The sequence below is a fragment of the Nelumbo nucifera genome, chromosome 2 (genome assembly GCF_055504915.1).
Source record: "Nelumbo nucifera cultivar China Antique chromosome 2, China Antique-T2T, whole genome shotgun sequence".
Classification (NCBI taxonomy): domain Eukaryota; kingdom Viridiplantae; phylum Streptophyta; class Magnoliopsida; order Proteales; family Nelumbonaceae; genus Nelumbo; species Nelumbo nucifera.
Window position 1 is genome coordinate 59,567,567 of NC_142650.1, and position 72,089 is coordinate 59,639,655.

The following is a 72,089-nucleotide window of genomic DNA, read 5'->3' on the forward strand; positions in this document are numbered from 1 at the left end:
GTCGAAGCACTATCACTGCCATTCTGGACGCCAAAGAATTGTAACTGCCTTCCAAGGCGTTAGAGACGGCAAAACAAGTGGCAATTTCCACCAGTGATTTTCGTAGAAAGGAGACTAGAGCAAGGACTCCATATCAAAATGTCCACAGAAAGAAAGCAAACATAGAAAATAGGGAAGAAGAGAGAAACAGAGGTAATAAGGAGAGATAAAGGAACAAACGAACAAATGGGAAAAGGGAGAAAAGGAGAACAAAAGAACAGAAAAATGAAAAAACAAAAGAACTTACAGAAGGAGAACAGAAAAGGAAAAACAAGAAAACAGATGAAGCACATAAATAGAGAACAAACTAACATATGGGAACAAGGGAAACAAGAAAATAGATGAAGCACAGAAATAGAGAACAAACTAACATATGGGAACAGGGGAAAAAAAGAGAACAAAAGGACAAAGAAAAAAAACAAGGAAACGAACAGAGAAACAAACAAAACACCAAAAGGAAAAGAAAACATCGAGGGATCTTGAGAGTAAGCCTCTTTGGAAACAGAGAGAGGAGGGGGGGGGGGGGGGGGGGGGTCACCCCTAGCAAACTTCTAAACGGCGGACAAGGAACAAATGAGAGACGGGGAAAGAAGAAATGTTTAGTTCTCTAAACTTCAGAGTAAACGGTTAGAATAGGTTCATTGACCACCCTGAGCCCGACCCGAGTGCATCAAATTACAGTACATGCTGGGCTTGGGTTGAAAAAATCGGGGTTGACCTAGGTTCCGGTCCGGGCTTGGGCCTTAAGCCCAAATTTTAGGGTCAGACCCGGGTTGACCATAAACCCGGCCCAACCTGCCTGAGTTGCACCCCTAGAATCATCAAGCCTTCATCATCACTCTTGCCTCAGATTCTTTGCCTCAAACTTGTCAATGGCTACCTGCAACTCATCTATACCCCTAAGATCCCTCATGGTGTAGAAATAAACCCCAAACATATTCTTTCTCCTTGGTTTAGCATATTGCTGAAGTAGTTTTTGTTATAAGCAATATCCTCCCTATGAGGAATTGAAGCCATTCAGGTGTCACAATAAAGAAATAAAGCATATGCATATTTCATTTTGAGTATCCTCATGAAATTTTTATGTTATAATTTGAGTATCACAAGCAGGACCGGTTTTGCTTGGACCCGTTTAAATCAAAATCATTTTGCATGGATTGGACAGACCAATAAGACATATTGAATTGGCCCAGTATGGTCCAAAGTATATTTTGGATTGGATTGGGCTAGGCCCATCCATAATGGATTTATATTGGATTGGGTTAGATTGAACCAATATCTAGTCCATTAATAGAAGATAAGAACACAGGTGTCAATAGACCTGATTTGGATTGGAACCAATTTGAACAAATTGGATGGTCCAGGCATTGATTGGATTGGTCTAAAATGGTCTAGAGTATTATTCATCAGATTCGATTGGACCTGGTCCATCTTTAATGGACTCATTCTGGATCGGATCGGATTGGGCCAAACCAGGTCCAATTGACACCCCTAAATCCTTTCAACAACTTAATGCACCCTAATTATGCTTCTTCAAAATGTCTCTATGTCTTCAAATTGATGCTTGATAGGTGATTAATCTAAAGGAAAGATCATGTGAGGTGGACATTCTTGTATGTATATGGATTAAAAAATAATATAAAAAACAAAGAATTAATTAAAACAATCGGACTCTCTAATATTGTATATTCGTCATATTAAACAAAAATAAATATGATAGATAAAAATTATTTTTTTTTATGAAGATTGCATTTATTTGCAATACAAACATAAATATGTACTCTTTTTCGGTTAATAGATGCAAAATGGTTCACAGTTGCAATTCCATTTTGTTCTTTTCTTGTTTGTTTCAAATTGATGCAAAAGGCTGTACGGTGGTCTCTCTCACACTCAATCGGCGGAATAAATGAAAAATATAATTTTGTATAAAAAAATTGGATACAGTAATACACTCTCCTCATGATACGAAAATGTCAGAAAAGACATTTTTACATCCTTAATCGTTGCATTTTTGTATGGCAAACAAACACTCACAAATCTGAACTAGGGTACATAAATACCCTGGTTTGACGTTTGTATCGATCGCAAACAAATGCAGTCTAATGATAAAAACGAAATACAAAATATAAAGACAACAAATTTGGTACACCATGATTTAATTACTTGTCATTGTTACATGAATCCTGATAAAAAGATTGAGATTACTATTATTATTATCTGAAATTACCATGTGTAAAGCAAGTACATGAATAAAAACGTAAAGGATGAAGTATCCTATTATTTCTTTGAACGAATTGGGATTTATTCCTCACAGAGTGCACCTCACATTGGCTTCACAATACATCCCACCATGTATTAGAAACATCTCCTTTGAATAAAAACACGCAAGTACAGAAAATATTCCCGATGTGCGGCTGGAACACGCTGTGAGGAGCATGGTTCAAAGTATTGGTGTAATACACCTCTGTATATCAGCAGAGGTGTATCGACACTTTGAAGTTTGAACGAATCCCCCCTTTCCCTTAGTGTTTTTTTTTTTTTTTTAAGTTTTAGTTTTAAATATAGTTATATATATTATTTTAAAAAAGAATGAATTGCCAATACACTTGTTCGGAAAGATAGAATAGATACACTTGATACGGGGTATATCATATGGAAATTTTGATCCTTAGTGAGGAAGAGATCCAGACTCTTTTTGAACTATTAGACAATCAATAGGATAGGAGGGTTCCATGGCGATGGCACAGAGGCCTTCCTTGGTAGCAACATCTCTCTCCATTCTGACATACCCTCCTTCCCCCCAACTAGTACCCCATGAATTCTTCACCAGTCAATACTTGGTGCCAATATTGCTTGTCCCATAGGTAACCACAGTCACAACATGGTCTATGTTGGTTCCACACTCCCCAGCGAAGATGCCGCTTGAGTAGAATTGGAAATCAAAGCCACTTGAATCTATCCCGACCGAAACTGGTTGATTGGAAACAGCCTTCAGCAACGCCATCTCATCGTCGGCCGGGAGGAGACTTCGTATCCACTGATCGTAGCTGCCGGCAAAGCCAACTCTTTCGGTCGTCGACACCTTGAGCTTGCTTGTATGGGTAGCTGGTGGCTTCAGTGGCGAGGCCGTGTTGTTGGATGAATTGGAAGCGCTGTCCACGAAACCACCGCTGCATCCCTGGTTTTGACCGGCGGTGTCACAGTCTATTAGCTCTTGCTAGGAGAGAGCTAATTAATAGATGATTACTAGTAAGGAGTCTGCATTTAATTTGATAATGGGTGTTAGTTTAATTCATGAACCATATAAGCCAATAATATATGATTACTAGTAAGGAAGGCCATACTAATGCATGGATTGAATAGAAATTTGGATAGGTTTGGGTTGGTAAATTTAAGTTTAGAGTTTATACATCAATTTGGTTCTAGGCCAAGGTCCCATGTTCAAGGTTCGTCCAGGGTTGGCCGTTAATCCCACTATTCATCTAATTTATACCCGTGTTTTATTAGACTGGATCAAAAGAGCTTTAAACACATTTAGGCTAAGTTTGGGAGTACTTGGGCTGGGACCACACCAATAAGCACTTATTTGTGTTTGGGAAATAAACACTTATTTCTTTTCTGGCCTTTTTTGGCCCACCACATCATTTTGAAAAATACCTATACTTATTACCCCTATTTAAAATAAGTGATTTTCATCAAATGCTTAAAAGCACTTATTTTTTAAATAAGCACTCCCAAACTTAACCTTAATAGGAAATAAGAATTTAATGGGAGGAAGGGAGATGTTCTTGAAGAGAAAGAGGGGGGGGGGGGGGGGATTAAGAATGATTATATTAAAAAAAGAATAATAATATATTTCAATTGAGAAAATTAAGACAAGAGGGTTTTTAATATTTCATGTGTAAAGGAGAGAAGGGAAGACTTTGTATGAGACCCTTGGCCATATATATATATATATACCCATGATGGTTGTGCAAATCTTTTGTACCCGGTATGAGATGCCCTGAATTCTTCGTTGGTTTTATCTGCAAATTTGTTGATGCTTAGCTTATATGATCTATTTGCAGCCATGTTGAAAGCTTCGATTCGATCGCTCTACATTGTCTCTGAATACCTTGAGACTCAGTTTGGTAAGAGTATAAATACAGATATATAATGTGCAAATACATACAAAATACAAGGTTTTACACTCTATAAATTTATATTTATACTCCTTCCAAACCGAGTCTGAATAAATGCCTCTCCCTCTCCACAGTATCACCATAACGAGCCATCCATTGCTCGTGCCTCTCCAACATAGATATCTCCTGGAGATTGTGAGCTGCAGCTTGGGAAGCCCAGACTCTCATCAAAATGAGGAATAACATGAGCAGAAGAGTTGGCACCCAGGCGTGCATTCCATTATATGAACCCTCACGAAGAGCTTTGAGAGGTGCACTGAGTATTCTCTGCTTTATATAGACACAATTTCAATTTGTTCCCACTAGTGACAGGTAGGGTTGTCAATGAATTGGGTTTATTTGATAGATTCAATTATAATGGTTTTGACTTTACGGTTTTGCCTCAATTAATAATTGGGTTGATTTTATTATTTTATTTTATTTTACTTTTGCTTGTTTCAAATCGATTCAGACCCAAAACCGATTATTTTATTATATATATATAATATTTTTTTATTTTTTATAATTTTATCATGCTTTATATTTAAAATGATAAATTTGATAAATAATGCATAAGATAATATATATATTAACTAAAAATATTTAATTTATTAACATATAAATAATTTAGTATTTATCTATAATTTTTATTAAAATTATTATGAATCTATGATTTTATCCCGTTTATTGGAGACTGATATACCTAGACCTAACCCATTAATAGTCGTAGTGATAGGATATTTTATTGTTCAAATTGACTTTTTCACCTTTTATATATATAATATTGGAAAGGGTCCTATTCAGTTGAGGGTGGATGTTGAAGCCACCTCATCAGAAAAGTACAAAATATTTAGAAGCGTGGCCTTGTCAATCACATTGAATACAAGATCATTTCCTTTTTTTAAATAGGAGCAAAAGTTTCAACTAGTGTTAAGACTTTTGTGTCCTTGAGGAAATGGTCCTATTCACGATGGATATAATCATATAAAAGCCACCAATTAAAAATTACAAAAAATTTCAGGAGGCGTGGCCTTGTCATCACCGTGAATGGGACCATTTCCTCTTTTTTTAAAAGGGGCAAAAGTTTTATTTTTTCTTTTATTTAATTGCTTTATTGAGAGCTGCAACTTGGGCTGGAATGGCCGCCATAAATCCAACCTCAAAAAGTTGGGTTGGGTCGGGTCGGATTGAAGTTTAGGTTATGATTAGAGTTGAAAAGTATGGGCTCGATTTAACTTTGGGTTGGATTAGGGTTGAGGTTTTGGTAACCCAACCCAATCCAAGCCTGAATTGAGTTCATATTATATGTATATACAAATATTACATGAGTACCTATATATATAAATATGTATTTATGTATAGAGGTGCTCAACAAAAACCAAAATAAAAAAAAGCTGAAAAATCGAATTGAACCAAGGAAATCAAATAAAAAAATCTGGTTAATTGAATTGATCGGTTCAATTTCAGTTAACCTAAAAGAAAAGCTAGCAGTTAACTGAATTGACTTGTATATTCATTATATTTATATTTTTAATTAATTATTTATAATATATTAAATTATATATTATATGTATTTATAGTATTTGTAATATAATATATTATATATTTATATGTTTTTTTTATAATATATGTTCAAAATATAAAAAAAAAATTTGAGAAACTGAAAGACCAAACCTGTCAGAAACCGAATCAATCACCCAATTAACCGATTGATTTTGGTTCCTGGTTTTTCAAAAACTGATAGTATCAGTTTGGTTTCAAAAAGTAGATCATGGTTTGGTTAACTGAACCATGAGCACCCCTCTGCATGTATAAATGAATGATATATGTATATTAACACATTTGAGTTATAAAAGCAATTTTTTAAAGCATGATAACTATGTCGCTTAGGTGTTAAAATTAAACTTAATTGACCTTAACCCTTAAATCTAGGAAATAAGAACACGTTACAAAAGGAAGTAGAGAATTTGATGTGGGGTTCAACAGCTTGGGTTGGTTTAGGCCTTATATGGTTGACCTCAACCCAACCTAACCCAGCCCAATTACACCCAAGTTGCAATTCTCTAAACTTTCATTCTGTTCTTATATTTTTCTAATAAACATTATTTTATTCCTTTATGAATAATAACCAAATAATTAAGATTCCTTTGATATTCATTATTACTAAAACAAAAAATCATTTTGCCTAGCACAAGTTTCTAATATCATATATCAATCAATCAACCAACCAACCAATCTCTCTCTCTCCTTTTGGATCCTAGGTACATAGAGATCTAGTGCTACAAAATAAATATTTTTTTTTTGGTATTAAACAGAAAAGACAACAATACAAGAAGATTCAGGGAATACTTTCCTCTAAGACTAAGTTCTCCAACCAAGGAGGTCCTAAAGCTATGCAACCATGCCAACCATCTTCAATTTTGCTGTGAAAACTTTGTCTCCCAAGAGAGGTTGTTTTTATCAACTCTTGGGAATCTGATTTACTATTATTCGAGGGGCCCCTACACCTACAACTTCCACTGGGCCTTTTCTTAAAGTCAATACTTCTAAAGTAAGAACCGGAGCAGAGTGGATCCACCTACCTCTAGCAGAAATCAACAAACCAGAGGAAGATCAAATAATATACCCAATGGCAGCATGAGGTGAATTTGGCTGTCTCGATGCATCTGAGTTAACTAATATCCTAGTGGTGGCTTCTCCTAAATAGTCGGAGTAAGAGTTGGTTGATGATGGCTATCGATTATGGAGTCCTCCTCTACTTGCTTATTTATCAAACCCCGCGCTCTTCCCAAAACTAAAACAGGGGACTCGTATTTTCCTTGAAAGATTAGAGTATTTCTAGATTTCCAAATCAGCCAACTGACAATGGCAATAGCTCTGCAAGCTTCCTCACTGGAGCTCGATCCATCACCTAGTTTCTCTTTAAGCCAATGACTAAATTCAATCCCCACCATCTGGGTAATAGGAATAGGCATATTAAGGCCAAACCATATAGCTCTAGCGAATGGACAATGATGCATTATGTGGTTTAAAGTCTCTGGTCCATCTCCACATCTTTGGCAAGTGTCATCTTCAACTTAAGTGTCTCTCCTTTAGTTTTTCCAGAGTAGGGACTATTCCCTTCGAACAAATTTCAAATGAAATATTGAATCTTTGGTTGAGTATTAACATACCAGATTTTCTTCCACATTAGATCTAGAGAGAATTGGATTTGAGGAATTTCATCCAAGGTTCCATTCAAAGCCAAGTAGTAAGCTGATCTTACTGAGAATTCACCATCCTTAGTAAAATCCCATACAAGCTGGTCCTGAGATCTTGTCTAGCTGAGCGGCATTGAAAGAATGGCCCTTACTTCTTCCTCTGTGAATAGATCTTTGAGTACATTCTATTTCCAGGTTCTTGAATTTTGTTTATTAAATCATACACTTTGGAGATAGTAGCATTTACCTGTTTTTCCGAGGCAATCTTGAAATTTCACAAGGAAAGGATTCAAGGCTTATTCCAGATATCTATATTGGCTTCGCTTCTTATTCTCCAAATGAGGCCTTTTCGTAGAAGATCTCTACCATACAAAGTGCTCCTCCACCCCCATGATGGGCGAGGGCCCAAATCTGCCTCCATGAAGTTTCTTGAAGGAAAATAAACATTTTTTAAAAGCCTTGCTCAAAGAGCTTCTTGGTTTTTGAGCAGATTCCAAGCTGCTTTCGCCAACAATGCTTGATTAAACTGAATCAGGTTTCTGAATCCCAAACGACCATTTGCATTTGAATGATAGAGAGCTCCCCAAGATATCTAATGGATCTTTTTTTCTCTAGCCTTTTGCCCCCATACAAAATTAGCGAAGTTGCTATTTATTTTCTTCAACACATCATTTAGAATGCGAAAATGCATCATTGAGTAAATTAGGGAAGTCAAAGATGAAGCCTTAATGAGCGTTTCTTTTCTTGATGAGGTGAGTAATGCCCCCTTCCAATCACTTACCTTTGATTGGACTGTTCCGTGGAGATTTGAGAAGACCTCTATCTTACTCCTACCTAGAGTTGTCGACACACCCAAGTACTTAGAATTTGAATCTCCTTGAGGCATTTTCAGAACATTTTATGACATCATTTTCCTAAGTCAGTGAGGGATGTTTTTACTGAAATAAACTGCAGACTTTGCATTTATTCTCAAGCTAGTACAACTTTTGAATGACTAGAGAATATGATTAATTCTATGACATTGGTTTAAGTTTGCTTTGGTAGAAAGAATACAATCATCAGCATATAAGAGATGAGTTAGTTCTAGACCCTAATGACATAGCTTCATTCCTTGGAAGCCAAGCAATTCAACACCCCTCTTTAGAATATCTGTAAGGCTTTGCATAACACATACATATAGGTAGGGTAGAGTGGATCCCCTTGGCATATGCCATTTGATGGTTTAATATGACCCTTGACAGTTCCATTTGATGGTTTAATCCATTTCTCAACAAAACTCATCATCCTTAGGCTCTCCTCTAATTGTTTCCAATTTATACTATTATATGCTTTATGCATATCTAATTTGATAGCCACAGAGAAGAGTTTTCCTTTAGTTTTTTTTTTCTTTAAATAATGAAAAGCTTCATGGAGATTCTTATGTTATCTAAAATACTTCTTCCATGCAAGAATGCACTTTGAGGTTCCTCAATTATATTATTAAGCACTAATCTGAGCTTATTTTCCAGTGCCTTTGCATAAAACCTGTAAATGACATTGCAAAGGGATATTGGTCTGAACTGTTCGATTGAGAAATGACTTTTTTGCTTTGGAATCAATGCAATGTAAGTAAAATTTAACTCTTCATCAGCCTGCTCCTCATTAAACATATATTGACAAGCAAAAATTACATCACCACTCACAGTCGGCCAGAACTTTTGGATAAACTCAACATTGATTCTGTCCGGGCCTGGGGACTTTTGGGGAGGGGCACACAACAAATCATTTTGTTTAGAAGAAATGGTCAAAGGGGCGACCTGGTGACCATTGTTGTCTCTTTGAGGAGCTTCTCTATTATAAATGGCATCAAAATGATTGACAAAAGCTTCAGTGATTTGCATTTCCTTTTCTCTCCAACTTCCTTGGCCATCTTAGATTTTATAGATTCTACTTCATTGTCTTCTTCTAACAGCAGTGGCATGGAAGAAATGAGTATTTTTGTCTCCATTCTTTAACCACATAATTTTGGATTTCTGTGCCTAGAATTTTCTTTCTTGCTTTCTAATTTGATTTAACTCCTTCTGAAGAGATCCTGTTTTGTTCATGTTTTCTCCCGCGTGGAAGGCTTGGTGACATTCTTTGAATTGTCTTTTAGTGGTCATTTTCCTCTTTTCCAAATTTCCAAAAGTTTCTAAATTCTAGGTCCTCAAAGTTTGTTCAAGTTTTAAGAAGCTTTCTAACCGGATGAGTATCAGTGACATTCCATGCATTTGTTACAACCTCTTTACAAGAAGTCTTTGTTAACCACATAGATTCAAATCTGAAGGGTCTGTATCCCTTCCAATTAATTCAATTCATTTGGATTCTCATGAGAGTATAGTCTGAACCTATTCGATCTTCATATAAAACAGTTGCCTCTTGAAACAATAGACGCCAAGCATTTGTGGCAGTGGTTCTATCTAGACGGGCTTGAACATTTTCACCACTTTCTCTGCTATTCATCCAAGTGAAAGGATAACCTTAAAAACCAATATTTATCATGCATAAATTATTTAACATAACTTTAAAATCATGCATTCTAGATTTAGATGGGGGTTACCTCCTTTCTTTTCCGAAGGGTGAAGAATTTAGTTGAAATCGCCTATAATAGCCCACAATTTCTGGGATGAGGGTCTTAGACTTATAAGTCCTTGCCAAAAGTCACCACGCATTCGAGAGTTAGGTTCACCATGAATGAAAGTTACCATCTAAATGTTGATTGATAGAGGATCAGAAATGTCAAAATGGATATATCTATCTGTAGTAGCTTTGACCTCTGTTGTCACAGGCTCTTTCCAATCCAAGCATAAACCTCTAAAGAGGCCTCTTGGGCTCTTCAACACATAACGATCAAACTTCAATCTCTTACACAAATGCTTGACCACTTTATCTTTATTTTTTGTTTCTAAGAGAAACAAAATAGAGGGTCGATGGACCCTAACTAGCTCCATAAGAGACTGAACTGTTAAAGAAGAGCCCACTCCTTGACAATTCCAATATAAAAGATTCATTGGCCTTGGCGGGGGCTATTGATTGAGAGCGATTTAAAGGTAGACAAATTTTTTACTTCATTTAATTCTTTATATGAATGGAATATGAATTTCCTTCTCATGATTTTCTGGCCAGTTTCTTGAGGTTTCTTCTCCAAGGTATTTGGATTTTGCACATGTTCAATTTGTACGGGTTCTTCCTGATACCAGGACTTCTCAAAAGTGTGTTCAAGCTTCCTCTTGATTTGTCTATCCTTCCATTAACTCCCATTTTCTTCCTCCATGATCATCTGATCCTAATGCAATAATCTCATTCGTCTTGGATTCTATTCAGAAGTTTGAGAGTGCTTTGTTTCCATAATTTCCAAGTTCATGCCTATTGGATTTTTGTTTTTATACTTAGATTTGGGATATGGTGATCCGACCCAGGAGTATCTCTTTTCTTCCCAATTTTCTTATCGTTTAATTGCGTCGGGCTATCCAGCACCCAGACTACAAAAGCCATCATAGTGTTCAAAGTTGTTCTCAACTGCCTCGGGATCACCAACCTTATATCTGTTCCGCATACCAAGTCCCACTCGTCACTTGAGTTTGTACCACAGATTTCCTTCCATCTGTCTTTATTCACTTGTATAACGTCTCTCTATCCAAGTATGTGTATAGGGTTTGACCCCCACCACTAGTCGTACCAGATCCACTATCAGAATTTGTTCCTTCTCTCTCCTTGCTTTCGTCCCAACTGTTCATCCACCGATTCTGATCATCCCTTCTGTCACTAATCGAACGTTGATTTTTACAGTGCTTCTCTAGATTCCTCCCCTCCTCATAAGTGTTTGTGTCTTCTTTTGGGGCTCTTTTCAGTCTTGGAGTAGTCTTTTTCATCCATGGTCCAAATGGTCTTGGAGTTTGAATAGATTCCCTACTATTCGTTGTGTCTTCTTCCTCATCTTCGCTCGAAGATACTCCTTCCTTATTTGCTGAGTGACAACTGGTATCAATATGTCCAATAAAACACAACTGTAACAGAAGTTTGGGAGTTTTTCGTACCTTACACTTACATCGGATCCACATATTTTTTGATCTTTACACTCACCCTTGGTTTAAGAGGGGATGAGGGAATAACTCATGGATAGCATATCTGAGCCCGTGTTTGGCACCACCGCCAGCTAGATGACCAAGACCAATAAAAAAGGTTTGGTCAGATTAGATTAGACTAGAATCCCACTAAATTCATGTCAAGTGTAAAGCCATTGGATTTTTTGTTTAAGTAGTTCCTTGTTGACAAATTCTAGGCTTTGTGTCCTATTGTCCAGTGGCACTTAGAAGAAGAAGCAACTACTATCTCCACCACCATAGTAGCCTTAACAAGCAAGATAGATGATATTGCAATTGATTGTGTTCTCATCAAGAAGTGAGTGTAGGGGTTAGCCATCGGTGTCGGCATTGAGGATTGGAGATTTTGCATGCATCATGATTCATGGATTGGAATCTCTCATTCCCTTATGCACGTTGGTGATTCATCATCATGCCCTCCAAGTAGTGTTGTTGGTATGACCGTATGGGTTTTCGTGGAGCATCTCAGGCTTCTCCGTTGGAAGTATGTACCACCACTGGCATTCATTGTTGCTGCCCATGGAGTTGAGATCTTTTGCCAAAGGACCTACCAACATGATCTGGCACCGCACATCTTACTATGAGTCTGGGACCTACCATAAAAGTAGGACAGACCATGTATGAGATGTGCGGTGTTAAATTGTGTTGGTAGGATGTTGGAACATGTTTTGTTGGTAGGTGATCTGGACTCTTGCCCATAAGCCATGCCTAGATCTGCTCACAACATAATAATTTCCAACATGGTCTGTGTCTGCACATCGCAAATATGGTGGGTCCCAGTTTTATGATGGGCTCCAATCTCATGGTGAAATGGGCGGACACAAATCATATTGGGATAGTTTTTGTTGTGTGTATTGAGTAGGGCTATCAATGGGTTGGGTCTGGGTCAAGACATGCTAGAAGCCTAGAACCCAAACCAACTTGACAAGATAGTGAGTGGAAGTAACTATGATTCCAGAAAAACTTGTATCCAATTAACCAATATCAACCAATCACGTGGTATTTATTAAAAAATATTTTCCACCTCAGAATTTTTTATTGATTTTTTTTTTTTATTTTTTTACCAATACCTTTACCTATCATTCACTACTAATTATCCCTTCATTTTTTATAGTATCCCCCATGGTTTTCGAACCATCGTTGACCTGGATAGTCAGACTGTTTGGCCCAAAAACCATCTAGGCAACTAGTTTCATTTCACCCTTAATTGGTTTTTTTTGGCCAAAAAATCATTAATTTGGTAAGCGATATACTAACCCAAGTGATCGAGCCATTGACCTATTCGAGCCAGACTGGTTTTTTACTGTTTTTATTTTAATTATTTTTATTTTAAAATTAAAATGAATCGTCCATATCAAATGGTTGAACCGCTGACCCAAAAACCTATAGTCAAAGCGGTTCGATCTGTGGATCGGTTTTTAAAACATTGGGTATCTTTCACTTATCACTGTTCTGAACTGTAAAAATCCCCCAAATTAAACCGGGGGTTTAATGAATTCGGATTTGGTCCTCATATTCCCAATGCACGGCTGCAAGGGTCTGTTAGGACGGTTTTGTGAGGACCAAAATCCGATTTCGAGTTTGATCGGCCGAAGGGTAGACAAAGAGGAGCTAAGGTGAGACGTCCATGGCATGACAGCGAGTTTCCGGCATGCACTCCGGGAAAAAGATCCTCCACTTCTGGCTCTCGGGCGGGCTTATCCTGCACCATCTGCTTCGACGCTCTCTGGTTTTTCTATTGTACGCACACACGGTTCTTCCTACATTTAGAGAAACTTTTGATTCAGTTCTGTTGGTTTAATTCATGGTTGCAACCAAAGAAAAAGATAAAATAGTTTTTTGTTTTTTATCACAATATCTCTACTATTCTGGTTGCTTCATCTGAACTTACCGTTTTTCAGTTTACGTACCTGCGAATTTATTTAGTTTTTCGTTTGATCTTAACAATTGATGCATATAATTGCTAAAAATGCTGTTGCATGTCCATTCGATGCTAATATGATGTCAATGATGCGGTTCCTTCATAAATTGTTAATGTGAGATACTGCTATATATTGAGCTAGACGATAATGCATTGACATATGTGTCGTCCTCGGGAAGTTGAAGATATCAATCCAAAGGAGTTGTAATAACATATTTGGGATCAAAGATAAGTAACTGTGTTGGAACTTGGAAGATGTGGTTAGTTTGAAGTAGTTTGGTTGTCTTTAAACACGAAGAGTTGACAATCTGGACCCCACATTCTGGTTGAGAAGCTACTGGTCGGAATTCCTCAGCTTGCCTTTTGTTGGTCTGCGGGTGAAGGTTGTTGGAGAGAGGGTCAATATCATAGGGGATTAAAACCTCTCATTCGTGTGATCCCTTGCATTTTAAGGAGAATTCTTGTTTTGATGTGATGTAGTTCTCAGAAATAAGAGGGGATTCCTAAGCTTTGGCCTTCTGGAGATATGGGAACTTGGTTTGAGATAACTCAAACCACCAATCTTTATGGTATGCTCATGCTTATATACTTTGTTTATGAGCAAACAAGGCAGCTTTTACATTTAATTGGCTTGCATGCACAAGATGCATGCATCGGATGTTTTAAATTAATTTATTAATTGTATTTAGTGTAAGAAGTGAATTATTATAGCACTGAGCAAAGTGACAATGGATAACAAAATTAGAGGAGCCAATTGGGATCAGGGAGGACAAAGTTAGTTTGATTTCATCCCAAGACTGTATTAGGGTGGGGGAGTTTGGAGGGGCAGGAAGACTAATCACTTGGTTATTTGAGTTGATTTGATGCTGGGGTGTGACTTGGTGGGTTGTGTCATTTTGGATCTAGCATATCATGGTTCCTTGGGTGATATTGGTTAGAGGGAAATAGGGAACTGGGAAGCATCATGGCGGGAGAGGGTTGCCTGTTTTTGAGTTGTTGGTGATTTTTATTTCTTTTTCTTTTTTGATTGTTTCTTTCCTCTCCTCCATTCCCCTATTTTGGGAGCCATCCCCTTTCTTTGTTTCCCTTAGTTTAGTTTTCTAGTTGGAGTTATTCTGTTTCTCCAAATTGCTATTTATCTAGCATGTCTCAGAAGCAGTAACCATTTTAACTACCGGTAGCATTTGCATGGAGACTCAATTTTGGTACCAAGTATAGTGCTTTTTTTTTATACTAGGTTTTTGTTATCACAATATGGGAAAAAGAAGGGAACCACCAAAAATAACAAAACTTTACATGGTTAATGAGTTAGAGCCATGTACATGATATGCATGTATACTCCCTTATGCATCAAAAGATAGAGTATCCTCCACTTTTCAGCAAAAGCTATCATAGTTAAACCCTTAAAATCCTTAAGAATCACTGGCAATGAACCAAGCTGATCAGGAAATTCATGGAAGATCTCTTGTCATCAAAGATTCAACTGTTCTTTTCATTCTTGATGCAGCAACAAAGTTCAAAAGAAAGAAGGTTTCAGATAATGGTTCCATGCCATCAGGAAGTCAGCATTCTAAAACCTCTTTTACATCAAAAAGTAATTGAAGATGATGAGTTCCCTTTATCTTCTAAAATGTTTGAAAATAGTATTCTTAATTTCCTTTGATATAGACGCCTGAGACACTGGTTGGCTCTTAATTTTTCTGATCACCAATTCCATGTGGCAAGGTTTCATTTTGAGTATGCAGTCATTGTTTTCCTTCCAAATGCTCCAGCACAATAATGAAGGAAGTGCATTCTATGGTGTATGACCACATTTGCTTTGACATCACATTGGCTATGCCAAACTCAAGCTCCACAATGTCTTCTGGGATTACCCTTTGTCAACTGAAGAATGCTAGGAAATGGCATTTTGTAGGCAAATGAACAATGCATCAACAAGTGGAAAGCTGATTTTTCCTCCACCTGAAAAGAGAGAACCTGTTTACTCTGTCTTTTCCACATGGAATTAAATATGGTAAGGAATTTTTCAAATAAGGAGATAGATATTTTGGAAGGAATATTTGCATTCCAAATTCATTTCCATGGGAAAGGGTCACTGAAGGTAGCCATGAGAACCACATAATAATATTTAACTGAAAAAATACCTTGTATTCTAAATTCTTGAATCCTCTTCCCCCACCAGAATAGTTTAGGTGTTCCAGGAATTAAACCAATATAACCAATGTGTATGCCTACCAATCATTCACATGGCATTGTAATCCAGGAGTCTATCCCACAAGGTGGTAAGAAGTATAGAAGAAAAGGTGGACAATAATTACAATACTTGAATATTACTTTCTTGAACATTGATACATCCTTCTTATCTCTTTGTTGTCACCCATTCTAGTGACACTGACATATTTATCTTCAATTGTGTTGAAGAATCTTTGAATCCATTTTTAGGTTAAAGAGGCCCATTCAATGATTAAATGAAGTTTGCATCCACCACCTACCTAGAGCAGATGGAATTACAGTTGAACTTTAGGCTTTCAAGAGAGAAGTTTTTTTTCCCTCTGCTGAGTTTCTCAAGATCAGCTGGTTCCAAGAAAACTATTAGCAGATCCATTCTGTTATTTCTAAACCCTCTACCTATTCAGATAGACCTGAGTTCCCAAGTGAAGAGCCATAATATTTAAGTTTGATTGTATCTCCATTAGGAGGAGATCAATATCTGGATACAGTAATAAGTGGAAATGAGTTCACTTCCACTACCCTATTTCTTTAAACGGAGACTATACAACTCAATACAACTCAGTCAAGCATTATCCCTAATATTTGATATTTGTTGGTTGTGTAAACAAATAGCATCAACTTTACTTTGTCTATTGCCAATTGCCATATATAAGACTACCTCACTGGACATCCTTTTGGTCTTCTGCATTGCACCATTGATGCCTTTTAACTTGCACCGGATTATTTGTCATTGGTGCCATTTTTAGTTTCTATTGCATATTAGAAAAATATCTTACTTGAGCTCTTCTCAGTTCTCATCTTGTCACCTATTGTTTATTTCCCTAGGTTTCCATAAGTGCATTTGTTTCTGGTCTTACTATTCTTCATGCTATCATTCATCTATCTCAACAACCCCTCTCCTGTTTCTGTGTTCTCAAACTCCCTATTATTTGTTAAACAGGGAATCAATTATCTTTTTCATCCATTGTCATTCTGTTGCTTAGGTTTGGACTCATTTTTTGCTCCCTTTGGAGTCTATTGACCTTGCTTTGATGACGTGGTGGAGTTGATATGGGGTGGGCATTACCCCTTTTATTAAGTGGTGAAAGATCATGTAAAGATGTAGCGACATACTGTGGTTGCTCTTTTCTGAAGGCAGATTATAGACTACCTGGGTGATTATTGATCTGATCATTTTTGAAGCTTCTAACTGAATATATATATATATATATATATATATATATATAAACTATAGGAGAATAGCCGTTCATTTTAAGGTCTTCCTTCTTTCAAAGGCTTTCTAGTCCAGGTCCCCTCTCCTTTGCCTTCATTGTCAAGTGTTATTAAACCAAACTTAAAAGAAAACAGTATAATATTGTATTGCATTCATTAGCAATGGGCAGAACCCAAGAAAACATGTACAATCACCAAAGAACCTATACAGTGAAGTCTGTATAGTATACTGAGTTTGTACAGCAAGATACATAGCAAAACAACCTAAAGTCATCAAATTAAGAAACTGTAAATATGTCTTTGAAAGTAATCCCCCTGAATTCCTCAAGCACCATCATCCAAGAGTAAATGGAGCAAAAAATTTTCTTCACCATTTCATCATTCTCAGCCACCTTGTTGTTTAACAAACTCTGAATCTGATTTCTGTCCATTCATACAGTACATAGGATTTCTGCCAGGATAGAAACCAAATGAGTTTTTCTTTCTCTAATTCTACTGATATCATCCTCTTCTATCTCTCCCTTTTCTATTGATAACTGAGAGAAGGTATCCCACACTAGGGGTCAAGTATCAACTTAACTAATTACATACTTCTATCATTATAGCTTCTAAAACGCATTCCCTTATTTGTAGTTCCATTTCTTTGAGTTCTTCTGCCCCTAAATTGTCTCTCCATGTTTCTAGTTTTGCAATTACCCCTCTCTAGTCTTATCAATTATCATTCTAAATCATGCCATCTGCAAGCAACACAAACCTTGAATGCCCTTTTTATATGCTTGTTAATTCATCCATAATGAATGTAAATATATATAATGCCAATCCTTAGTGTAAACTTGTTTCAACATATTTATTAAAAACATGCTATTACATCATTTTTTCTTGGCCATCAAATTTGTATTGGTATGCTGGGCAGCAAAAATGAATTTTAGAGTTTGGTCAGTTGTATCAACATCAGACAGTGACTTACAGATAAAGAGCCTACCATATTTTTGCAAACTTCAGGGGATGGATGACTCATGTGGCAAGTTGTGACTTGGTACAATATTGTTTGAATTATCTAGTATGGAACTTCAGACTTCATAGGTGTGGCTCCAGTTTGACCAAAGTTATAACAATTTGCATGTGATTGCAACAAAAAATAATTTTTAGAGTTATTGTTAATCAATAAGGGTTGAGATCACCAAAGTACTCACTAACTAGACTTTCTATCTATTGGCCTATTGTTCAATGACCCGTACAGTTTCTTGGTTCCCTATTTGTTGTCTCAGCATGGTTCTGTTTCAATGATGCAGAATTCAGCATATTGCTGAGAAAGCAGTAAAACAAGCTCTTTTTGATTGGTAATCAGAATGGTGAAAATACGAATCAGAAAATGAGGATCAAAGGCTGCCCCAAAATATTTTATGACTCTCTAAGTTGAAAACTGATATTTTTATGATGTACTTTTGTGCTCTTGTCTATACAATATTATATGGTTTAACTGCACAATACCTAATATTTGTACACCTTGTTTTAAAAACACCAGGGCAAGGCACAAGGTTACCTAAAAAAACGTCTTACTGCCCGGGCACTGCCTTGACAAATGTGTATGTATGGCATTTCAATTATTTAATTCAGATAAGGTCTGCACAAAAGCACCACAATCCTCTGTTGTAGGGGATTTGGGCCAATACAATTAGTGGGGGTATGGTATTCAGTGAATCATACTCCTTTTTGTACTAAATGGAAGAATCATATCCCTTTCTGTACTAGTATGGGTTAGTCAGTGTTTTCATAAACACTTTTTCATAGACTGACACGCTTCTAGGAAGTTCTCAATCCAGTGGTATTTGACCTCACTAGATTCTTTTCAGTGATATTTCTTATACCAGTATTGAGGAAACTTGCCATATTATAGTAATATAATCTATTTGTATAGATGGATTAACAATTTTAACACAATTGGTTGAAGCATCAGTATTACACTAGCAAAAGATCTCAAGTGAGACACCGGTTGGCCTTGGTAGCCTTGGTAAGTTGCCAGATTTGGTGGATGCTGAACGCGGAGTTGTAAATGAACTTTGTGTTTGCTGTTGTTGGATGTTGGGTTAAAAACATAGTAACCTATATTGATATGGATGGGGCCAGGACCTTTTCTTATTCAGCTTGGGTGTTAATACTGCAGAGTTGGGATTTTCTATTCAAATGTGTGTCTCTCCGACCAAGGTCTGTTGGGCTGATTGCCCTTTTCTTTCAGGAGTAATATACATGTTAAGCTTCTGCTAGACATAAGCTCCTCTTATTTCTTGACTTGTGTTGTCTAATTTCATCTTTAGCTTTAAATGTGTCCCTTGATTTGAAGGCCATTTGTATTTGTCTCCAATATCAATAACGTTTACTGACAATTTTGTTCTGTGGTTCAGGAAATTCTGGTAACCCGTTTGTAAACCAAGCCTCACATCTGGTCTTTTCGCACAGCAGAAGCAGCTTCATCCCATTGGAAAGAATTGTTTGGCACTATAAATGACCATTGAATCAATAGTTTCCTGTTTCCTTGGATATACAGATGATGGTGTATTATAGAGAAAGAAACCCAGTTACCCAGGTTAACCCAGTTTTCATATTCAACTAACCAGAGTTGTCTCAGATTTTAGGTTGTGGTAAAGGCTAGCAAATCACTGCATGGAGATGGGGATGGAAGTGATCCAAAAAGGGTCTTGGTTCTGTATCCATCACTTTAATTATCACTTTGCAGCTTTATTACTTGTTCCTTTATTTATTTATTTTTTGTTCTTTAGTTCATACTTCTAAGAATTGATATTAAAATCAAAAGATGTGTGAAAGGGAAAAGATAAATAAATTTAAAAAGTGGGCATGTGTGCCATTTTCTACTCATAAATACTTCTCCTGCAAGAGTCAAATATAATAGAAAATCTCCCACCAAAGTGGTTAATCTTATTTTTACTTTTTGAGTTTTCCCTCCCAAGGCATATATTGGAAAACCCAATTGTCTATTTTAATTTCTACTTATATTTAATGGTGCATTGGTGCCCATCAAACCCCTAAAACTCCCACATGCTCGTCACTAGGGGAATCTCTCCCTTTTCAATTCCTCTCCTTTTTTTCTTTTCATTTTCTTCACTATTATTTATTATTAGGTTTATTATCATCCACATTGATTCAACACCTACCCATCTTGAGTACATTTATTACCATTTGAAATGAAAAATGTCTCCAAAGCTCCTACATCCATGGTCGCGTGACTTCCCTTCAGAATCAAGACACCTGGAGTCCTCGAGTGGGCCCCACATTTTCGTATTTGGGACATACCCATGGGCCATTGGTAAGTGGGCTCATCCGAGAGAGCCAACAGCTGATGTCACATCTGATGTGAGAGTTGTTGGAGTTGGGTCTTGGGGATGGGGGGGCTCAGGACTCAGGAGATAGTTGGGTGGGGTAATAAGGTAATCTAAGTGCCATGTCACATCTGACGTGGCTTCTTGGGTCGAAGGCTTGTTCTGACACAGGCCATGTCAGCTTGGACGGGCGGGAACCGGAATCCGGGCCGTCAACGGTCTTCCCGACAGCTTTTAAACCGCTGCTTACTTTGGCAGGGAGAAGGGTTTTCTTTCCTTCTTTTTATTTTATTTTTCATCGATGTATATTTTTCCTGGAAAAGGAAAGGAAAGGAAAAAGGGGCAAAAACCGGATTTAAGTTGAGTTCAGAAACGTAGATTTCGGGATTTGGAGATTTCGTTAATATAATAATGATTATTATATGAAGGGTTTTAGCTTTTACAGCAGAGCACCAGTTGACTGGATTGTATATCCAAAACGCTGGTTTTGAGGGTCCTAAAAATACTGCTTTTATTGCCCCTTGGCGGTTTTTCGGACCGGTGCGAAAGCGCCAATTGGGGGAACTGTTGCTGGTTTTACAATTATACCCTTGACATCCTCAGATGTTTCCGTTGTGGTCCCTCTTTTTGTCCCATATTTACTACATGAACTATAATTTTGAAATTTTTGAAGAAATTCCCGTTAGAAATTGGGTAGCCCTTTTGTAAGTTGAAGTGTTTGGGAGGAAATTAAATTGAATGGAGATGCCATAGACCATGATGTGAATCATTTGATAAAAAATAAAGGAAATGTTTTTGAGAAATCCTTGGGCATGAGCACGTCTAGCTTAAGGATTTTGTAAATGAAAATTTATTTTTAGTGTTGAGCCTGTAATGGTGCCAATTTTAGAAATTAGAAGGCTCCTAATTCAGAGTACTAGGGAAAACAAAAAAGATCCAAACTTGCACCGCAAAAGTGATTTGGAACCATCAAATTCATTTTAGAGTGGAGTCATATCTCAAAATTTTACATGACCATCTACAATATCAGTTGTGGGGGGATGAAAAAGGATTTCGGTGAAAGTCATAAAAAATGATTTAAATGCCCATAGTTTAACGATAGATATGGCATTGAACAAAACACTATTAAAAAATAGGATTCACGTAGTTGACTCCATATAGTTGGGAGTTGGGACAAGGCTTAGAGGATGATGATAATATTATGCAAATTTAAATGTAACAAAAGACTATCTTTTGAATCATTTTTAACAATTCTTAGTCTCAGTCCAAAATCTCTTCTTGTTTGCATTGTATTAAAAATTTATCAGGGCGTTGATCACAAAGGAAAATGGCGTTTATCTTAGCTGATTTCATATAGTTGGGATAAGGCATGAATGATGATGATTGATATTTGCCTCGTTTTTATTCCTTGGGGCTACACAAGGGGAGAGGGAGGGGGGTAACAATAACCCATGCCATAATTTCACCAAATCCTAGTGCAAGTGGGATTCAATCCCAAATATCTTCTACAACCAGCTGGAGACCTTATCAACTAGCCAGTTGGCATCTACGTGTGCTAATATTTGCCTTTCTGTTTAAATTTCCTTTTAGTTGTAATTCGAAATCTGATTTTCTGTCCACGTGATTTTAATATGCCGCAATCATGGGCACAGCTAAATTTTGCGACCACGCAATAAAACATGGTTGATCTGTCCATTTTTCATTGCTGAGTCGCAGGATTTTGCTGTAAGCATGGTGCCAGCAGACGTAAACTTGTGCGGATGGCTTGAACCGAGTATGAATTAAATAAGAACGTTGGCAATAAAATAAAGGAAAAACTTCGTCATTTTTTGTATTTATAAGGGCACTTGCGACATTGCACAAAAGGGGAGTTGTCATAAAGCTTTGTTATTACATAATAAACAAAGGAGTAGTTGTTTTTATTTATTTCTAACAAATTGGTTCTGGCGCGAGTTGCAGAGAAACGTTCAGATTTCAAAAAAAGAAATCCTTTGGCTCATTTCTTCATCCTCTTCTCTTCTTAACTTCTTACTCTTTGATGCTCCACTCCAATTCTGATCTTCTTTCTCTTTGTTTTACGTCGCAATCTCTTTTCTCTCTTTTAACTCTGTTTAGATTAACAACTATATGCATGGAAGGGAGAGAGAGAACGGTCTCTGGCTCTCCGGCTAACACTACCACGGAGACTGAGTCTCCGGTGAGCGGAGGTGGGCCGGGATCGGGAGCAGTGGGGGCAGTACCAAGTGGGTTGGTGCCGCAGGTGATGAACATGGCAGTAAGCATGAGTATGGAGAGAAGCTTTGGAGGAGCAGTGGGGATGGACATGATGGGTAGAAAGAAGAGAGGGAGGCCAAGAAAGTATGGTTCAGATGGGAGCATAGCTCTGACACTCTCACCAGGCTATTCTTCATCTCCTTCCGACTTCTCTCCCAAGCGGAATAGAGGGCGGCCACCGGGTTCTGGCAAACGGCAAATACTTGCTTCTTTAGGTGAGTCAAAGAAAAGCAGAAAAAAATCTGCTAGGATTCTCCTTCAAATGGTAGAGGGTATGCTATTTTTGCGTATTTAATTAAAATTTTTTATAAGGAATCAGGAAGGATTTACTGTACTCATTGATGCTTTTTATGATGGGTTTGTGACAATAAAAATGTTGATCATAATATTAATGGCTTTATTGGATCTTAGGCAGGTTGTTCTATGAGTTTGGGATTTCTATTTTACCCTAATAGAAAACATTTAGAGTATGTTTTTTAATTGAATAAAGAAGTTTGAACTCCCCTAGTCCCCTTCAACACAACAACACAACAACAAAAACAACACGGACAATTTTCTGATTGCAGTCTGTGAATTGATAAGCTAATTATGCCCTTTACCGGAAATTAGTTGAATAAAGAAGACAGGGCAAGCTGACGAATTTTATTAGTTGGAAAACTTTTCTTAGTAATGATGAGATGATGTGAAGAACCACTTAGTAGTCTACATGGAAAGTTCTAAACCTTAACATTTTAGAAGAGATGGATGGATTGGCTTATTCATCAAAGTATTTGTTCTCCATTATAAAGAATGATGACTAGATTGGGTTTCTTTATTCAAATAATTTAGTTCTCACACATAGCCTTTGATTGTGAAGGTGAGTTGATTGCAAATACGGCAGGAGGAAACTTCACTCCACATGTGGTTACTATAAATACAGGGGAGGTAATATATCCTTGTATACTGATATTTTCATTTTGAACTGATCAAGTTTAAATACTTATGGAGAAAGAACCATGCTTTATAAGTTCTGGGATTGAATGACAGAATTCTACTTTGTTGCTTCTAGGATGTTGCAGCAAAGATATTTTCATTTTCTCACAAGGGTCCTCGGGCCATTTGCATTCTCTCAGCCAATGGAGCTGTTTCAAATGTTACAATTCGGCAGCCTGGTTCTTCTGGTGGTATTTTGACATATGAGGCATGATTTCAACCTGTCCTTTTTTGTTTGTTTCTCCTTTTCCTTCTGGATTACTTTGGAACAGTCAGAAAATCTATTTCTTTGAACAGAATGCATGCAGGAATATCTATGATATCAATGCTTGTGTACCTCATGTCCTGATTCTTTACTGTAAAGGTACTAAAAGGTTGTGGTTTATGTAATCAGTTTGTATTTTATAATAACCCATAGGACCAGTCTTTCAAAAGGTACGGCATAAGGTGGGGCTTCAGGACTTCCAAATGCTTGAGATTTGCACCTCCAACACCCATTTTTTTCTAAAAAATAAATTAAAATGATAAAATAGTATCAAGAAGTAGATAGAGTAATAAAGGGTCATTTAATTATGCAGAAAAGATTTTCAACTGACAAACAGAAAAAGTGCAAGTCACTATAAACGACTCAATTAAGATTTATCTTCTTGTTTATCTGATTGAAGAAATAATTTTTGTTCATCAATTTATATTAGAAGCTAAAAGTAGTTGTTATTTCCTATTCAAACAAATGATTGCAGAAAAGGTCAAAGGAACATCTAAACTGCATTCAGGTGAACAAAAAACCCTTTGGTGCCTGTTGGAGAAAATCTTAATGTAATATAGAAGCTCAAAAATATTTTAAACTTAAGTAATTTAAAAGGAATTAGAGGAGACTGATCTTTCTTCTTTTTTCCTGGGTTATCTCTTCAGGAGTTAATGTATTTTACAAGCAACCAGGTAACGATCTCTTGGAAAACTATATAAAAAGGCTAGTGATCAAGCCAATTAACAAAAGGCCCAAGATGATGGCTTTACATTATAAAAGAAGAATTCTAATACCAAAATAAAACTGTCAAAGCATATAAGAAAGGCTAGTGATCAAGCCAGTTAACAAAAAGCCCAAGACGATGGCTTTACATTATAAAAGAAAAATTCTAATGCCAAAATAAAACTGTCAAAGCACTCTCAGCCTCTAATAACAATTACCAAATTACAAATTATTACAAGTCTGCTCCCTAAAGTACCCAAGAGAGTGCAAGACCAGAAACACAAAATATCCAACACCTCTATGAAATAATTTCTCTTTGCTGGCAAAGTCATGTTGATGAGGTTGTTTCACTCTTTCAACAATGAGCAAACAAATGGAATCATTTCTCAATATGCCCACTTTCTAGCTTGGAATTAATGAGAAGTTTCAGAAAGTAGAGGGGCTGATCCCCTATTTTTATCATAGGAAAAAGAAAGGATGAAAGAAGAAAATAATTCATGTTTTGATTGGACAAAATTTTAAGTTCTTCCTTGCTTATCAGTTCAGGTTTTGAAGTATTTGAGGGTTCAGTACAGCATACATGTTCATTGAACCCTAACAAATAAGAAAAAATAAAAGAAACTCGTATTTTAAATCACAAACTGAGTAATTTAGTTTAATAATGTCTATTTTATTATATAATCTAAAAAAATTAAAACTATAGAAGTATATAATAGCACCATGTACAAAATACCTTGGCGGTTAAGTGAGGCAACACTGGATGGGTGCTTTATTGCCTGGGTGTCACCTTGACAACTATAGATTGGCTGTCAAGAATGTACTGTAAAATGGAGAAGCCAAGGCTGGTTGATCTGAAAATATAGATGAAGACAGAAAAATTCTTTAGGGCCAGATGATGTTCCCTTTAACTTGGAAATGCATGGAAGGAATATGCTTATTATGGCTGGAGAATCTATTCAGCAATTTATAAATCATAAGACAAAGAAGATGCAAAGGAGTTTTGGGAACTTCTGCTATACCTATATACAAGAATAAAGAAGATAAATGGAGTTTTTGTGATTACTATGAGGTATAGCTTTGGCTAAGTTGTGAAACTTTGGGGTTGGGACAAGAGTAAGACCAGAAGCTCCTTAAAAATTACTTTGTCTTATGCAATGGGGATTGCCCATCAAGAATGTTCTGTAGCCCAACATGGGTAAGCGTTGATTCTGTCTGTTTCTGAACTGGTGATGGATGACTTAACTAGGCCAAGGTTCAAAGTATCGTTACGTATCGGCCCGTATTGGCCGATACATATCGTTCTGGGACCCTTCCGATATGCCCCTACAGTGGGTGTATCGGGGGTCTGACTGGTTCAAGGGATGGAGGGGTCCTGGACCGGCTCCCCTGAACCAGTTTTGGAAAAAAAAAAAGTAAAAAAACATGTATCGAAATGCCCGATACGCCCCTACCGGTGTATCGGCGTATCGATATTTTGAACCTTGAACTAGGCATTTGCAGGTGGTCAGTTGGTGCAAGTCCTATGCCTATGGAATTATTGATTGATAAAGAGAGAAATGCAACATTACATATGGATAGTGTCTTAAAAATAAAACACTTAAAAGTCAGATTAAGACAGAAAATATGGGGTACAGATAAAAAAAGGAACATGAGGACAAATGAATGGAAAATCAAAACTGATTACCAAGAATACCCTCCATATCACTGCTTATTATAAGTATTGATTATAAGTAAGAAATGGGAAATTGTAGAGGACAGTCAAACTAAAGGAACATTTAACATAACAGCTAGAAAGATTTTCCAATATTAGAATTGGATCCACTTCTGGGAAATAGAAATAGGCCTAAAGATGACAACATGAGGGTAGTCAGACATAGTTGGCTTAGTAAGTTCTTTACATATCCATGATTGCATCAGTAAGGAAATATTTGGTGCAATTTAAGGGCTCCAATAGAACAAGACAAAGTTCACAATGAAATGACTTGAAGTAGTGAGAAAAGACTTGAATGTATGATTGAACTCAAAGGAAAAGACCCAGATAGAGTGGAATGTCCACATAGGATCCATTTACTTGACACCAAGTAGCTGATGTGGGGCTTATATGAGCTAAGCAGAGTTGGAACCCTTAAAAATTATATAAAGCAATGATCCCTACATTTGTTACATTGGTTGGCTTTACTAATTAACGGGTTAAGTCCTTGCATTTACATAAAGTTACATATCCTGTGCTCATAATCTTTGTTACAGGTTTTGAATATCTTTTATTGCTTGAGTCAAGCAAGCCAATTTGATGTGGACTAAGATTAAATAAGCATCACTTTTCTCCTTGCCTCCATACTGTGCCATCCAACTGTAGTTTAAACTTTAGAAATATATTGGCTATTTCTTGCATAAATACAAAGTTTCCTTTGTTAGGTGGACATGTCCATTATGATATTCGTTATTAAAGGTAGTTATTCATTAACAGATCCGATCCTATAATACCTGGATATAATACATGCCTTGAGTACCGTATCAAATATGATAGCAGATACTGCATGAATACTTCTCTACAGAAATAATTCTTAGAGTATGCATGTTTTAACAAAATTATATCATATGTTATAAATTTAATTAAATTTGGCGAGAGACAAGGATTGAGAAATGTCATTTAGCTTCCCAAATTAGATGTGCATGCATGACATAAGTATATTACGTGGGATAACCATACCTGTGTCCCTGTCTGGGATTTTAGGAAATGGAGAGTTGTAACCCCAATTCCCATATCTATGTGTGTCCCTGTCTGTATCTGGGCATCATAAATCCAATCGTGTTTCTTAGGTTCGTTGGAGTTGTCTCCTAGTGTTTCTCAATCATTTATCCTCCTTACTAGCTTAAAATTTCTTGCTTGCTATTGCTTTCTTTCTGCTCCAGCTGTTACTACCAGACTTTAGCTGTGACAGAAGTATTTCGATTATTAGGAGTGAAGACAACTTATGGAAGGGGATGCAGGGTACTTACTATATCAAAATGCAAGTATATGGAAGAAAACCAAAACTTTCTGTTATTTGACCAATATTTAGTCAGGATCTTGGATCAATAGACACCTGAGCTTATGAATTGATTTTCAATACAAAGAAAACAAAGAAAATTCATATTCATAGCTTTGTTTAACCATAAATTTTGTTTTTTAACTTTATTTTCATTTCAAAATGAATTAATCTTACCTATTGATATGGAATGTATAAGTCAAATGAGACAATAGTCATTTAATCTTTTTTTTCCTTTTACTTCTTTTTGCAATACAGGGGCGTTTCGAGATATTGTCCTTGTCTGGGTCCTTCGCAATCACTGATACTGGTGGTGGAGTACGCAGTAGAACTGGTGGAATAAGTGTTTCATTGGCTGGTCCTGATGGTCGTGTGATTGGTGGGGGAGTAGCAGGATTATTATTGGCTGCTAGCCCAATCCAGGTAAGGCCTTGCACTGTTATGTCTGTACAAATTCAGTGCAGAAATACTAAGTGCTTGAAATTTCAAAATGTAAAATTTCCTGACCAGTATGTTCAAGTGGCCTTATGGTCACTTGTTTCTATATGAATTATCTCTTGGATATCAAAAAGTACCAACCCCACTCCTTATAAGAATGCCAAATGACAATACTACCTAACTACACCATTCAGATAGTAACAGCAAACCTATGCACAGGGAAGATCTTCCAAGTTGTAATGGACAGAGAGAAATCATCAATGCAAGCATACATTGAAGTACCATTGATGCAATTATAATTGTTTATACACAGTAGGTACTATTTTTGTACATTAGTGACATGAAAGGTGGGGCAAAATCTGTAGTCTCTATTGGGATGGTTTATTAAAGACTTACTGCAATACTTGTCACACTGCAGGATGATGGCACCTGTCATTCTATGGGTCCTACCTGAGTGATGTCTCAGGCGAAAGAGACCTGATCAAGATGATCCTGTTCACTGGGTCTGTTTTCTCTTACTGGGCCACTTTGCTGTATCTATCTTAACCTCCAAAATAATATTGACAGAGTACATAATTATTTTTATATGACTGGGTTTTTGTTTAATGCCCTTTAGATTTAAGCTTCACAATCACCTTGAAGCAACACTCGGAAACAGCCTCTCTGTATGTGCAGGGGTAAGACTGCGTACATCTGTCCCTCCCCCAGACCCCGCATTGGCGGGAGCCTCGTACACTGGACTGCCCTTTTTAATTACTTTGAAGCAACACAGAGGTGTTATGTTTAGTTAATTGAGTATATTCTTGACATATGTAGTTAAAAATACTCTTCCAAATGCTAAGGTTGCTATGAAGTTTTCAGTGATTAGTGGAAATATCTTACATAGAAATTCGTGCTATTACCCCTCATAACCATGACTTTGATGAGTTCTACCTTGATTAATTTAGTTATGGAGCTTAGTTTAGGTAATGCACCCTCCTTTAATGAGTAGAGTTCTGCTTCAGCATCTCACTTAATGAAGTAATGCTACCATCAGCTTGATAATTATTATAAAATCCATGATTTCATGTGTGCTGTTTGTTTTACCAGGTTGTGGTGGGAAGTTTCATGCCAAACAGTTACAAAGCACACAAACGGAAGCATCTTCTTGAACCTTCAATGGTTTCAGCAGTTCCAGGTGGCCCAGATGTTGTGACAGCAGCAAGACCGATCACTCAAGTAACGCCTAACGATGACACCGCTGTCACCCCAACATCTACATTACCTGAACAAAGCCAGGGAGAAGCAGAGAACAGCGCGGCTAGTAATCCAACCACAAACTCTACTTTCCCTGGTAGTGGTTGGCATGGCTCAGAGCCAACCTTGGAACAGAAACCATCTCCAGACATTAACGAGTCTGTGACTGGGGAATAGCATATGAAATGAAGGTATATACCTCTTGTTATGTTTTGGTTTGTTTAGTTGCCTTTGAAGTCTAATACTAATAATGTGAAAGTTTTTTTTTTCCTGATAGGTATTAGATTAGATGCTTATTGAGGATGGAAGAGCATATGAATGAGGCTTCTTTATCATTGTTGTAACATTTCTGTTAATGACACCAAAACTAGGAAGAAAGTCTGATATTACCCTTTTCATATTGATGTTAGCCTTTTCATTTATGTTTTTTACTTGATTTGTGAACACTGAACAGTTCCTCAGAGATTTGTAGGTTATATGTGGATGGGAAATTTTCTGCTAAAATGAAAACTAATACCCGAAATGTGTCAGCTTTTGATATGTTTTTTTTTTTCTCAACTTCAAAACTACTACTAATCTACAAGAGAAGAATCCATGCAGCCCATGCTGCTTGCCAAATGATCTGAATATTTGAAAGGGTGAGATATGTTATGAATGGGCCTTATTGCAAGAAAGTAGCAGATTGGGGGCCACATGAAAAATAAATGTTTTCTTGAATCTTGAGAGCTGGTAGGGCTGTCAACGGACCTTGAAAGTCCGAAATTTGATCCAACATCTATTCCAATTATCCCGAATTTGGGTGATCTATTTACATAATCGGATTGAATTTGGATTTCTGCATCATCATCATCAACTATATGGGTTGGCTACATGAATCTCGTCTCGTCAATCCATTCTATTTTACAATTTGCATCTAATTAATAGGGTATATGTATATTTAATTCCATCCAATCTAACTAAAATCTGAATCGGATTATATTACAATATAAAGTGATTTTAACATATAAAATTTATAGAATTATATATAAAATACAAAAATAATTCTATATATTATACTATATATATATATATATATGTAAAATTCAGAGTATTGTTATGTATTGACCCGTATAAGCTGATACGTATCATTCCGGGACCCTTCTGATATGCCCCTTCTGATATACCTTTACAGTGGGTGTATCAGGGGTCTGACCGGTTCAAGAGATGGAGGGGTCCTAAACCGGCTCCCCTAAACCAGTTTTGAAAAAATAAAAATAAAAAAAAAGTATCGAAACGCCCGATATGCCCCTACCGGCATATTGAGCGTGTCGATATTTTGATGTATATATTTGTATAATAAATTCAATATTTCATTAAAAGTAATTTACTTTTTTATTTTTTATTTTATTTTAAAAACATAAAACGCAGTCGAATTAAATCTAAATCCAATCAAAGTCTGATAGGATTTGAATCCAATTCGAGGTATTTAAATCAGATTAAATTTCAGATCGGATTCGGATCTTGTTGAATCCAATCTATTAACAGCCCTAATAGCTGGTTTATTGTCTTCAAGTCTTAGCCATTGAATAGAGCTGCAAACGGATCGAATTGAATTGGATGTAGGGTGGATCCCAATTTTGTTTTGCTCATATTCGGATTGTATTCGAATTGAATCTTATTCGTCAGATTTATTTCCAATATGGATAGCAAACGAATAAAACTAATAAATTAAACAAAAATGATCAAAATAATACGTGACTTTGATATTTTATATCATGAGACATGGGCAGAATATATCAAATCGGATTCGGATTGGATAGGGGATTCGGGGTGGATCCATATCCAGTCCAAATTTGGGACTTCGGGTCACTCAAATTCGAATTCTGATTCGGATAAACGGATGTCATTTGCATACAGCTCTAACTTATCCATTAATCACATTATCCTGGACGGTAAACTCATTTTAAGATTCACTAGTCTCAACATCTGCACCGTCGGATCCATCGCTTTGTTCCACTACGTGGGGTAGGGTTCAATTCAACATTATCTGAACCGAACGATCTAATCTAAATCAGGGGTCGAGAACACGGAAAAAGATACAACAACCGCCCCAAATAGGGACACGTATCGTTATGGTGAAGAGCACGAGAATGTGGCAGAATGTTCTAGCGACAGGTCGTACACAGTACGACCATCTCTATCCAGTGTATCCAGCAATCCAGAATCGAGCTCTGCTCTGAAAGTCTGAATCTCACTATAAATCGTCTTCAGCCAGTAGCGCAATCTCAATGTCTACGTGACGTGAGCTACTGGTTGGGTTCAGACGTTCTGTGCTAATTTTCAGACAGTTGCAACTTCAAATCCAGCAATGGCGAGTAACAAACACTCTTCTTCAACGCTGGAAGGGAACTACCAGAAGGAGACGGTGTCGTTCAGGCTGGTGAGCAGAGACGAAGAGGGGAAGAAGAGGGTGGAGAAGGCGGAGGTGAACACCAGCAACCCCGAAACCCTCAAGTACATAGAGAAGAAGCTCCGGGATAAGGGTGTGCAGCGCATGGATCGACGCCCTGTGGACGGCAATGCGCTTCATCATACCCCTCCCAAGTCCGGCCACGGCGGCAAGTTTACCTGGGAGGGCTCCGGTGATATTGCTGACACCGAGCTCTCGCCTGTACCGCCGGCGATCGACGAGGGGGATCCGAACTATGTCGACGAGGAGGTAGAGGAGCGCATCTTGAAGGGTGAGGAGCCTGATGTTGATGGTCTGGTTGTGGGTGAGGTGGAGGTAGCCAAGGCTGCTGGGGATAGGGTGGGATTGGCCAGGGTTGAGGTTGAGCCTGCTCTTCTGGCTTAAATCTGTCATCCTTTTTTCCTTCTGTGATTTCTGTGGCCGAGTCTTTTCTTCTTCCTGTTTTTGTTTTGTGTTTTTACATCAAGGATCCAAGGATCCCCCTGTGTATATGTATGGACTAAGAAAACAGAGAAAAGGAATTAGTTTGATCTAAATTAATGCTCTCTCTCTCTCTCTCTGAATCCTGCAGAGCAACTTTAATGGGGTTGGGCAGAGAGGAACTGAATATTGAATTGAGCCACCTCATTTTGATCATCATCTGTGGATTTTGAATTTCGTTTTGGGAGAATTGGCTCCCCAAGAGAGCGAAAGCTGAAATATAATCAATTGCAAATAGCATATAAATCTTTATAGAGCTAACAACAATGGCTCTCTGGTTGTGTGTTGATGATGGTAAGCCAGTGGGATCAGGATCACACATTGGCGAACAATTTATAATTCTTTGCATCCAGACTAATTTGTCGAACAGCTGCAACTGCTGCTATCACCCCTAACACAGAGAACACAACAGCGAGAATGGTGTTCACCCAGAAGATTGGGCCTCGCCGCGATGGCCTGAATGTCAAGTTGAAGAACACCGAAGGCAAGATGAAGTCCAGAGGGATGAACCCAAAAGCTCCGATCATCGCGTTGATGTCTCCGAAGAACGGAAGCATAGCAGCGACGGTCGTCGCAATGACGACCGACAACGATCTGGAAATCAGCCTCGGCACGACGTTGCGAATGGAGAACTCATGGCTCATGGGGTCTGCGAACGTCCGCTCAAGCACCTCGTTTGTAGGCTGCAAGTAGACCTGCACCAAACATTGCATCAGAGCTTAGATGATTGCTAGTTGATCGAGTCATTTGCGCTTGTTCTCAGTCTTGGTTCTTATTCGATTCTTACCACACCAACAGCTGATAGTTGCAGGAGAGTGAAGATATTGGTCATCATAAGGAACCACTTGGGCACCAAAGGCTTGCCGTTGTCCAAGAAGTTGCTGAGAACGGTTCCCTCTGCTTGATTGCCGAACGCCCAGTAGCCGGAGATGCCAACGCTGAAGAAGGTGACGATCACCACCGCGTAACAGACAGACAGTCCCTTGAACATCTTGCCCTTCACCGGAGGTGCCAACGTTGCCTGCAATTGAGCTAAAGTTGATCGACAGTCCAACAACTGAAACTAAATCACAGTTTCCCGAAAACCCAGATGGCCCAGAACCTGTATCTCGGGGATGATTCCATTCCCGAACGTGGTGGCGATGATGGCGATGGCATTGAAGATACCGAAGAGACGATTTGTTCCATCGCTGTTCAATGAATAATCTTTGGTTGGGCCTTTGGAGGAATCCCCTGTTACACAGAAAATCTTGTTTAGCTGTGAAATCAACATTAACTAGTTGATGGATTGGTCTGAATTCTGAAAACCATCTGTTCATCAGTTTAATTTGGGTACCTATGTAGATGGAGCCGGCCGTGGCACAGGTGCTGTAGGCAAGACAGAGAACCAAGGAAATGAGGTTGATGTGCCTCAGCGAGTGAAACGATGGGACTTGAGCCAGCAGCAGCATAAAGCATCCAAATATGACTACGAACTGGTACAGCTTCATGCTTCCATCTGGTGTTGAAATCTGGTAGATTGTCTGCAGAAAAAAAAAAAAAGAAAAAGAACCCGATTCAATGGTTCATAGTCTCACACACTTTGGGCCTATGGCCCATCCAGCAATTGGGCCCAGCTATTGGGCAAGTAATGCAGAACAAAAGATGGAGAAGCTGACCTTCATGCACTGACCTCCCAGGAGGGTGGATCCAACAACAGCACCATAGCAGACCAGAAACTGAATTGGGCCCACATAATATCTACCCCATCTTGGCCCTGACAAATCCAACCGTTAATACAGCACCTCTGTGTTTCTTTAATACTTTTTATAGCATAAACAGGTAATTTTCTATCCAAAGTGCTGAATTAATTTTGTCACTGAATTATCTATAACGAAATAAAAAAAAGGGGAAAAATAGATATAATAGGGGCTCTCAATGGACCCGATATTGGTTCAATCGGATCCGGTCCAATATGAATACTTTAGACTATTTTGAACTGGTCCAATTCAATGTCTGAACCATCCAATCTGTTCAAATTGATTTTAGTTTAGATTGATATCTAATCTAAACCTGGTTCATTGACACTTGGTTTAATCTGACCTAATCCAATATGAATTCATTATAGATGGACCAGGTCCAATGCAACCCGAAAAAAAGTTTTGGACCATTAAATCTGAACTGATCCAATTTAATATGTCGTATTGGTCATTCAATCCATCTAAATTAATTTTGATTTGAAATTTGAATAGGCTCTAACCCAAAACCATATAGGTGCCCTTACTTTGGGGGTAGTAACACTTGGGGCCTTAATTTTCAAGTGTGACAAACAAATAACTAAACTTTCAAAAATCACTACTCAAATAAGTTAATTTTACAGTGAATGGTAAAATTATCAAACTGTTAATTTTAAATTCCTTTAATGCAGTCTTGGTCAGTCTAGTTACTCTAGTAAAGTGTAAAACTTGAAAAATCCCCTCATGATATCATGTGTTGGAGATAACTGACAAAATGAAAACTGGGTCACACTGAAATGTTAGAGGCCCTTAAATTAAGGCTGTGTTTGGTTTGAAAGAAAAGGTAAGGTAGAAAAACCCATACAAACTTTATATAGGTTTCCTTACTTTTTTCCTTCCTTTATTTATTTATTTTTTTTGTATTTTCTTTCAAACCAAACACAGTCTAAGTGTAGCCCGAAGTATAATTTACTTAACTGTGATTTTCCTTTAAAAAATGAAGGAAGAATCAGGTAAAAACTCGTCCACAGCCCAATCATATTACGCTCTGCTGGCTTCTGTGTTTCAAATTGAAATCAGACGTGTTGATGAGTTATTTTAAACAATAAACAATCTTGCTATTTTAAACAATAGACCGGATCGGACTGAACCGCCGGTCTGCTAGAATTGCGTTAATGGGTGGTTGATTAACCTCTACATGCTTATTTTGATGTAAAAGTAGCCTTAAAAGATCCTTTTTTTTTTATTTGAGCAGACCGAATGATCAAAATGAACCATTGAGCCCAAAACGGTTCGAAGAATCTGGTTCTAGTCGGACCAAATTGAGGAAGTACTAGTCTAAACTCTGAAGTTTGAACTTTGAAATGTGAAGAGTTTTGGTGTATTGGTAGGTGTGATGAAGGTAACGTTGTGGTGAGCTCATGAGCTGCTGACTCTGTGTTCTCTGAAGCAACAACTTCACCTAATCCAAGTTAGGATTCAACTTACCCAGAATGTCAGTGGCCATGTCCCTGAATCGAAGGTGACGGTGGCCCTTGTGGGCATGGTGTTCCAGAACCAGTGAGATGAGATTGTAAGAGTAGAACGTCACCATGGCTCCTATGATCAGAGACAGAACTCCGGCGACCCAACCCAGCGAGGCCAGCGCGAATGGAAGACTCAGAAGAGGCGGAGCCACGATTGATGTCGTCAAGTGGTAGCCGCAGTGTAGCCATGATCCTGCAAGCCCAAGCTCATGTCAAAGAAAGATAAAAAGATGCAAATTAAAGCTCGCTGCTTGTACACAGGAGCCCAAGCCACAGATGTTTGTTTTGTTTTCCAATTAACTGACACTTTTGTGGGATTAGCAGAGCAATCTCTCGGGGATTGAGAAATTGATCAGAGAGAGAGAGAGAGAGAGAATATGTATGTCAAGATATTCCTATGAAGATATATATAATTTCTGAAGAAGTGTCTGTAATTAGCACCTTTGGATTTGAGAACGAAGAGAGCTCCGGCATCGAGTTCCTTCTGCTGGTGAGGTTCGACTGCAGGAGACTGGGGACCCTCTACATAGTCTCCCTGAAGAACTCCTACTGAATTCGGATTAAGAGTGCTCATCTCTGTTTCTCTTCTCTCTCTCTCTCTCTCTCTAGATCTCTCTCTGTTTGATCTCTAAGAAATTGAAGAAAAAAATCAGAGAAAAAGGAGAGAACCAACTGGTTCAAGGAGGCTCCGCCCGTTGACCGTTCTCCTCAACCAAAGGGAGACGTAACAATTATTTAAAGGCGTTGGTGGTAACACTGCATTTGTCTGAAACTTTGGCTGTCTAAATTCTGACCATGGCACTATGGCAGTGTCGGCACACGGATGAGTGAGATTATCCGGATATCCATGGGTTGGTCTCCTTTTGTTTCACATGTCAGGGCAGCTGACTGGTAGAAACTTTGGCTGTCTAACTTCTGACCATGGCTGTGTTACGGGCTATGGGACCACTAGAATGAGGAGGGGTAGCATGACCCAAGTTAAACGGCCAGGAAGGGAAAGATAGGGAAAGGAAGGGAAATATAGACTTAGCTTCTCTAAGGCTATGTTTGGTCTGAAAAGGGCAGATGAATTGTTTCAGTAGTGGTGCAGTTTCGAATCTTGCTATTATCATCTCTGTAAGAGCTGATTAATACAAAAATAGGCATGATTATAAGACAATCATGATTCAAAGTATTGATACGCCTTTGTGTATCAGCAGAAGTGTATCCGTACTTAGATACATGCTGAAATACCTTTTTTTAGTTTTTCTTTTTCAAAATTTAGTTTTTAATTGGGAATATATTTAAACATATTTTTTTATTAAAAAATAGTGGGGTTCCGAAACACCTGTAATCGAGACCCCCAAAGATATGATATGATACGCTCAATATGGGGCATATCGTATTGAAATCTTGAACCTTGAGAATAACTTAGATCTCCTATACTCACAAGAATCCTATCCACACCTGCCCACATGACACTATAGCTGTACATACAGAACATTTCTCCATGAATGATAACATGCAAATACAGGAGATGTTCTCAATGTAGAACTATATATAGTGAACCGGGGGTAGGTGTGGGTATGAGATCCGAACTGATTGTAGGATACTGTAAGCATGCTTCGCCTGCAATCTTCATAACATTCTCGAAGGAAAGTCCCAAGTAGTCCATTGATGATTATGCCTGGATCTCCTTGATGAATTTTGGAAGGATAGAACTTTGTTGCAACATGACTATGCCTGAAATCTCCTTCAATGATGAAATCATGGCTTTCCATGTATTGTGTGGCCCACCTTAACTTCGTCCCATTCAAGGTGTGGGGCTACAACAATATATTGAAGGCCATGATTCACGGTTTTAGCTCTAGACTAGCCAACAGGAACAATAAATATTATCCATCTCTCAAGTTCAACTAATCCATTCTCCAATCAAGTGAACAATTAATCCATCTGTTTGTTTTTACCTGAAAATTTGGGTTGATCAATACAAATTTATGAGAGATTTTTTCCTGGGTTGATCAATCCCATACATGCATTTTTCTAGTTGAAGTAACTTTGTTTGTGATGTGACAATACATATTTTTTACCAATTTGTAGTGATCAATCCATTTCAGTCAAAAATAGTAGTTGTACCAAACACAACCTAAATTATGTTCGTTAAGGATGGCCTAAAACATGGCTTGTCCAAATTTATTGGTACAACCAATTTTGTTGCTTTGATGTGTAAGAGTTTCATTCTCTTCTCTTAGGTTTGAGTTATGCCTTCTCTCCAACGATGGCATTCCAAAGTCTTCTCCTAAATTCAAAATCTAATGGAAAATAGGCTATTCTAGACATAAAATGGTAAGTATTCCAATTTTTATTGCATTTCGAATACAAGATTTAATGATATATGTTTGCCTCTAGGAGTGAAAGTCGGGACTAGGGGTGCAAATCGGGCAGGCTGGGTTGGGTTTTAGTTCAATCCAGACACAACCCTAAGAATTGGGTTTAAAGCCTAAGTTTGGTACTTGAGGTTAAGCCTGAACTACCCGAACTGAGCCCAATCTGCACTTAAATTTGATGCACACAAGTTGGACTTGGGCCTGGGCCAAGTATGGGTTGGTTGATCAACCCACACTAAAAATTGATATACATGTATAAACATGTATATGGTTTCCTTAAAAATATATGTATATATGTATGCATGTAAATGTGTATATGTATATATATATGTATATATATAATTGGGTTAGGCTTGGGTCCCGAGTCCGACCCAAAAAATTAAAAAGCACAAACTTTTGGACTCAACCCTAATCTAAAGACCAAAAATCCAAACCCAATCCTTACAAAATTCTGGGATAGATCCATTCATGCTTGAGTTGGATCCGCCCAAATTTCACCCCTACATGTGAATTTTCTAAACTAGTGATGATTATTGCAATGACCACTAGATTGGGCCATAGGTCAATTCATTGCTTTCATGATTGAGTTGTTGCAGCGATTTTTGCCAACTGGTGTGAGAGGGAAGTCGGAGGAAACCACTTTCTTCTTCCCATTACCTATTTTGAAATAGAAGAGTGAGAAAATTGAATATATTCTTCATTTAGAGAGATGATGAATGTATCCTTCAACTCCAAAACAGCTTAGATAAACCAGCTATGATAATTAATAACCAGTGGAGACCTTCTCTCCATTTTAAGACTAAAACTCTTTATCTAAACAAAACACCAATTCCATGTAATCCATGCAACTGGCCATGTATCATGAGGTTCATAACACTATTATTGTGTATTCAGGTTCTAATTGTTAAAGAGATGGGGTTTTAGTTATACAAAGTCGTTATTATTTTGGATGACAACATTTAGTGCCTTGTAGCAATGTTTGCTATTTGAAAAAACTTTGGCTCTTACTTGGTTGGAGGAATGTGGAATGTGTCCAGTGTTTAAATTTAGAATTTAAGGTTTAAGGTTTAAGGTTTAGGATTGTGGTTAAATGCACTTATCTGACATGGTAGGAATGAAATAATGCTCATTGATGTACTTTCAACATAATTTATAGCCATACATCTCAAACATGTTTCTTCGCACTCATTGATGGGGTGATATGAAACATGTTTAAAAAATGTGTGGCTATAAATCGTGTTGGAAGCAAGTTGGAATGTGTTCTATTGGGACCAGATCCCAACTCGTGTTAGTGGAAAAATTGTCACACTAGATGGTTTTATGGAAATAAGACTATTGTTGTGGAAAGTAGGATGTCGAGATTTCAGTGAATACTATAAGCGGTTAGTGTTAAATAAGGGTCCGTTTAGTTTATAGTCAAAATCAGAATCAAAATCCTCTAGAATCAGAATTGGAATGGTCCACTCCCATAGTCTGTTTGATTTAGACAGGAATGGGATTTCATTCCCAAGAGAAGGGTAAAGAATGGCCATTCCCTCAAATGGGGGAATGCTATTGTAGAAGGAATGGGAATGAGATTCCTATTCCATCTAACCAAACAGTTGGAACCGGAATAGTCCATTCTGATTCGGATTCTAGATCCTATTCCCACGAACCAAATGGGGCTTAGCATATCTTGCAGAGCCTGAAGTGATGACTGATGAGTTCAGATCTATTTCCAATAAATGCTCTCGATACTATTCTAACAAGGCCATTACAGTTGCACATTGGGCACATCTCCCCATGAAGTTCAAATCTGCTTCTCATAGCACGTCTCAGTTGTGCATTGAGAACATCTCCCATACTTGTGTGTTATTATTTGATGGTGCACAATCTGGTAGCTCCTTGCTAGAGGATAGCTCGAACGTCGGATTAGGTAGGTCGCCTTGCCGAGTTGCAAGAAAAGTTGATCGGAGTGTCTGGATTGTTAGACCCGGGGTGGGAACTCCGATGCTTAAGTTAGCAAATTGATAACTGTTTGCAAGAAAGCAAGAAAGTTGGAACACTTTGAGAGCTAAATCGCGCATACCTTATGAGGTTGGAAGTGAAACCTTTATATAGGAATTGTTTGGCGTGAGCTTCTAGAGGACCGGTCCGAAGTCCTCTGAGGTAGTTTGGCATGCTGACTAGGTTTTGTGCTTTCCTTCGGAACATTCAGTGTGCGAGCTAACTTTCGAAGGACCCGAGAATGATATGACGCACGTAGAGGAGGTCAGCGAGCACGTCTCATAGGTCGCCACATGGACCTCAGTCAGGTCGACAAGTCCTTAAGGGAGGTTGCTCCTCACATTGAGGTCCCTTGGACCAGTACTAATGAGGTACCATAGGTTGGCAAGTCCTCAAGGGAGGTCGCTTCTCATGCCAAGGTCCTTTGGCCTAGTAACAACGAGGTACTAGAGGTACCACAAGTCGGCCCTGGACGAGGTGCTACTAGCCGCCCTACCGAGGTGCCCTGTCGAGGTGCCTGAGTTGTATATGAGGTGCCCTAGACTGATTCTAGGGTGCGTCTCCTTGACGTGGCAAGATAGGCGACTATCCGCATGGTGTTGAGGTGTTAAGCAGCGAAGACGAATGCCACGTTTCACTAGGCGACTGTTTGGCATCATTGTCGTGTCCTGGAGCAACGACACCACATTAGCGCCATGCAAGAAAAAACGGTGCTCCAGGAAACATCCATATGTTTGGAGCCATTTTTCCATAGAAAACAGTGCTCCAAGCCACGCCTTGGAAATTGAGAAGGCATGGCTTGGAGCAATGCCAAATTTGATGTTTCCTGGAGCTACAGCTTATTGGTGCCAACAGGGCAGTGATGTGGCACTCGATAATGGGTAGAAGTGCAGAAAATGTTTCCTGGAGCATTAATACCAAACAAAAAAAGCTATTATTGCTCTAGGAAACGTCTTACCTGACAGCAACAATTCCGAACAAAAAAAAAAGGCATTACTTTTTGGAAAATGGTGCTACAGCATCAATGCCAAACACTAGTTAAGTAAATGGAGAGCAAAATCACCCTTCACCATTATTCATGGGAAGATATTTCTAATACATGATGGGATGTGCTGTAAAATCGGCATGAATTGTCAAAATTTAGACAGCGAGAGATGTTTAAATGACCGAGAGATGTGACCTTTGACGGTTAGAGAGCAGAAGTCATTATTTCAAAAGAGAGAGATTAGCTGTCGGGGCTCGTTTCATGGTCAGAAGTCATGGGCTAGCTGTACATACATGGCTGGTCAAATTTGGATGTTTCTTACTGATTCATGTATATTCCTTTTTGTTAGGCCCTTGGGAGATACCAGATTCTCTACGGTTCCACATGCCACATCAGCCCAACATCTAAGCCTCACACATACAGGCTACAGTGTTATGAATAGAATTGTCGGCTGATTCAGTGGCTGTGGATTCACACCAGGCTCATTGGCTGTATCAATGAAACATTTCAACGTTAATTTTAGTGAGGTTGATGCTAATCCAGGGGTTTGAACCGGGGCTAATTAATCCGGTTTTGACCTCTTTGTTTAGGTACACAGGGCCCCATTTTAGATTTGGGGCCCTTCAACTTGCCACTTGGTTGCTGCTGATTTATAGGGGTGTTCATGTTAAATGTCAAATCAACTAAATTGGCCCGGCTCAATTTGAGTTGGTCGATTTTTTAAAACTATCGGTCAGTTTCGGTTTGTATGAAAAAAAAATATCGACAACTCATTTTGGTTTTGATTTTCATGTATGTTTAAGTAATTATTAATTAGTCCCTACCCTATATATTAAATATTGATATATTTTATGTGTGTTTTGTTTGAACTTTGAAAAAAATTGGTTATTTATGATAAAAACTAAAAACCCAAAACTAATACAAATATAATACAATAGTATAATATTTAATTCAGTTTTGTATAAATTTAAATATATATTTTGGTTTTGCATAAAAACTAAAATGAAATAAATTTAAATATAAATAGATATTTAGATATAGATATTTCAGTTTAAAATATATATAAAAACTGACTAAACCAATAAACTAATCCAAACCGACCCTTCATATTTGGATCGATTTTGTTTCAGGATTGGTTGGTTTCGATTTAATCAATAAGTAAACCGATTAGATCGGATCGGTTGAAGAAAATGACTCAAACCGATTCAACCCAACCCGAAAACACCCCTACTGATTTAAACGAACTGAGCCCACAATCTGCATAATGGATTGTGGTTTAGCCATCTGAATTGTGCATTATATTTATCTATTCTAAACCATAGAACACAGGATTCGCATCATGCTTCTAGCTGGCCTGGACCCGTGTAGGAATGGATCCAACACCTATAAATAGGGTACAAGTGGCAAGTGATGTGGGCCCATTGACTGACTTTTGGGTCTTGTAACCCACATGTAAGTTCTGTCTATCCAGACAAAAAATATCAAGATTAGGAGCTAATTTGAAATCCAATAAAGTAATGAGTTTGTTGAAAATAAAAGTCAAATTAGAGCAAAAGATGAATGAGAACATCAAAAAGAGCCAAACACGCCATCACATCATTGAAACCTCATTACAGAGAAATTTGACGCAAGGCTTATTGTACTAAAAAATAACCCAAAGTTTTTATTCTTATTCTGATAAACAAGGGCAAAATTATGGTACATCCCTTGCAATGTACAGCAAAATATATAATTGGTCGAATGTGATGATAAATACATCTTATCTTATTAAATGTAAAAATATATTTCGTGAAACATAAATCAATAAAAAACAAGCAGATTTTAATGTGATTAGTTGAGATCTAAATTTAGTGTGCATTCAATATTATTAATAAATGCACCATAATTGAATTCTAAAAGAAAGAAATGAATATCAAAGATCGAGAAATTCATTAAAAAGAAAGGAAGAGATTCAAGAGAAGACACCCAAAAAGTGGTATCTCATAGATTCCAAAAGAGAGTAAACAGGAAAAAAAAGGAGAATTTGGATCACCATTCTTTATCACCACATAAATGAATAAATCTAAAGCAACTTTCAATTTTTGAGCCCTACTTTGGAAGACAACATATGTCATCCTCCTCATGGAATTTCTTGAGATGAAATAATTCAAATATGGTGTCTTTGACAAGTAGATTAATTGGTCCTGTAAACCCTCAAGCTTAATAAGGATCCGTCACGGCTCTAACTCAAATTAATTTGAAAAAGTAGTTTTTCTATTTTTTTTTTTACTAGCTTTAGCAAACCAACAGTTCGTAATCAAAATCTTCTCTAGGTACCTGATTTTGGGTGTAAATAAAATTAATGGAAATAAATTATTTTCTTGGAAAATGGTGTCTGATGAGAGAAAAAAAAAATCATTTTCACAAATTTTCTGATCCCTAATTACTTGGAAAATAGACCAGGATTAATGGTTCAGAAATATGTGGGCAATTGGGCAGCCAAAGATGTAAAACTGTGAAGGAATAAGACATTAAGACCAACCTTGTTAGAAAAGAAGGGTAAGAAAGGGAGGTAAAAGAAAGAGAAATAGGAAAGGCATTGAAAATTCATTTTCCATTGTTTGTGTAGACAGGGAAAATAGAAAGAAAATTTTCTTTCTTCTTGTTTTCTAAATACTTCTAAATCTTAGTTGAATATGCTGCCACCAACTTAACCATGGGTTGTGTGTGGCATCTCTTTATGGCTCCTCAGCAAGCTGAAGTCAAAGCTGTTTTTGCAGACATTAGGGTGGGGCTTGATATGGAGATGAACAGGGTGATAGTTGAAACTTGAGAGTGATTGCAGTTCGGTGGTGGATTGTTTGAATGGATAAGGCCTAAGACAGTCTTTAGAGAGCTGAACTTTCAGTAGGGCAGCTTCTGGTTTGGAGATTGAATTTTCCCATGTAAAAAGAAAAGGAAACCAGGCAGCCCATGTTGCTGCCCAAAAAGGTCTAATGGGGTATGAATTTTATGTTGATTCATTTTCTATGGATTATATCTGTTATGCAGGAAGATTTTAGGCTATGTTTGGTTTGAAGGAAAAGGTAGAGATAGGAATGGTCTTTTAGGATCTGTTTTTTTGTTTTCTGTTTTCGTAATCCCAACCAAACGATTGGACCATTCTAATATCGATTCCAAGCCTTTATTCTAGTGAATCAAACGGACCCTAAAAGAGTTAGGAACCAGTTCTTTTGAGGCTGGTTTCACATGCAAAATAGTGTTGCGTGTAGTCAAAAAATGCAGCAGCTCTATATTGACAGGAACAGGATGGTCAAAATGTATTAGTGTTTGGTCCAACTCTTAGTCGCGCTAACAAATATTTGGGGCTTCTTTCCTTGTGAACCACGTAAAAGGATTTCACTGTCCTTCGTTGAATTGAAAATAATATACAGTAGTCAAACAACTATTTGCTTGTGTGTCAATTTCCATGGATCAGACGGTTGGATCGGAAAATCCGGAACTGGTCAGGTGATCGATTATATTTAATCCTAAAACCGTTATTTTGCCAAAAATTGTTGATTTGATCAACAAATCGTTGGCCTAGACAGTTGATCGTTTGAACCATTTAACGGTTTGGCTGTTTTTTATTTTTTATTTTTTTGTCAGAATGGGCCGTCTGTTCGATTCGAATGATTAAACCGTTCGACCCAGAAACCAAACCCTTGACCTGTTCGTTGTCCGATTCAATTTTAAAAACCTTGAAACATACAACAGAACATGGGTCCTCCTTCCTCTAAGTAGGAGAAAGGTAATATTGGTGAAGCCTTTCCTAAGTGGAACCTTAGACCTAGTGTTAAAATTATTTCTCAATTTTGAAAAACTTCTTAAGCAATTGCGCAAACACTTAATAAAAAAATAAAGAGTCAATGAAAAATACTTAGAGCATTGTTGGTGAAGTTATCATATAATAATCAGTGTTTTATAGAAATCAACCTGAGGCATAACCGTTTTTTTCCTTCGGATTGTGGATCACTAGTTTAATTGTCCATATTGGTCAGACTGTGATACATCAAGACACACACGCACACACACATATATATATATATATAATTAATTTCTTACTTTTTATTTATAGAAAAATTGCTATAAATTGTGATTTGAGGCCTAAAAAAGTTTTTTTTTGGCAAAAATAGTAGGGAAAGGCATATTGGCTCGTTGAGACACATAGATCTTGAAAAGTTATCCAAGATAAAAAAAATAAAAAATTCACCTCAATAGAGCATTGAGTACAAAATTATGGATTTTGAAAGTTTACATACACATTTAGTGTGCAACCCATGACCTAGTTATCAGGTCGAATGGGTCAACGGTTTAACCGCTCGAGTCAGATGGTTTTTGACCAAGTCAACTAACCAAATGGAAGGTTTTACTAGAACTGAACCTGAAATCATGATAGGGTGACAGTTTGATGAGTTCAACCAACCGAGTCAATGGTGGGTTGAAAACATTGACAATAGTTACATCTAGGATAGGCTTATTTTCCTCTATTTCTTATGTTTTTATATCTTATTTAATGGTTTTGAAAACTGGACCGGACAAGACGATCGAACCGGTTGACCTAGGAACCGGTCAAGTAACCAATTCCGAAAATCGCTTTCTGGCCAAAATTGTTAATTTGGTCAGCGACCCACATACTTGAGTGGCCAAACTGTCAAATTGTCGACCTGGACAATGGTTTTTGGTCATTTTTTGTTTTGTTTATTTATTTATTGAAATCAGAACAAGTTGTTCGTTCAATCAAAGAACCGATACCCAAAATGATTCCATGTCTAGTCCGGTTTTTAAAACCTTGCTTATTAATATCCATTTGGGTATTAATATCAGTGTAGTTAACAAATTTATAGGAACCATGAGTTTTCTAGCATATTGATGCATATCTTACGATGTCTTCACCAATATGCATGGTTTTTATTTATTCAATATGATTTTGATAATGTGGCAGTTGTTTTATTATTTAAAAAAAATCAATATGTAGTAGAACGAGTTTTATTTTTCTCCTACCATGGTCGATTAGATGAATGTGTCTAACCCAAGGTTCAAAGTATCGATACGATACGAGTTTCGGTCGTATCATATCGGTACTTAGAAACGGCCGAAACTTTATTTATTTTTTAGTTTGTTTTCATATTTGGGTTTTTTGGGAAGTTTTTAGCATGCTTTTTCTTATTAAAAAAAATTGGGGGTCCGAAACACCTGAAAACAGGCATTTCGGACCATATCTTTTTCAAAAGATACGATACCATACACCCCGTATCGGGCATATCGTATCAATACTTTGAACCATGGTCTAACCATGTTTTGATTTACGAATAAAAAATATTTTTTCATATCTAAATCTTGAAACCCTAGACATTAAACCCCTGGATGGGAGGAAAAAAATTTAAACCCCTAAATCCTAAAATGAATGTGTAAAGCATTTGGTCGGATGTATGTCCTCTAACCAGCTAGGAGCCAAATAATTTTGAATTTTTCATGGCTGTCCAAAATTCTGGCATGTTTCTTCAAATGTATTTTTTTTTCCAAATTCTTTGTAATACCGATACTTAGAACCTTGTTTAGATGATTGAAGAAAATATTATATTAACATTTTAAATCTCGTAAAATAAAAAAGAAAAGAAACAAATCATATACAAAAGTAATATGTTCCTGCCATTTTTTTTTATTAAATCCATATCATAAGGGAATCATTATATGGATGCTCCTGATCAATCCTTTTTACAAAAATCACGGATCAGTTTGTGCCAATACAGTTCTCTCATTAACACTAAGAAAAGGCAAATCCAATTTGGAGTCCCTTTCCTTCTTTTTAGAGTCTGACCATGATACTAGAAAGACATATACCAGAACAACTTATAACCAATCAACTGGTACCAGAAAGACATATATCAACACAATTTATAACCAATCAACTGGTATCATACAAGTGATTCAATTGATAAGGTCTCGGGAGACCTAGGATCAAATCCAAGAATGGCAACAAGGGGGGACCATTCCCACTTTCAAACAAATCCTCATCCCTGACTTTAATCCCCTTTAGCTAGGGATAAAAATGGCTCTCCATCCTGTTCCTATTGGGGACCCAAATCCCCAAAATGTTTAAATAAAGGGGGTATTATATAGCATAGATAAGAAATTGGGTGGTGTATTTTCATCCACTGGTGTGGTATGGATAAATATACACCACACACCAATAGGGTATTCTACTTTTCTTGTTGTGTGTGGACCAATCCACACCACACCTCTATGGGCGTTTCTACAAGGTATGGTGCATTTCATTCCACATCTTGTGTTTGACTCCATGTATCTCAATTACAACATTTAAGATAACCTATGCCATTAATCATTAAAAAATAATATTTTATTTTTTAGTAATAACCAATGAATTAGGGGTTGCATGGTTTGATCCACAAGAAAAATCCATAGATGAGATTTTGGCCCGTGGTGTGGACCAATCCACGAGATAACGTAGATTGATCCACACCACAGGCGAATCGAACACTTACTTTGGTGTTGCATGTTTCCAAACGGAATATATTGTGGAATGTCCACGATGTCGGACACCCCCTAAGCTTTTTAGAAAATAGATTTACTTAAAACAATGAAAGTTTTTTGAAGTATAAATATATTTTGATATAATATAAATAATCGGGGTGGGGCGGAGTGGGGATTTCACTTCCCGTCCCTGTCCCCATCCCCATCCCTAGTCGGGTATCTATTAATCCTCATCCCCACTAAGGCAATCTCCATCCCCGACCCGATGTGGTGGGGGAAGCTGGGTACTTGCAAGGATGAGAAAATTGTTATCCCTAATCGAATCCCATCCCCACCAGGGTTTGGGGAGCCATGGGTTTGTAGGATGGATTACCCCTATTGTATAGCCCCATAAAGTCAAAAATAAATAAATAAAATTGGTATCACACAAATGTTAACCAATGAGATGGTATTTATCAAAATTAATGGAGGTTTTGATTGATCAAAGTTATTCCAGTACCATATTTTCCTTGTATCATAGATATTTCTTTTTTTATTATTGTGGTGGAGGTTTGAGGTTGCTCCACTAGACACCGAAATCATGTTGGGACTAAGGTTCTTAGACAAACCATGAGAACCATGACACAATAAGTGCACTTTTATCACTTGTTTTAGGCTTCATCGATCTCATCATGTATTACCCTAGTGGTAGTTATTGACTTCTATTTTCGTTTTATAACATTTGAAAATAATATACACTACATGTGGATTGTGAGAGAGAAAGAACTCTGTGTTTTTTTTCTTTTTTTTTTTAATTCAACGATCCAATCATGTAATTTTTTAGTTCCTATGATAATGATAATGGCAGACCAAAAAGTTTTTGAGTAAAAGTAATAAGAAATGATTTAAACACCCATAATTTAATGTTGAATATATCATTAAACAGAATAGAATGACAAAACAGTAATCGATGAAACGGACTCGCCCCTATAATTGGGACAAGGCTTATTGATGATGGTGATGATTTCCTAATGGTAATTGACTTGTATTTGATGAGCGAGAGATCATGAAAAAGCTTTCCAATACCAGAAAAGAGGCATTTTCCTTATCCTTTTAGCCCTTTTTGTGTGTGGTGGTGGTGGTGAGCCATTAACATGATCTCAGCATTATTGAATTCTCTGAGCCTCTTAAAATGACCCCCAGATGAAGCTTCAGAATTCTGGTGGATGTCGCTTCCCAAATTGTTGGCCAAGAAAGCTGAAAATTTTTATTAATCAATGGAAAGCTTGTAGTGTTTGTGACCTTTTCTAATATCATATTCTTTACTTTTGGAGGAGGATAAGTGGAAAAGGGATTACTTGATCTTATTCTTTGTTGTATAGTGTATTTCTTGTTTTCAAAACTGAAACCAGATACAATGGTGAAATTCTGGTTAGTTTTGAGACACATTTAGATAGCTAGAGAGTTTGATTGGAATGGATGCTGATTCACCTGCATTTCTTCTCTTTTTTTTAATTAATACTTTGGACCCAAATCCATTTAAATGCGGATTGACATTAATTATTGCTTAGGAACTTTAAATCAGCACTACTTGTAAGGGTGTATAGGAGATTTTGGTTTGTGTATTTCTCATGCCAAATACTGGTCCATATTAGCTTATGCGAAGTAAATTTTGCTTTTAATTTTCTTTTGCCTTCTCTAACAGGTTTTATTTTTTTCACTTTGATTTCTCAAATGAAAGGTGAAGGTAGCCAGGCAGCCTGCCTCCCAAACCCTGGTGAAGGTAGGATTCGATCCCAAATCTCCGCTATAACCAGTTAGAGACCTTACCAACAAACCAACTAACATTATTCACTTTTTTTAGAAAAGAACATATTCAAGAACGCCGTGTAATGAAGGGGCTTTTTGCTTATAAGAGCTATCACCATTCAAGGTTTTAAGTTCCAACTCACTCTCTACACCCAGAGTAAGTTTTGAAATACAGTTGTTCTTTACAGAAAGGGGGAAGAATGAACACAGCAATTCCATCAAGAATGAGAAGGGAGCGAGAAATTCATGTTGTCTAGCCCACATGAGAGAAACAATTACTTGCACTTAAAAAAGGAGCCTTATTTTAAGCCCCATTAATTAAATGAGCCAGGTCCAAACTTAGTTTGTTAAGTCTTTTAGGCTCAGTTGGAAAGGTCTCTGGCTGGTTGTAGTAGAGATTTGGGATCCAATCCTGCTTTAACTAGAGTTGGAGGTTATGGGCCACCCTGTTGTGTAGGCCCATAGATGTGAAGGAATGATCAAGATATGCATGAATACATTAGGGAACTTATAAAAGAGTGGAGATTTTCTGAAAGCAAAAATCTGCAAACGCCCTGAGATCTGATCTCCTTACAAAAATCCTACAAGTATAACTATAACATGAAGTCTAAACCTCAAATGGCTATAAATTAGGTAAGTTCACATTAATTATAATAGTTTTTATGATGTGTGAATCACTGCGAAGTATTGGAAAATGGTAGAAAAATAAAATTTATAGTATGCTTGCGTAGCTTAAGAAACCAATATAATTAATCTCATTAATACCTAAATATTAATTTTATTGTTATTTTCTTTTTTAATTTACCGGTTCATATAGACATCTATATCTATATTGTACAGAAGAAAGTGAGAGCGCAATAGTCTTCTCCCCTCAATGCTGGTATGTAACTCGTCCTTCTCTCCTTTCTCACACATGTGGTTTATTTATTTATTTTAATTAAATTATCATTTAAAGCCTTAATTATCTCTAATAAAATCCTTCATAACTCCCCTCTCTTTCCGGTTGTTAATGTTAGTAACTTCTATCCTCTCCATTAAATCTCTCTTTCTCTCTTAATTCTTTCTAAATCACTCTATATCTAATAAAGCAAGGGTATAAATTAGATGGTTGGTAGAGTTAAGGACCAACCCAAACCCATCCCCAAACATGAACGTTGGGCCCAGTCGAAGAATGATTACAAAAGCCCAAATTTGCCACCTACCTGAGGGTTTAGTTGGGCTTGGGCAGGTTGTTCAACTTTGACAGTCTGCACACCAAGGTGATCATTTCTAGCTCAGCCCAGCCCATAATGCATATGAAGGCTGGGCATAGGCTTATAATTCAGACACAAGTTGCAGGCCATAACTCACTAACAACTCTTCATTAGTTGGCATTAGGGGTGTCAATGGACTAGACCCCGTCCAAACCAAAATTAATTTGGATTGGACGAACCAACAAGACATATTGAATTGGATCAGTCCAGACTTAATGGTCCGAAGTATTTATTGGATTGGATTGGACCTCGTCCATCCATAATGAATTTATATTGAATTGAGTTGGATTGAGCCAATATCTGGTCCATTGAGAGAAGATAAGAATGTAGGTCTCAATGGACTAGGTTTGGATTAAAATTAATTTAAATTAAAACAAATTTGAACAAATTGAACGAGCCAGACATTAAATTTGACCAGTCCAAAATGATCCAAAATATTCAATGAATTGAAACGGATTAGACCCAATACAGTCCAATTGACACCCCTACTTGGTATGCACATAAAATCTTTTTCCAAAGCCTCTTATCAAATTAATATTCAACCTCATGTATCGCATAGGTTCATTATGCATTAACACAACAAAGTTCATTAAGATGTCTGTTATCAAATTTAATGCTATACTCACTAAGTTCATTAAGATGCCTTCAATCGAAACCCACTTTATTTTCACATGCTATAGAATGGCCCATTGGTGAGAACTCCAGCTTGTTACATGGCTGACTTGGGTTCAACAATTGCCATTTCCATTAATTTTCATACTAAGGTTTAAATAGGCTTTAAATGCATATAGATTTAAAAAATTCAAAGTTTAAATGCACTGCATGTATTTTTTTATACAAAGATTTAAATAGGCTTTAAATACATAGAGATTTAAAAATTCAAAATTTAAATAGGATTGCCCAAGTGTTAATTGGATTGCAACAGATTGCAAAGATTGCAACAAAACCATCTTCAATAGGCTTTAAATACGTTTTCTTGCAACAGGCTGCAAAGAAAAAGATCTTCAATAGTAAAAGTAAAGTTGCTGATATCAATTCTTCAAATGGATCGATATTTTTGGGTTCGAATTTGCTATCCACAAGTTGTTCCTACCTTTCTATTCACGGGACATTGCAGTTGCACATTAGGAATATCTCCCTTTTCATTTATAGGAAGCATGGCATGAGAACATTTTGTGGGTAGCAGATCCGGACAAGTAGAAAGGATCTTTGGTTAACATTGTCCAGCTATAATTCTTATCAGACATAATTGATCTCAAGCAAAAGTTTCAAGCTGAATTTCACACATGAACTGGAGAAGTATATACACCAACAGATTGATGCTATTAAGCAATTGGGAGTTGGAGAAAATGGGGTAGAAAAAAAGATGGGTTTGGCTAAGGCTGGCAAGTAGATCTGTTCATGGGCCAGGCTCGGACTTGACTTTTGTCAAAATTCTAATGAGCCTGGCCTGAAGCCCGAGCCTGAGGCAGTGTCAAGTTGGGCCCAAAGCCCGGCCTGTGAACAGATCTACTGGCAAGTGAAAGAGAAGATCTGTTTGGTCTCATTCTGGTGATAAATTAGGTAAAAATTCTAAAAATGGGTTTTAGAATACCTTCATGCATAATTCTATATATTATGCTTTTATGTATAATACTAGCAAAGCACATGCATATATAAATGAGAAAATATCTGTTTGGGTGCAAGCTACATTAGAACCAGCTGAAAATAGAAAATTTCTCCTTATAAATGGGCCCTCAGCCCTCTATAAATCGACCTTCCATTAGGTGATAGTAGAAAATGACAGTTTTAACCCTAATATCCAATTGAATAAATTTAATAAAAAATAAAAATACCATTTTACCCCTAATAAGACACAAGAAACCACTCTATTTGGCTCTCTTTGGTCTTTTTTTTTTATATGAAGAAGTGTTAGAGGTGCTTTTGGAAGAAACATTTTCCACTCAGTTTAGGTGATAATGTTACTATTTTTCGATGGCAAAACAAACACCTCTTAGTAAAAGGTTGATTAAGTAAGTAGGTTGCAAACTATAGGATTGGATAGGTTTAAGAAAATTCATGAAACTAGAGGGGGCGTTCTAATAAATGACCCTTTTTCCTTCTGTAAAAGAAATTATGTTCTACTACAAACACCAGTGACATGAAACCCAAAAACAGGTTAAAGAAAAGGAGAAATGCTAAATTTATGCAACTCCTGATTCTCTTCACCCCACAACAGGACCCATGTCTACCTTTGCCCACCATTGAGTAATGATCTCACCTTAATTGTTTCTTGGGTGAAGAATACAAGAGTTGCATAAACTTGTCTGATCCAGATTGATCTAATTATAAACTAAGTGGGTTACTGGGATTTAATGAACAATTAAGAAGAAGGAGAAGAAGAAGAATATATTATTAAGGTGATGAACACCCAACAGTTGAATACAATTCTATCCTGGTTTCAAGTACCAGTACAACAACACTGATTGATTCCATAAACATTTGGCACACACAGAGACCCCGGAGAATAACCTGATTTCTCACATGCATACTCACATTGCGCAAGACTCCTACACTTTCCTATGAAATGACAAGTTAGTGAGGGTGATCGAGACAACTCCACACTATCGTCATCGTCGCCCTGATGAGATCCTGCATTCACAATAATCAACACAATCTTAGAATCGCTCTCCAAATTCCAATTATATATATATATTGTTCATACTAACCAATAGTCCTCGGAAGACAATGAGTAGAGTAAACCAGGCAAAGACAAATAGAAACAAGAAATAAAAGCTTGGAAGTGGCCATACTTGTATCACTACATAGCATAGAACTTAACCAAGGAGGACAAGTAGAGCCTCTGAGAGTCGCATGGCGTTTTATAATCAGGTCCATCGATCATCTTCTCAACTTCTCCCTCGGGCCTCGCCCACAACATATTGAATATGAAAATGTTTGTGATTTCTAAGCCTGACCATCAGCAGTAAATGCCTGCATTGTTTCCCATTAAGGTTAGGGTTATCGTTTGCGATTCTCGAGACATATTGATAGGTATGTTGGATTCTTAATATAGTATTGGAGACCAGATTGAGGCTTGCTTCAATGGAGATGGGATACCCTGAAACAAGGTTTTTAAAATCGGACAGAGAACCGTTGCTTTAATTTTAATTTATATTGCTTCTCCCTGTCGTGTTGAAAAAAAAAATATATTTCATCTTACAATGATTTTGCTTTTGTAGTTTTTTTTTGTAGGTAAGGCCGTAAGGGCCATTACTGAATCCGATTGGTTTACAGTCGGAATCGGAACCAGTTCCTATAGCCGGAATTAACTTGTATGAAATTCTCATTCCGAAGGGAAGGGTAGGGATCTTCAAATGGGAAAATGTTATTCTATTAGGAATAAGAATTAGATTCTATCATTCTAATTCTGCCCAATCAAACAATTGGAATTGAAATGGGTCATTCCAATTAAGAAGACCCATTTTTTGCAACCACCTACCCACATAAGAAAAGTTGAACCAGTATGGCTTAGTGTTCAAGTAAATATTGGATAGTATTCAACACTACACATCCGTATGCAAAAAGAAGAAGAAGAATCTCTTTATTTATTAAAATGAAGAAAGTATCCAACGACTTCAACACAATTCAATACTAGTTTCAAATTGAACCAGTACAACAACATTGATTGATTCCATAAGCATTTGGCACACACAGAGCACCCGGAGAATAACCCTTCTTCACACATTGATCCTCACACGCCGCAACAGTTGTACATTTTCCTATAAAATGACAAGTTAGTGTGGGTGTTCCCGACAACCCCACACCATCCTCATCGTTTCTCTCAACTCCTGCATTCACAGCCATTAATACAAGCTTAGAATCTCCCCTAAAACTTAATTAACCATTCTGAGTTTATTAGCTGATCCAAGGAGGGATAAGCAGGAAGCAAATGATCCATATAAATTAACCATTCTGAGTTTTGGCTATTTCTGTATACCAGGGATTATTATTGGGTGTGTATAATGTGGTGTGAGCTGTGAAAACCAAGCAAACGAGATTGAGGAGGAGGAGTTTGTTTACTACTTACCGATGGACCTCAGACAATGAGTAGTGAAAACCAGGCAAAGTAAAAGAGAAGCGAAGAGTGGAAGCTTGGAGGAGGCCATTTCAGTTACAAACACTACAGAAAATAATTTCAGTTGCAAACACTAAAGAAAACAAAGAGCTAATTAGTGAGCCTGTCAGAACCCATGAGAGGTATATGTCTTTTTATAATAGGCTTGAAATAATCGGGCTTATTAACTGTTAGATCTCTTTAGATTACGTTATTTATCTCTGGCTCTATCTGCAGTAAATGCACATATTATCTCTCATTGATGGTATAGGGTTATGTTATTTATAGCTCTACCTGCAGTAAATGCGAATATTATCTCTCATTGATGTGGTATAGGGTTGTTTGTGATTATGTTGAAGCATGCTGCAATAATTAAGGATTAAAGTATGAGTATCAGGTATAGTATCAAATAATTTGGATATGAATATGGATATGGATACGGATACATTTGGGAAATCCATGAATACGGATGAAAAAATATGGAAATGCTTGGATACGCTAAGAAAAATGTATTCAGATTTTATAAATATATTAATGGCATTAATTTTAACGTCAAAACAACTATAAAAAATGTACAAATACATAGTAGATATTATACAATTTTATTAATAATGCATCAATCAAGAGTCCAAGGCACATATTATATAGATTTTTACAAATTAATACATGCAAAAAGCCAATATTATTTTATTATCTATTGAAGTGTAAGGCATAAAGCATATGCAACTGTTATATTTTAATTATTGTATCATTTTTTCTATTTTTATTTTTTAGCATTAACAAATAATTCAATTAAAGAATTATTTCTCAAACTTTTAATAAACAATATTTATATTTTTGTAAATAATAAAAATGTTCTTAGAAAATGTAAATTAAAACATCAATTAATGATTTATAGAAATATATAATCTTAACTTAAAACATACCAAATCTATTAAAATTTTGAAGATGCATATCATATGAAAATTCATAAATTTTAATTACTAAAATAATTATTCCATTATTAATATTTGATTTTTATAAAATTTCAAAATTAAAATTTTATTTTTTTATATAAAATGTATATTAATGGATTTGATAGATTCAATTTATATTATATTTTAAAATACTTTATAAAAATATTTTTATTTTTGTAAATAATAAATACATTGTTATTTAGTGCAGGTTAAAATATTAATTAATAATTTATACAAAATTTAAGATATATATCATGTGCAAATTTATAAAATTTAAGTATTAAAATAATTATTCTATTATTACTCTTAAAAAATAATTATTCTATTATTAATATTTTATTTGTATAAATTTTTGAAATTAAAATTCATTTTATATATATGTGGATTTTATAAATTATTTATTTTGTTGATTTATAAAATACTAATTTTAAATATTACTCTTTTTAATTTGTAGTTGGAGTTGTTGAAAATAAATGTATGTTTTTTTTGTTTGCGTGTAAACATTAATTTTAATAAAAGTTAATTTATTACACTTGTTGACATGAAATAGAAATGGCTTTGTGCTTAAAGGTACTTGTGCACTCAAACATTGACCAACCTAGGTACGAGTCATGTCGCTCCTCTTTTTCATAGTGAAGCATTGCATCATTCATTAGAACCATGGTCGATACGTCGATACGCGTTGATACAGTGGCATGTTGGACCGATATGCACGACTAGCAAGATACACCTACATTTGTAGCATATTCCATATCGGTGCAGTCCGATACCGATAAAATACGTTCTATATTGGGTGTATTGTGTCAATATTTTAGTCATTGGCAAATGGAAATAATATTTCTTTCTCTTCTTCTTCTTCTTCTTCTTCTTCTTCTTCTTCTTCTTCTTCTGCTTCTCCTTTTTGTAAGCATCCACCTAAGCTTCAAGCTAACAGTTGTAGCGTATCCCGTATCAGTGCAGTCTGATACCGATAAATACGCTCTATATTGGGTGTATTGTGTCGATATTTTAGTCATTGGCAAATGGCAATGATACTTCTTCTTCTTCTTCTTCTTGTAACAATCCACCTAAGCTTCAAGCTAACAATATTGCAAGGTAATGAAGATCAGGACCCTCCAGTATATGCACTGGTGTAAGAGTATGTGTTGTTGTGCACTTATGTAAAGAAGTATTAACCATATATGATACATATGGTGTGTAGATTTAATTTTTATAACCTACAAAGAACCCATGGCAAGTATATGGTTTATATGGCATTCAATAATGTTTGTAGAAAAAGGACTCATCATCAACATCTAAGCCTTGTCTCAACTATATGGGGTTGGCTACATGAATCTTGATTTGACCAATGCTTTAACTGCTTTGGCCATTGGTTTTTGGGCCAATGGCTTAACTATTTGGTTTGAACGGATAGACCATTGCAATTAAAAAAATAAAAATTAATAAAATTATAATTGAAATAGAAAACAACAAAAAATCATTGTCTCAGTTGAATGTAGGGGTGGATTTGAGCCGAGTCAAGCCGAATAGCTAGCTATTCAAGCCCAGCTCGCCAAGGTAGTACGAGGATTGAGCTCGCTCAAGCTTGGCTTGAGTCAAAAGCTCGTAAGCTCGAGCTCGAGCTCGGCTCGGCTCGACTTGAGAAAATGTTTTATAAAAATAAAAAATATTTTTTATTTGGTATTTAAAAAATTAAGAATTATAGTAATTAGTTATTATTATATATAAATAAAAATATTATATATATTTATTATTATTATTATAATAATAATAATAATTATTATTATTATTATATGTATGCATGTATGTATGTATGTATGTATGTATGCATGCATGCATGCATGCATGCATGTATGTATGTATGTATGTATGTATGTATGTATGTATGTATGTATGTATGTATGTATGTATGTATGTATGTATGTATGTATGTATGTATGTATGTATGTAGATATTCGAGCTCAGCTTGTGAGCCTCATGAGTCGAGCTTTGTTAGTTTCAAGTTCAACTCGATTATTAAACGAGCCTATAAATTGGGCTCGAGTTCGGCTTGAAGATTGGTTGAAACCGAATCGAGCTCGACTAGCTCGTGAAGAGCTCGACTCGTGGTCACCCCTAGTTGAATGGGTCGACAGTTTAACCACCCATGTCAGTAGGTCATTGACCAAGTCAACAGTTTTTTTTACAAAGTAATGGTTTAGGGGTAAAATGGAACCAGTTGGATAAATGATTTTTAGGCCGAATGGTCTAACCGTCTGGTCAATGACGGTTCAAAAACCATGGCTTCGACATTCCATTTTGTTTAATGTCATATCCATTGGGTACTTAAATCTTTCTTATTGTTGGATTTTAATTCAATTAAAGAATAAATTCCATGAGTGTGATTGATTAATTAGTTGGCACATCTACACATGCACCTCTAGATTTTGATAGTTTGAAAAGTGGTTTTTTTAAATTTCAATTTTCCCACCAAAACTCTTGTTCTATCTTTTGTTTTCATTTATACATTACTATTTAGGACCTGTGCGATGCCCAAGCTTTATTTATAAGTAAAATTGAGGATGGAGATCTATGACATTTTCAATTAAGTGGTGCCCATTTAAGTTCAACTCAAGTATTATTTTTTTGGGTTATGTCTAGTTATCCAATCACAATCTAAGTTGTACCTTAATGCTAATTTTTATTAAATTTTTTAAAAATAATTTTTTTATTGGTTTATTATTATTTTTAGTTAAATTATAAAAAGCATCTAAATAATAACTCTATAAACCACTTTTTTGTTTTGACCCTAACAATGGCCTCCTTATAATTTTGAAAAAAAAAGTGCAAATACCTTATTTCCCTTGATTTTTTAATAACAAAGATATTAAAATTATCAAAATACCATTATCATACACAATTTAAGTTTTAGCTTTACCTTTCACTAATTTATTTTGTTAGAAAACTTTCAAAGGCTAAAGTAAAGTAAAATTGATGCATTACAACAACATTTTTTATTTGGAATGATGACAAAAGGAAGGTATTTACACCTTTTTGAAAACAATAAAAAAAGATTTTGTTAACGTCAAAACATTGGGAAGTTTACGTGCTACCCCTCATCTTGTGTAGCTCCTCTTGTTTTATAAAAATAAAATAAAAAAACTAGAGAGTTTCATAAAATTGTTAAAAAACTCAATTTGGATTTTATAAAAAACAAAACACTTTGCACACATTTCATGTGCATCTTTGTGGTCTCGTGTGAAAAAATAATATATTTTATAACACACAAAAATAGAAGTATAATACAAATTTATAATCTTAATTGTAACTATAAGTGTGAATGACATCTAACCTGGATTGTGATTCTCATAATGGTATTTTTATAAATTTGTATAAAAATACAATGAAACACTTTGGGAAATCGAATCATAACTGTTGATATTTTAAGTTAAATCCAACGATCATTACTTGATCAGGTGTGATCAAGGGACATCATTTAAATGTTAACAATTATTAGATATTAACTAACTGTGAATAGTTAATTTAAATTCATGATTGTTACAAAATACATTTTTAAATAGACTTGTTCATTTTCATAATGATTTATATTAACTAACTGTGAATAGTTAATTTAAATTCATGATTGTTAAAAAAGACATTTTTAAATAGACTTGTTCATTTTTATGATGATTTACCAAAATCTATAAAATAAATCAAAATATATTATACATAGTTTATTACACAAAATACTCTTTTATCTCTTAGTCGAAATTACTATTGTCTCACAAAATGTTTAATTGAAATTTTTTTCAATTTTATTAGTTTTATTTTTTAATATAATGCTTTATTATATCTTAAACATGAATTTGTCTATAATCTAGTAATAAATTCAATTACTCAAATAGGGACAAATAACATTAAATATATTTCAAAACTTCTCTTTTAAGTTTTTCAAATTACATATACTATAACACTTATTACTTTCACTAAAGTCATTTTTTATTTGTTCATAACTCTTTTAACCCCTTCAATTTGTAATAGACCATTTTTTTCTAAAGTGATGTAAATGATCATGTATGCATGTGACCAAATCATCTCAAACTACTCTTTTCATTTTATCAGTTGTTAGAGTTATTCATTTATTTTTTTTTGTATGACTTCATTTCTAACACTACATTTTATAGTTTATAAAAAATAATCAACATTCAAAAACCAAACAACTAAAAATTATCTATCTTTATAATATTTTAGACAATTTATCTTTTAGGTAAGACTTATTTATGATAGATTTAAATCCTCTATATAATAGCTAAATGACAATGAAAAATAACATTAATTATAGAAATTTGTGATGAAAGTACTCTTATTATAGCATTTTTTTACTTTTGAGCTTTAAAAGTATTAAATTGTCTGTATATAAAAAGGTCTTGCTTTAGTGTGCCAATCATAGGCCTAATCTAGAGTAATGTATATATATTTTATATTAAATTTTATGTCTTTTAAATTTAACTAACATTTAATACCTGATTATACACTAATTATTGTAAAAATATGTAAGCAAATATCTTGCATAACAAGTTACTTGATCTTTGAATTTTTAATTATCATTATAAGTTATAAATTTATAATGTATTCTATAAATATATATATATATTATTGTATAATAGTGGGTTTATGTGTATTTTGTATATAAATGTAATTATGTTAATGTCCTATCTGTTAATAAAGGTTTTAAATATTAACATGATATATCTGATACAAGGCATATTATATATTATAAATATTTAATATAACATAAATTGAATAGATATGATGATAGATTATAAGTTCTTTCACTCATGCCATGAAACACTAATTATATTGACTTTATATTAGTTTGTTTCAGTTGTTGATACCAATCAAATTAGGTTTATATAAACCACATTTTTTGAAATTTTAGTCATGTTTTTAATTGTATTTACTAATTTTTTAGTTCATTGATTATCACCTTTAGCCCAATAAACCCATTAATTACCACTGTTAATGTCATTAATTATGAATTTTTAATTAATGTTATTAATTATGTTTTACCAACTTTTTAATGTATTTATTATCACTATTAGGGATTATATCAGATAAAGGCAACTTTTGGCTCTAATATCAATAAAAGTAATATATTTAATAAAATTTCAAAAATAAGTTAACTTTTTAAAATAATATAAAAAATGGGCAAATTTATTGTTCATCTTCTTCTTCTTATAAGTTATTTATCATAACCGCTTGTCGCCGCCTCCAGCACGCCTCCGCCTCCGTAAGTGAGCGGCAGCGATGCTGGTCTACCATCCACTAGTGTTATAGCCTCTACCCAACACCGAGTGAGCAAAGGCAAAGTTAGCAACGGTGGCGCTGGTCTATCATTTATTAATTGTGTTAAATGATTAAACTAATCCTAAACCTATTAACATTGTTTCGTGTTTAATCATGTTCATATATTGTGTCAAATATTATTAAACCTATTAAAATTTTCAAAATCTAAAATTTAAATAGTTAAATACCTACTACCTAAGAAATGTGTAATTATAAAAAGCAAAAGATATAATTGTTATTTTAATTATCATAAGTTGAACCCTAAAAAATAAAATAACTAATTATATAAATAATCTCAATATTATCTAATCTCAAATATATAAGTTTTAGTTTTTTAGTATAAAGAACTATTAAATTTATACATTTTGGAGAGAAATTTAAAATACATGAATTTGCCTTTACCTCTCTTTTAAAAAAATTTTGTCTTGTTTGCTTTTGTTTTTTTTTTTTTTTTGTATTTTGTCATTGTCTTTTATATTGACCTTTAAGAAAAATTTATTTTTTCTTCTTTGTTAAAAAATGGTCTTATTTATTTATCATTTGTATATTTTATCTCTATCTTTTGTCTTCTTAGTATTTATGAGAATATAAAAACTTTTTACTTAACATTATTTAAGAAAATAAGTACATGTTACTTATAAATTAATTTACTATCTCTATAAGTAATTATCCATTAGGAAAGGATAAACTATACATTATATTTACATTATCCTTATTTTTTGTCTTAACTTTTAAAAGCAACTTATTTCTCCCATTTTTTGAAAAATTATGTTTTCTTTGTTTTTTTTTTATCTTGTCTTTATCTTTTGTCTTAATGTCTAAAAGCATGTAAAAGTATTTATCTCACTAACTAAAAAAAAAATAGATGTTTAAAATTTTATTCATATGGTATGAACCCATTAAAGAAAAATATGCTATACATGATTATGAAGGGTTGAGCGTGTACTCATTAGAGAAAAATAGATATTTAAAATTTCCTTCACACATGTAGGTATAGGAGTATATATGTGTCATACCATATTTTTTGTAATGATTTTGTTTTGAAATTTTATATTGTTTTTTAATATTTATTTATTTTATTTAAATGAGTTCAGTTTTAAATTATTACATCTTTCTTTTGCCTTTTCATATAGGTGCTTATTTCTTTGTTTAGAAGTAAGACATTTTTTTTGTATTTATATATATGTTCATACATTCTTTATAAATAAGAGTTAGAGACAATTCAATGAAATAATACATGACAATTATATATATATTAATCTAATTTTGTATTTTTAATCAAAACAACTTCTAAAGTGGTTTGTGAAAGACTGTTAAGTGAGTATTGACCCAATAGCATGAGTCAATCCGTTTCAAATTATTTTGCACCTCTAATTTGTAATTTTCATAATTTATATGCGTATTTTGTACCTTAAGGGTGATTTTTCTTAATTTGTAATGGTTTAAAACACATTAAAATGATGAAATTTAGGGATAATGACCAATACCACGAGTGTCAGAATTTGTAGGTTCAAAATACATTTGGGGTAACTGTTAGTTTGGAATTGATGCCAATTCATGGGTGGGTATGGGTGCATATAGTGTGGTTTTTGGACGTTTTTAATGTTTTATAGATGTGCAATGAAAATCAAAAATATGCATTGGGTGTATCTGTACTTCTCCGTAAAATCTATTCTCTGTCGTTTATATTTATAACAATAACAAGATTCGAGCCTTAATACCTCCATTTTAAGATAAGCAAAAATATATTGATGTTTTATGTGGATTTACAAATATGTGTATCCAAATCTCAAGTATGCTATAAATGATAGTATCAAAAAAATAAAGGAATAATAAATTTGTTATTTAGAAACTTATTTTTTGGAAAAAATCTATTTTAATTATTAAATATTATCCTTTTCAAGATGATATTCTCATATCTAAATGTTATCATCCGAATCACTAAACAACCTACAAAATATGTATAATGATTACGTAGGTTTAGAAAATGGTTGTACAGTTATCGTTCTTTGGTGAGAATGGTGTTTGTTTGGTACAACACAATAAGAATTATTATTAATTAAATTCTTTATCTTACATACACTAGGTAGTTGTACACTCACGACAACCCGCATATTAATATTTATATTTTATTATGTAGTGGCGTTGTGTTGATTGTTTTTTAAATTTTCTTATAATTGTTACTTCCATCCTACCTTCAATATAAGTTATAATTGTTTTTTCACTCATTTTCTTTTATTTCTCTATCTCTATTAGTGATCAGTACTTATAGACCTATTGTTAAGGAAGTATATAGAATAGTGTTATAATTCTTTAAGTTAATTAAAACCAACAATTTTAGATGCTCTACCTTTTTCAACTCTCTTTTGTATCTAAATTTTTAAATTAAAAACATAAAAGTAAGAATATAAAAAAAAATTCAAAACTTGGGTTTTGAAGATGCAATAAAGGAGATGACAAAATAATCTAATAGAAGTTCAAAAACCAAATGAATGTTACAAGTGGGACTAAAGTTTTATGATATATAATGTCTCATTTATTTTTACTTAGCTAAGCAAGTACATTTACCTAGGCAAGTGTCTTCTAGGTAAAATTTGTTTGAATAAGTGATGTTCTAATTTTTTTGTATGTTACAAGTTACTTCGGTAAAGAGTGATGGTGGGAGAAAAGCGTTATTGGTATGCGAATAAGTTGTTTACTCACCTTGCAAGGTAACTATTACTCTTCAATATCCTCGATTACCATGAAACCCAATATAGCAACAAATGAAATTATCAAAAAAAAAAATATAGCGACAAATGAATGTGGGTTCATGGTTAATTTACTGATTGACCAACTTACCTTACACTGAATACCGACAAAAAAAAACATGGCTTAAATATATCTCTCTATTGTAGATAGAAATTCAAGGAATTAAATGTCACTACCCCAAGTATAAAATGGTTATTTATATTTTATCTAAAAATTTAACTTGTACTTAACAATACTTAAACCATAATTACCAAATTTTGTATCTGAATATCTTCCCATATCACAATAATAAGTAAAAGAAGTTTAAAATAACAAAAGTTTTATCTAACGTAAGGGCTAATTTTCAACTAAAACTTGGAAAGATGATCATCAAAATTAGTATTTTATAAATGTTAATAACATGAATGAAATATCAAAGCCATTAATCCGTATTTATATAAAAAATGGTTTTTATTAAAATTTATAGAAATAAGAATAACAATAATAAAATAATTATATTAGTACTTAAATTTTATAAATTTGCATATGATATGCATATTAAAAATTCTAATAGATATGATATATATTTTTAAATTAAGATTATACTTGTTTATTATTAACTAATATGTAATTTATATTAAATAAACGACATATTTATTATTTAAAGAAATAAAAACATCATTTACAAAGCACATATGAATTTAAGTTGACTTTTTTAATATATAAAAGTAAAAGTAGTAAAACATAAAATAATTCATTTAATAATTAAAATATAATACTATGATTTGTGACTTAGATTTTTCGCATTAGTCTCGTGAATCTAATATGTGTTTTAGGTTAAATATATATTTTTACAATTATTAATTGATAATTTAACTTAGATAAAGAATGCCTTCATTCATGTAGTACTTGTAAAATCTATATGGTATATGCATTGGACTTTTAATTTAACTATCAATAAAATTGTAAAATCTTTGATATCTATGTATTTTATTACATTGATTATAATGTATTTCTTTATTTGTACCATCAAAATATACATTTTTTTATGTATTTATGCTTTATTCAATGTTATTTCAACCTTAAATTTAGTGTCATTATTGTGTTGTTAACCTATTTGTGAGATTTATATGGGTTTTCTTATTTTCTTACTTGAGCCAATTCTTTTTCTTTTTTACCATGTAGATGGATTATCACATGGTTTTGTTTTTGAAAACAAAAACAATTATTACATCAATAGAAAAATATAATTTGGTTGTTGTGGCATTTGTCTATAATTGATTATGTTGGTTATGATTATGTGATATTGTCCTAATTAGTGATTAGCTTAGGACCAATTTTTGTTATTATTGGTTAATTCAAACTAATATCAATTATATAGTTAATAATATTTAAAGATCTTTTTTTTTGTAATTTTTTACTAAAGTGCATTTTATAAACAATACTTAAGTTACTTATGGTTAAAAGCACATATTTTATCAACATATAAATAATTCAATATCTTAGTTTCAATTTTATTAAGATTATATTATCAAAATGAAGTACTAAATTGTTAGTATCATTAGTAATTATAGGTGTCAAGCATAATTGGGTCAAACTTGATTTTCCTGATTAATAATTGATTCAATTTTGGGTTCTTCACATTGTTTTGGTTAATAATTGGAATGGGATTAGTATATCTTGTCCTAAACCAAACTTAACCCATTAACAACCTTAATTTAATGCAATCCCTATTAAATGAACTATTCTCTCCTATCTTAACTCTCTAATATTGTATTTATTGCTAATCCTCTAATTTAAAGTAATTTAATGGTTAATTAGAAAGCAAAGATTATTTAATGGTAACTTTCTTTGAGACCTATATGACATAAGCTACTATGGAAATTGATATTGTTGATGTGATAGTTGTTTTTATCTTGTAAAACAAATTCATACTTATTAGAAAAAATCCCCTAAATCTTACATATGATAAGGAATTCACCACAATGTTTTGCTCTAAGTTATGTTAAAATTAGGGGTATAATTTGGGCAAGCTTGGGTTGGGATTTTGCTAAAATTTGAATATGCATGACCTAGAAATTCATTCCAAATATAGTGTAAAATTTTTAAATCAAGTATCCAACTTGCACTTAGAGGTGTAAATCGGATTGTGCCACCTGCGGCTCGGCACGGCACGATAGCCTGCAGGTCGTGCCAGGCCCGACACGATGGTCTATGCCATGTTGGGCTGGGGGTTCGTAGTCCACGGACAAGCACGACACGGCATGCACAGTCGTGCCGTGCCGCCCGCAGCCCACATGCTGGTAGGAGCTGTAGTACGGTCGTCATGGGCCAGCATGGCACGGTCCACAAGGCCCGTAGTGGGCCACGCTCGGCCCATCTGAAAACTAGGCTATCCGTCTGGCCTAGTGGCCCCCACCCCCTCCAGCCCTCCCCACTCCCTATTCCCCCCAATGGCTAGTTTTGGCTTTTTGGGGGGTTTTTACATAAATACCCCCTAATAGGCTAACAGTTATAAATAACTATATAGGGGGTATTTATGTATTTTGCTTATGGAGGGGAGGAAATGACACAAATGCCCCCAACAACTATATAACAAATAATTTAGGGGGGCTTTTTGGGTAAAATTATAAATAACTTTACAATGATCAAACTACCCCACCCAATAACTAAAAATAGTTAGTTTTTAGGGTATTTTGGGCAATTGAAATATTTTCAATTCCTATAAATATCTCTATCCTCCACCATTCTTCTCATCACACAAATTCAACAATCAACATTCAACAATTCTCTTAATCTATTCCCTCTCTCTGCTACATTCTTTGCAATCTGAGTGAACTCTGATTGGCTGATTGTCTGATTCTCCAAGTTAGCAATTTGGGAGGCTTGGAGCCTTGGACGTTGAAAGGCTTTAATCGTTGAAATCAAGTTAGGATTCAGGGTAAGTCCAATTAAATTAATTTTATTTTTTTATAATTAAAAAAAATGGTCGGCTCTTCCCAAAACCCCAAGTTTAGTAGCCTAATTTGGAAAATATTTAAAACAGAGGATGTTGAGAGAAGGGGAAAAGAGCAGTTTGCCAAAAATGTAGAAAAGACTTTAGCTGCTGTAGCAAGGGTGGTACTGGCCATTTGAGCAGACATTTTCTCACACATGAGAAGGAAGAAGAAATAACCCACAATTTAAATGAATTGTTGAAATAATTGAAAATAAATTTTAAAAATATTGGGAGAACATTTCTCCCCTTTATTGCTTAGCTACAATATTAGATCCTAAGATTAGGAAAGATGGTTTTGATATTTCACTTGAAACATATTGTGAAAATATGAATATTGAAATTGGAAATAAAAAAGAATAAATTAATAATTTATTATTTGAAATGTACAGTTTATATGAATCTGATTATCTGAAACAATAGGAAATAATGAGTAGAAGGCAGAAATCTGCTAACGTCTACAACAGGTTCATTTACTGAACTTAATTTATTTACAATCAAATTTTTCTAGTTTAGGTGAGGGTCCTAAGGGAACAAATAATTTTTATATTTTAGCTTGGTGGACTGAACATTCAAAAAATTATCAAGTTCTTGCCACCATGGCACGTGATCTACTAACCCCTCTGGTGTCTACAGGCTACAGTTCCATCGGAATCTTGTTTTTGTGCAGGTATCACTATACCAGGGTTGGCTAGATGCAGTCATGCAGAAGATAGATTACAACTTTAAAAGACAAAGGAGGGCATGATACTATTACATACACCGGATATTTCACCTGAAGCAGATGATGAAAGTCATGATTCATGAATAATAGTTGACTAGTTGTATAATTTTTTTTTATTTTTTTTCAAATTATTGTAAATTTTGTTTTAATTTTATTTAATCTATTTGCTATTAATGTAATTTTGTATTTTCAATTTGTAACTATAATGTATTTTTTATATTTTATTAATTTATTCCATTTTCATATTTCATTCATCGAAGTATGAAGTATCCAACCATTGTATATTTCAACATTTGCATGCTTTGTAATTTGTATCATTCAAATTTAAATGAAATAAAATTCCTATTTGAATTGTTTTATTTATTTATTTATTGGGTAATCATAATCCATTTAGTCTAGCCTAGTTCGGCCCAGGCCCAAGGCCTGCCCTGTGGCCCAGCCCAAAATGACCCACGACACGACCTGCAACTCGGCTCGGTCCAAGCTTGCAGCACGACACAGACCTGCATGCACGGGCTTGGGCCATGGGCCATGCTAGGCTGACCACCCAAATTTTCACTGGTGAGGGCAGCACGGCCCGTGATGGCCCGCAGGCCAGCATGACACGGCACGTCCCGCACTTTGCGCGGGTTGCCTGCAGGTCGTGCCGTGCCAGTCCAACACGACCCACTTTACACCTCTACTTGCACTCCTAATTAAAATAACATAAATTTAAGGTGCTAGCTAGCTAACTAGCTAGTAAAATCTCTAGCTAGTTATAGTCCTATCTTCACCTAGGTTAAGGGTCTTGGGATTTGGGGGAGGGCTACCTTTGTTGTGTAGCCTATTTGTCTACCAAAAATTATGTCAAAATAGGATGAATTTTAATTTTAATTATGAACTTCAAAATTAGTATTGTATATTCACATATTTTTTTCTTTTACTTTCCAATATTTTTTAAGTGTATTTACATTGTATTGCTTATAGTCACATAAACTACTAAATATTGTTTTCCTTAGTGTTAATAACTTATTCATAATCATTTGAACAATAGATCTAGTGTTATAAATACATTTGTGAGATTTATGCACTTCTTATAGCAGTTTCATCCAATTCAAGTATACCCAAAAGTGTATCAATATCTTAAAATTACTTCTTTGATACTCCTTTTTGATAGGAAATAGGCAAATGGCTGATACATGAGGGGTAGACCTCCCCCAAACCTTTATACACCTCCAAAGTCCAAACCCAATTGAATGAGAGATTTGATCTCCCTTAATAACTAATTTATATAAGTAATTAATTAACTAATGAATAACATAGTTAATAAAATTATATTTGTTAATAAAAAGTAATAAAATTTAAGAAAACTAATAAAAATTAGTTGAAAGTAGTAGTGCATTATTATTATTATTATTATTATTATTATTATTATTATTATTATTATTATTATTATTATTATTATTATTATTATCATTAAAACTACAAAAGTAAAAATGGCTCACACATGAGCGTAGCCCTCCTCTCAAACCCTTATACCCTTGCAAAGAAATTTGATCCTCCCCTACCATCAATGAGAGATTTTGCTTGATGCTTTGAACCTTGATCATATCCCTAAATACTTTAATATACAAAACAATGAGTAATTCGATTTAGCCACTTGCCTATATGAGAGATTTTTTTTTGGTATCATGTTTTTCTGGCATCGTGTGAGGATCTACTGCCATCAAAAAGTGTGTTGTTACACCAATAGCATGAGAATCCAGTCGTGCATTTAGAACATTTACCATGAATGATAGCATACAAGTATGGGAGATATATCGAAAGTGTGATTGGATTAGTGTACTATCATTGAGTTAGCACATTTTTATTGGCGATTAATATGGACTTATTGATGATCACAAGAAATTGCAAGCTTAGATCTCTTGAAAGCAAAAAGTGTGAGTGGGGGTGTAAGTAAGTCGAGCTTACTTGCGAGCTACTTGGGCTCAACTTGCTAAATACTCAAACTCAGGTCGTAGTAATTGAGTTCGAATCGAGTAGTTGGTCAAGTCAAGTTCGAGCTTCATAGTATCTAGCTTAAGTGGTTCACAAGCCTAATTGAATTCATAATCAAATACTATTTTTTAATATATTTGGATTTGTAATATAAATAAACATTAGTTTTTTTTTAACATTAACTTATTTATAATATAAATAAATATATTTATAATTGGTTTCCATAATATATTTTATTTATAGTATTTATAATATTAATTTATTTATAATTGACTTGAATCCTATTTGAGCGAAATATATGAAACTCGATTGAGCTTGAATCAAATTTCAAGCTTGGTGTTTTTTAGTCAAGCTTGAGCTTAGCAATTAGCTCAACAACATCCAGACAACATCGGATCCATCCACACCTTGAGATTTGCTAAATTCATAGAGAGATATTCTTGATGTACGGTTGGATGTTGTGCTCCTAGTGTGGGGAGAAATTGCTATCACCGTGGTGTAGCAGAATCCCTGTTCCCTAGGGCTATGTTTGGTTTGAAAGAAAAGGTAAGGAAAGGAAGGGAAAGGTAGGAACACCTATACAAGATTTGTAAAGGCTATCTTACCTAGGGCTGGCAATCTTGACCCCAACCCATTTGACCCACCCATACCCACTCAATCTATTGGTGGGTCAATATGGGTCGAGCAACCCATTAGGGTCAATGGAAAAGGGTTAAGGTGGGTTGGGTCGAGGGTACTCATAGGGTCAGGATGGGTTGGGTCATGCGGGTCAAGATGGGTTGGGTCAAAGTCAACTTTACTTATACTCGCCAAATCACAAAAACTAGAAGTTGTAGTGATTCAAACTCAAGCCTCCTATTGCACCAACATCTCATTACACTTCCAAACCACTATGCCACATTTGATTTTGACAATAAAAGTGAAATAAAATGGATTTTATTAACTTTCGTGTTTACAAAAACACTTTATAAAAGTACTTTTACTAAAACACTTTTATGAAAGCATAAAGCACTTTTATAAATGTACTTTTATGAAAGCACTTTTACATGAAAACACTTTTATTAAAGTACTTTTATGAAAATACTTTTATGAAAGCACTTCTACATGAAAGTACTTTTGTAAAAGTACTTTTGCATTAAAGCACTTTTATTAAAGTACTTTTACGAAAACACTTTTATGAAAGCATAAAGCACTTTTATAAATGTACTTTTATGAAAGCACTTTTACAAAAGTACTTTTACATGAAAGCACTTTTATTAAAGTACTTTTACGAAAACACTTTTATGAAAGTACTTTTACACAAAAGCACTTTTACGAAAGTACTTTTACATTAAATCACTTTTATTAAAGTACTTTTATGAAAACACTTTTATGAAAGCATAAAAGTACTTTTACTAAAGTACTTTTACACAAAAGCACTTTTATAAAAGTACTTTTATGAAAGCACTTTTATAAATTCATAAAAGCACTTTTATAAAAGTGCTTTTATGAAAGTAATTTTATCAAAGCACTTTTATAGAACTACTTTTGTAGAAGTACTTTCATAAAAGTACTTTTGCGAAAGCACTTTTATAAAAGTTATGCATTTTTTTTGTATTTCTGCAATTTTCCTGTTATTTTCTGCATTTTTATATTTTTTTTTGTTTTTTGCATTTTTGCAATTTTTTTGGTATTTTCTATATTTTCTAAAATTTTCTGGTATTTTTCTGCATATTCTATAATTTTTTGGTACTTTTTTGCATTTTTTTGTGTTTTCATGCATTTCCTATAAATTTTTGGTGTTTTTTTGCATGTTTTCTGATCTTTTATGCAAAAGTTCTGAATTTTCTATATTTTTTTAGTATTATTCGTAATTTTCTACAATTTTTTGGTTTATTTTTTGCATTTTCTGCAAATTTTCTTCAACTTTTTTGTATTTATCTACAATTTTTGCATTTTCGGGTATACGGGTTTACCTGACTCATTTTCATCACGTGGCAGTCTTGAGAGAGATTATTCTCTCAAAATTTATTATTTTGCGTATACGGGTCGTCCAAACTCTTTTTGTATTTATAAGTGAGGGTAGGTGGGTTAATATGGGTGTGGGTGGTTAAAGGTCAATATGGATGAGTCAAGTGGGCCAATATGGGTGAGTCAGGGTGGGTTATGATCCTTTAACTAAGATTGATTATGGGTCATGATGGGTTGGTGGGTCAATATGGGTGGGTTGATATTCAACCCTTACCCAATCCAATCCAACCCACCCATTTCCCTTCCTTTCCCTACTTTTTCCTTCAAACCAAACACAGCCTAGCAGTCCATTGTGTTTGAGTTCCGATATCTAATATATATATATATATATATAAAGGAAGGTCTTCATGCCATAGCCCCCACATTTATACACGTGGCAAACCCAACTTCCTAGAAAAAGTATCTCAGAAGTTGATTGTTCGCATTTTCAAAGAGAAACCCACTCCTTATATACATAAATTGCTTTTAACCACATTTAAAATTTTGAACTCGGACATGTGGTACTCTAAAATAGGTGTCATACATTCAATAATAGTTTTTTAGAAATACATGAGAAGTGGGAAACTCCCATTCTCATCCATTCCTAAAAAAATGCAGGAAATGTAAAAGTAGTTATTCACAACCACTTTAAGTCTATAGTCTACAATTCCAATAGTTAGTTTTATTTGAATTTCAAATATAAATATAATTATTAGACAAATAGTGAAACTCAAATAAAATCTTCTAAAACAATAAATAAAATAATATTATTATAAAAAACAAAAAAAAGTAAAAAACCAAAATGATACATATGTGTGACTGCCCCATAATGGGATCACATACTAGATAAAATATGGTCTCTAAAATCATATAAAAATCTATCAAAACTACAAAAAAAACCTAACTTAAAATTTTAATATAAATAATTTAAAAAAGTTAAAAATTTAAAATAGTTCATATTAGTGGCTCCGTACTGAGTACGGGAGTCATGCCTAATTATACGTACAATTGCAGAATAATCTGCATAAGATATTGTTGTATGACACCTGTCCATAGTCCAGATCCGGACTTCTCAGAATTTGTTATTGTGAATCCAT

The 72,089-nt window shown here is 35.1% G+C and overlaps 3 protein-coding genes, 2 long non-coding RNA genes and 1 pseudogene across 5 annotated transcripts; 3 read left to right on the forward strand and 3 right to left on the reverse strand.

Moving 5' to 3' along the window:
• Window positions 1-2,707: 2,707 nt before the first annotated feature.
• LOC148802257 (vignain-like) lies at window positions 2,708-8,285 on the reverse strand (annotated as a pseudogene).
• A 4,703-nt stretch (window positions 8,286-12,988) lies between these two features.
• On the forward strand, window positions 12,989-19,736 carry LOC104612515 (uncharacterized). The gene is made up of 2 exons (XR_737823.3): window positions 12,989-13,260; window positions 19,288-19,736. It is a non-coding gene; the product is annotated as an uncharacterized LOC104612515 (long non-coding RNA).
• Window positions 19,737-22,108: 2,372 nt separating this feature from the next.
• LOC104612514 (AT-hook motif nuclear-localized protein 7-like) lies at window positions 22,109-29,669 on the forward strand. Its single transcript, XM_010279951.3, has 6 exons — window positions 22,109-22,709; window positions 23,351-23,418; window positions 23,543-23,674; window positions 27,724-27,888; window positions 28,993-29,330; window positions 29,417-29,669. Exons 1-5 carry the CDS (start codon window positions 22,259-22,261, stop codon window positions 29,314-29,316), a joined length of 1,140 nt encoding a protein of 379 aa, XP_010278253.1. The 5' UTR covers window positions 22,109-22,258; the 3' UTR covers window positions 29,317-29,330; window positions 29,417-29,669.
• Window positions 29,670-31,114: 1,445 nt separating this feature from the next.
• On the forward strand, window positions 31,115-32,124 carry LOC104612513 (uncharacterized). The gene has a single exon (XM_010279950.3). It carries the CDS (start codon window positions 31,487-31,489, stop codon window positions 31,970-31,972), a length of 486 nt encoding a protein of 161 aa, XP_010278252.1. The 5' UTR covers window positions 31,115-31,486; the 3' UTR covers window positions 31,973-32,124.
• A 67-nt stretch (window positions 32,125-32,191) lies between these two features.
• On the reverse strand, window positions 32,192-36,163 carry LOC104612512 (GABA transporter 1-like). The gene is made up of 7 exons (XM_010279949.3): window positions 35,751-36,163; window positions 35,272-35,502; window positions 33,727-33,824; window positions 33,405-33,591; window positions 33,171-33,301; window positions 32,856-33,089; window positions 32,192-32,763 (listed from the first exon to the last, which is right to left on the reverse strand). The coding sequence occupies exons 1-7, from the start codon at window positions 35,881-35,883 to the stop codon at window positions 32,383-32,385; spliced, it is 1,395 nt and encodes a 464-aa protein (XP_010278251.1). The 5' UTR covers window positions 35,884-36,163; the 3' UTR covers window positions 32,192-32,382.
• A 16,399-nt stretch (window positions 36,164-52,562) lies between these two features.
• LOC148802258 (uncharacterized) lies at window positions 52,563-53,269 on the reverse strand. Its single transcript, XR_016081880.1, has 2 exons — window positions 52,909-53,269; window positions 52,563-52,831 (listed from the first exon to the last, which is right to left on the reverse strand). It is a non-coding gene; the product is annotated as an uncharacterized LOC148802258 (long non-coding RNA).
• Between the last annotated feature and the right edge of the window lie 18,820 nt (window positions 53,270-72,089).

Coding starts and splice junctions, on each gene's coding strand:
- LOC104612514 (XM_010279951.3), top strand. CDS start 22,259: ATGCTCCACTCCAATTCTGATCTTCTTTCTCTTTGTTTTACGTCGCAA. Junction 22,710..23,350: donor GCAAATACTTGCTTCTTTAG/GTGAGTCAAAGA, acceptor TTGATTGTGAAG/GTGAGTTGATTGCAAATACG. Junction 27,889..28,992: donor TGGCTGCTAGCCCAATCCAG/GTAAGGCCTTGC, acceptor TTGTTTTACCAG/GTTGTGGTGGGAAGTTTCAT.
- LOC104612513 (XM_010279950.3), top strand. CDS start 31,487: ATGGCGAGTAACAAACACTCTTCTTCAACGCTGGAAGGGAACTACCAG.
- LOC104612512 (XM_010279949.3), bottom strand. CDS start 35,883: ATGAGCACTCTTAATCCGAATTCAGTAGGAGTTCTTCAGGGAGACTAT. Junction 35,503..35,750: donor CTTCGTTCTCAAATCCAAAG/GTGCTAATTACA, acceptor TTGGGCTTGCAG/GATCATGGCTACACTGCGGC. Junction 33,302..33,404: donor GGCCGGCTCCATCTACATAG/GTACCCAAATTA, acceptor TCTGTGTAACAG/GGGATTCCTCCAAAGGCCCA.